Raw genomic sequence first — 70,337 nt, 5'->3', positions numbered from 1 at the left:
TCAACTTCTAACTTTTTTAAGCAATTTAGCGATTATTTCTCTTAGTGTCAGCATTACAAGCAGTTGCAGTGACACACACGCACTCCTTAAAGTGCAGAATTTATTATACAAAATTATTGTAACAACACAAGCATTTTCTGGAATCAGTGTGGTATTATTAGCCCTGCGTTTTTCTCACTCCAGAGCAGTAGGCACTGGAACTCCCACAGGAGCCGTCATCATTCCTTTGGTGTGAAGCTGCCCGGGAGTCGCACGTCTTTGGAACACAGAGGTTGAGTTGCACGTGAGCTTCTTTGTGCACATGTGCTCATGAATTCAGGGAAAATATGATTCATGAATGGTGTGTCCTTACTGTGCACAGCGCTTTCTACACCAGTGCCCAACTCATCCATGCATACCCATGTAACTACAGTGTTACAGACAGAAGACAGAAATCCACCTCGAAAGTGTTTATTCTGCTGCCATAGGTACAGGGAAATGAAAGGTAGATCCACTTTCATCAGCTGTCAGAAATACGGATGGAAAGATGTCTCCGGCTGTTTCCTTTGGCAGTGAGGTGATTGCACATGGATCAGTAGCTTGATAGGTACTGATCTCTGTGCAGGGAAGCGCCAAAATTGCTAACATTTTTATTGCTTTTCATCACACTGTCACTGTTTACCTGTACAGTCCATTTAAATGATCTGAAGTAATTAATGAAACTTTTGCTGAATTGGCTGCTTGTACATACTTATGGGCTAATGGCTACATTTTATTTTTTGACACTGTTAACTTACAAATCCACAATGCAATGATTTGTTAGAACAACCAAATAGCAAAAGCATTTTGGGAGTGATGGCACAAATCCATTAAAAAACTTATGATATACATAAACAATGGGGGTCTGAAAAGGTAAATTAAATAAGTGTTTTTGGTGTAAAACCTCATTAGAACATCCCTTCAGCTGAGGGTGTTAATGAGTTAGCTTCCAAAAGTAGATTTAGAAGAGCCTTTCTGTGTTAAGTGAGCATCAGTAGTAAAGTTAAGACAAAAATATTGCATAGTTTTGCCACACTCATTGTGGGCTTTGCTATGCTAATCAGGGCCAATAACTAAAAGAAATACATGTGCAAGATAGCAGAGCTTGTAGCTGCCTGAGATGGAAGGTATGACTTTCCTCTACCAGCACTACTTCTCCAGGTCTACTGGTGCACTTTAAATCTCCTTCAGGTGGCAGGTAAAGGGTGGGAAGGAAACAAAAGGTTATCTTAAGCATTTGTAGGCTCGCAGGACTCTCAGACATATAGTACAGCCATTCTCGTTCTCTCTCTCTCTCTCTCTCTCTCTCTCTCTCTCTCTCTCTCTCTCTCTCTCTCTCTCACTCACTCCCCAGCTGGGCTATTTTTAGCATCCTCCTGAGGGACAGAGCCAGGCCCTGAAAACAGTCTTTGTGGTTCTCCGTGTGGGGGCGGAAGAAGAAGTAGACTCATGAGTTCTGATACCCATGTGAATTTTAATGGGAACACAAAAAGACAGAGAGCTCAGTATAGCAAGAGGATGCACAGGATCGCCGCCCCGCAGGGAAGATTAAAAGAACTGTTTGTTAATGAATCAATGAAGGGAAGTTTTTGTTGTTGTTTTTTTTAAGATACACTCTTACACTCTTAATAAAGACAGGGACACACCTTAATTTCATAATTCATCTTCATATTTAATACTGTTATCGAAAAAGTCAAAAATCTATAAATGCATCTATTAACATACACTGCTTTAAAAAAAATACATATATACATACAGTGTTACAAACATACTGTGTGGAAGCAGAAGGCATCCACTTTGTACTCTTGGCTAAAAAGCTACATGTAGCATATCTACCCTTCAGTATGTGGTATCTTCCAAAGTCTTGTGACAAATACTTGAAGGTATTTCAAGGCATCTAAACAAATTAAAATGCACTGTTTGCAGTTCTACACTTGTAGGTAGAGGGTTATCAGTTTATATGAGTTTCAATTTGGCAGTCATGTCTGAGCATTGTAATGCCTTCAAACTAGATTCTAGATTTACGGTATGAGCACATTAGCAGCAACGGTTCCTTGCATGACCCAGTTCACATATTAGCAGGGCTTGTGTTGTTCATGTGCTTTTTTTGGGGCTCTTTCAGAAAGGCAGAGTGTGAATCATGATTAGCATGGTTAGCGTGTGCGCGCCCATGTGAGGTGAAACTCCACACAGCGCACCACTCAAGCCTGGCTTCCTGCTCATTTATATTCAGATCACGCAGGACCATTTCCGGCTGCCTTTTTATCAATGAGTTCTCATGAAGGTGCCCCCTCCCTCTGGAAGCTGCACTCTCTCCTTCTCTCCCTCTCCTGCTGCCCCTCTCCCCCTTTCTCTCTCTGTCTCTCTATTCATCTCTCTCTATTTCTCTCTTGATATCTCTCAACAGCTGCAGGAACAAAAGACACAGATAGCACTACAGTCTCTGCACACTATAAATGGCACAGGTTATGGGCATGCATGTGGATCGCTATTCCTTCTGTCTCTTACGCCGAATGCACGGAGATTCGGTCACTGATCTGAGCTGGTACTATTTTTGGAAACAAGATCAATGAGCTGTAAATATATACATGAAGGCAGATGGAGCTGTTATTTCGGAATTTCATTTTGATGTACTTTTGTGTTTTGTTTTTTAGTGGTAGTGCAAGAAAATGAGAGTATAGCAACAGCTATTAAGTACCAGCTATTAAGTACCAGCTATTAAGTACCAGCGATTAAGAATATATCCAATGTCAAATGTTTTGCTAGGCTGAAAAAGACCTGCTTCTAAAATATGTATAGACACCCAAATACATTCAGTGCTTGGAGAACCAAACAATCTGACAATCAAAAACATTTCATTAGAATGTAGCACTGTAAGGGTAGCATTTGCCACAATAATACAGCACTCATTTAATTATCTATCATGTCTATAGTTGATCGATTTGTTCACAGAGGGTGTGTTTGCTAAATATATGCTAAAAGGCAAATGGTAAATGTGTTAAAATAAATGTGATGCTTTTTATAAAATACTGGCTTTTATGTCTTGTTTGCCAGGGTTAATTGAGGAATGTGTTCACTCTCGAGCACAGAGGTGGAGAATAACCTGTTAAGACCTTTGTGATCAAGCACTTTCCCTCTACCACTACTCTCATAGCAAATAAAGAATTCACAGGATACCTGAGTGCTTTCACCAACACTGTGCAGAAACACACATGCAAGCACATGTCAGAATACTAATAGACACATGCTTTTGTGTTTCTAAAATTCCACCAAAAATCAGTCTCTGCAAGGAATCAAGTAATACACACACACACACACTCATTCAAACACACACACGCACGCACACGCACACACACACACACACACACACACACACACACACACACACACACACACACACACACACACACACACACATTGTTTTTACCACTCTTGAGAGACACAAAACATCATTCTCTAAAGTCACATGGATTAGCAGAACTGGCATTAATTCTCGTGACACGCGCTAAATCTGGAAATGTATTCAGGTTTCTCATGTGCTAAGCCAGTTGGCCTTCTCTTAATTATAGAAATCAACCTGTGAAAAAGGAGTCAGCACTGGCCTTAATGACCTCAGTCTCCTTCTTGCTCACACCCCTCTTCCACTGATCTGCTATCAGTGCATTGCTTAGACCCTTCTCTTCCTCTAATGCCTCTATTCTCTATTTCTGTAGGCACTGACCCCAGGTCAGTGTGCTAAACAGTTCACAGCTCCATGTGGAGATTTTCCACCACCAGGGGAAGAGCTGGAGTCTGCCATGTGGCTTTGATCCCACTGTTCCTTGGGAGCAACACCCTTGGGGCATGTGAAAGAGACCTGCAGCATCGTCAGGGACCCTGGAGACATCACCACTGGAGACGTCACCACTGGAGACATCACCACTGGAGACATCACCACTGGAGACGTCGCCTCTCTGTTTCTGACCTCATGCCGAGGTCCTATAATAACGACAAACATGCGGAGCTAAACACATTCTCACAGTGTGTGCCCTCTCTAATACAGCGCCAGGACCAGTTGGGTGTATATCAGGCGAGTCCTTTTCTCAAGCTGCTGTGAGTCACCCTTTTTCCCCCACTTGTGTTTATATACAGCACAGCTAGAGTTTTCAAAGGTTTGCATCCTAAAGGCCACTGGGCATAATGAGCAGTCAAGTGTCCCTGTCTGCTTCGAGGGTACAAAACTTACCTCACAACGAGGCCAAGTTCTCTCCCTCCAGTCAGAGCACAGAAGTAGAAGATTCTTCACACAAAGAAATAAAATAAACAAGCAAAATTGGGGTGCCCTCACTGCCCTCACCTTAAACACCCATGTCTATTTACAAATATGCAAGGGTGTCACAGGGCGCCCTGCTCCGCGCAGAAGAAGGCACTCTCCTTCCTCTTTCTCCTCCGGGCCTGGTGCACCCTCCAGCAGGCGGCCGCCACCAGCAGCATGACGAAACCCACAGCCAACAGCACCAGCGACACCACCTTGGTCTCCGGCATAGTGTTGAAGGTGAACGTGACACCCGTGCCTGCCATGCCAATCACCAGTGAGATCACGCCAAAGGGGAAGACGCAGCGATACCAGGACTTCTCCGTTCCGCCCGTGGCCTGCGCCAGCCGCTCCAGTGTGGACAGGTGATCCGGTGTCTTGGGCAGGGGTGTGGCGCTGGCCGACATCGCCTCCTGGGGCAGGCTACAGTCAGGGTCCAGTGTGGGCAGCTGCATGGGGACCGCGGGCTGGCAGGGCAGACGGCCGGAGGAGCAGCCCATCTCAGAGCTGTGAGCCAGGGGGATGAGGACGGGGACGTGGAAGGGGACGCAGCTGCTGGTGTCCGAACCACTGGAGCTCTTTCTGGTACTGATTCCTCTGCCGGTGGTCGTGCCTGCCTGTCCTGTGTTTGTCAGGAGCATGCATTAGCCTGGGAGGGAAAAGAAATCCGTGTCAGGGACGATCAGTGGGAGTCAGAAAGGGATGTGGAGCGAGAGAGGGAGATGAGGGTAGTGAAGGAAAAGAGAGAGAGAAAAAGAAAGAAAAAGATAGAGAGGAAAAAAATGGAAAGAGAAAAGGAGATAAGCAGTAGCGTCATGCCGGAGGGAAGGGAAACACTCACGCGCTCCATCTCTGGCTGTGTGTGAGTGGTGCTGGTGTGTGTGTGTCTGCTCTGCTTGTAGAGGCAGCACATTGTATGTTTTCTAGTTGAGACGAGTGGAGTATAAGGAGCCAAGGGGTGGGTGGAGCCAAAGAGAGGAGAGAGCTCTCAGTTGCCTGATTGGCTGCTTTGCAGCTATGACATCATGTATGGGGGCTAAACATAAGTATAGTGAGCTATGATGGTGCTATCCACGGTACCCACCACCTACACTCCCCCAATTTCTCCTCTCTCTCTGTCTCTCTTTTTGTGCTCTCTGTTCTAGCTTATTTTCTTAATGGAAATAATTATTTTGTCACTGCTTTGATACATCACACTGTCACCCTTTCATTCTTTTTGTGTAAACTATCTTCAAGTAATCTGAGAAATAAAACTCCAAAATATATCTTTTCCTCCCCCTACTTTCTCTTTTTCTCCTATCTCTCTTCCTTTTTTCTGATGAGATTCAATTTGCTTTAGACCCTGCTCCTATTTGTCTGGCTTTAGTGTGGAAGAGAAAGCACTTGATCTTGAAAAGGCTGTGATTTGTACTGCCTTACCACAACAAAACAATTATAATTTAAAATTATTCTGTGATTTGTTTGTTGCTACAAAGACACATGTATAATATGACAAATTCCCTGCAGAATATGTATAATTTCCAACAAATTAAAGGCGAAATCACATACTGGCCAGCCAGGATTTTTGCTAGTACCAATAAGTAGCAGAACATAAAGCAGAAAATCTCACTTAATTCATGTCGCACCCCTTTTAGCACTCATCCAAACCAACACCCACACATCCATCAATCACACACCCAGATTACTTCTCAGATTCAAAACACTCACTTATTAGTCTTATCACTCTCACCCTAGACTATTTTTGATCCTATTTATTCATTCTATTCTTTGTTTCTTTTGGTTTATAGAATACCTTATATTTGTGCCTCACTGCTTGACTCATTCACCTGAGGATATCCCAGAATGCAATGCCCAATGACTGGTGTGCACCAAGTGAAGCATGTGTCACTGAAGCACTGTTTGCAAAATGTCACAATAGGTTGCCCAGCAGCAGGAGTTTGCAGAGCAATGCCTGGAATTGCGCAAGCTCAGAACAAGCTTTGAGCATCTAACCAGCTGTGTGGAGGCGCTCTCTGTAAGTCCAACTCCAGTGATCAGTAGCTATGCAAGCATTGCAGCCTCCAGGTTTCAGGCTTACCATTCTGCCGTTGTGGAGGTCTATGGTAATGAGGGCTTCCTGGTTCAATCAACATTATACTTTGCATATCTGTCAGTAAAGCCAGAGCATGGCAGAGTAGCATTCATCGTCAGCCGGCCCACTGGGAGAGCTAAGGCCTGGGGCCCTGCGATGGTGACCAACTGAGGCTACCCTGATTTCATCTGGCAGCTCAGAGCAGCTTTCCATCAGCTGAAGCAGGGTAGAGCTTACAGTCAAGTCCTACTATGACTCGAGCAGATCTCCCACCCTGCAGTGGAGTTTGCAGTTACCACATGATGGAATGAAGAGACCATTATAGATGCACTTGCCGAGGGACTGAAGAAAGTCCTTTGACAGGATCACCATCATGTGGATCTATGCAGCGCCTATAACCTGATATGTATCAGGGAGGAAGACAAATGGAAGAGTGCTTTCAGCATGGTCTCTGGGCACTATGAGCACTGGATTCTCCTATAAGACCTCCTTCGTTTGGAACCTATTAATGAAGTCCTATGGGAGCTTCTGGGTAGATCATCATTGTATACATCAATGACATCCTGACCTACTCTCCCTTACCAGATCAAAATATATGTAGCATATACCAGGTCCTCTGCAGTTATTCTATGCAATATTTTAGATTTCAAGCTGGAGAGGAGACTTCCATTAGGACCAGATTAACTTCCTCAGCTATATCATCAGCAAGGCCTGTGATGTGTATGGTTGCAGCCCAGCAAAGTCGAGAGGCCGAGAGGACCTTCAGAGTCCTACAGACAGCTGCAACACCATGACCTGTCCACACCATTCAACGTGGAGATAGATGCCTCTGAAGCTTGTGGCTGTCGGGGTTGGCTCCAGGGTTGTTCCTTCTATCTCAAGTTTTGTCCTGAGTTTGTTCTCTGGGGTTTGTTTCTCACGTTATTTCTCTGTTTTTGTCCTGTACCGTGTATGGTATTTTGTATTAGTATCTTTTCCCACATCATTTTGGTGGAGGTCTCAGTTGTCTGTTCTTTGTGGTTAGGCTATTGGGTTCGCCCGTTAAGATTACAACCTCACGGCAGTTTTCCCTACTGGGAAGCCACCACATCACAGTGGCCCTCTACTCTAAGAAACTCACTCTAGCAGAAAGATAATTTGGTGATGGGGATATGGACCTACTGGCCATGAGGAAGGTCTTGAAGGTGCCCAGAACTTGTTCATAGTTATTACCAACCACAAAAATCTGTACTCACAGGCATCCAAGAGGCTCAATGCCAGGCAATTTCTCTGTCACCTACAAACTGGGTTCCAAAATTATCAAGTATGCTTGTACCAGTTCCATCCAGAGGCCAAACCCATATGCCAGAAACCCATCTTTATTCTCACTGCCCTGCTGGCAGGCTTTGGGTTCACACCTCTCTGGAAGCAGGTCACCCAGGAGCGACACATATGGGTCACTTGGTGTCAGCACAGCATTAGTGGCCTTCCAACCAGACAGACATTATGATATATGTCATGTCCCGTACCATTGCCATGCATTCTTCTGTAGGCAAGCTACTGCCTCTGCCTGCTCTCCCTATAGTGCTTGAAACAGTTATTGAGCAAGCTCAATGCGTTGGTGAACCTTAGATCTGGATACATTCCTAAGTCCATCAGTCATGCAGAACAAATTCAACAGGAGCTTGTGTAGTTTATATGACTGTACAGTACAGTCAGGATCATCCTTCCACCTGGAGGACCTACCTGTCCTGGTATACCCCAAAGATCCTATGAAATGCTTACATTGGCTAACCCCATTCAAAGGTTGGAAAACATTTCTGTTTTTACATCCCTTGTTGTACCCCTGGAACACGAAATTCTCAAGTTACCCAGCCATCCAAATGCAGAGAGCCAGAAGACATGAGAGGGGCCCACACTGCCAATTACATGAAGCCATCACTGCATCCAAGGCAGATCCACACCAGGGAGAATAGTTGAATTGGGCTCAAAGTTCATTACTCCAAGTAGTAAGTCTTTTTGGTAGTGGTCTTTGTGCTTGGGCCCTCCCCTTTTACTCCACAGATTTTCAGTGCAGTTCAGGTGAGTTTTCCCATCACACAGTTTTCTTAGTTGTAGCACACCAGATTCAAGTCATGGAGGGCTAAATAATTATCCTGATCAGTCAGGTGTATTAGAGCATGAGATTTACAGCAGTAGTACAGTGTATCAGATTAGATGGGGGTGTACATGTAAGCATGGTTGGGTTGACAGTCACCATGCGAATGCAGTAAGATCTATTTTACTGGTATAGTCATTTCATATGACCCACGTCTAACTCAGCAAACACTCAAAACCTTGCAAAATTTTAATAAACTACATGCCTTATCATCTCTGTTAAAAAAAAGTATTTTCATGAGAATTTGGAATGTGTGTTTGCCGTTCCTTATAAGTCTAAACACTCTGCCTGAAGTATCATTCATAAAAAACATCACTATGACAACATGAATAGTGGAATTATGAGTTGGCAAAGGCAAAACATGGGAAACAAATGTTTCTCAAGTTGTTCTCACTGTTATTTTAAGTTCATTGCATCACATACATAAATAAGTTAGATGAGAAATAAAAAAAATAAATAAATGAATAAACAAGAGGCGATCTACAGGGTCCAAGTATACTTTAGCACGTCTTCACAACTTGGCAGTTTGGTGTGTTACCACCCCATATTGATGCAGTTCATTGTTCTTTGTGTTTTGCACTTGAGGATTGGTTTTGTTTTAAAACCGGCAGGTTTAATATTTTCTGTGATTTTTGTGTGTATATTCACAACACTCCCCAAAGGCCAATTCTAAACAATTTGTGTGTGAATACCAAGTTTGGTGACAATACAACATTCCATGATCAAATTACTGTAACTGCTTATGATAAGTTTTGTTCTTGGAGATGTGGCAGGCATGATACAATGAATGACCAATGAGTTAAAATTAGACTCAAACCAATTTTGTTTAAAAAAAAAAACAGGGAGGCTTACATAACTTGGATTTCTTGTTCACAATATAAACGCAATGTAATTATTATTTCTGCATTGAAATGCCTTTTTTATGTTATGCAATATAAGACAAACTACACGAGAACTAATGAGAACTACTCAAATGATTTATGAATTACAGCTCTTAAAGCATATCTTGGAATGTATAATTGGCATATAGAGGCTATATTGTGTAATCTAAGTTTTAGATTACTGAGAAAAGGTTTCTTGCAAATATTTGGAAGAAAACTCTTAGTTTGCAATTACCTACAAATTCAATATGATGAACAGTGTCCATGGAAATGAGAGGCATATTAATACATATTATAATAATATTATATAATACATGTTTTGGAATATTAACACATACATATATCAACAAGTGTTTGTTATTTTAATGTCTGACCTTTGGAGAATCAACTCATTGATACTGAAGCCTTCTCCTCCCTCTTATCTGCACAACACTCATTTTCACTTATTGATTATTTTCCAACAAGCACCATTAACTGTATATGCCACCTCAGCTTTACATCCCCTCCTCCTTAAACAATGGTGACATGACCTGCAGATTAATCTTTAATAAACTAAAGCAAGAGGTAATCATGATTAATAAGACATGAGAATCGATAATGCAAGTAATAAATATTCAGTATGCCTCTACTCCTACCCCAGGAACATATTCATATTTACATATAGAACATGGCTTCACATCACATCTCCTTTGGCTACTGTAGTCTCAGATACAGAAGAGATAAATAACTGGTAACCCTAGATGCTGAAAGGCTTTTGATTGGATGGAGTGTTGGGTTGCCTAAACAAAATGTTTGGGACGCCTAAACAAAATCTGATTTTGAATATCTTTTAATTCCTGGATAACAATTATTATTTTGATTTATACCTGGATAAGGCATTATTGTTATTATTAATTCCTGGATTGGATATGGGATTATCATTATTATTGTTATTATTATTGTTGTTGCTGTTATTACTTTTTTTTCTGTGGGCCTGGTACCAAATGGCCCATGGACCGGTACCGGTCTGCGGCCCGGTGGTGGGTGATCGCTGGGTTAGAAATTCATGTCTAATGTTGCTTTAAAGGAATTGGTGATTTGTGTGGTATGTGTATATTTAGCATGGTCTGTCTCCTTTAGTTTAATGAGTATTTCTAGTGTGTCCCAGTCTTCGTGTGCTTCTCTCCCCATTCTCTCCTTTAGTCTATAGCCTTTCCTATTGATGTCAAGATTCTTCAATAAACAGTATGTTTATTCTATCTAATAGTGCTCACTGCCTCTTCCATGTCGATGCCACAATATGCCTCTGTGTTAAGTCTGGTGCTTCATTGTTTCATATTCTTTCCAAGCAAATTATCTCCCTCTGTTGGAAAGGTGTAACAAAAACTCTTTGTAGGCCAAATGAACCAAGTCAAAAGAATTGCCCAAATTGTCCCAGCTGTTTGAGCTGTGCCATTAGCAGATCAAATGAATGGCAATTACGATTTAGATTGTGATGGAGAATATCAGTGATGTCAGTGTTTGTGTGTGTATAAGAGGGAGGGAAATTGACATGGGAGCATAAGACTGACACAGCAGATCCCACAAAGCATTGGTACAAACTGGCGACTTCTTTTTAGGTCTCTATTACTGCCCTGCAGGTGACTGACTATTTGAGGAGTTCACAGTCTAACACTGGTGGTATCAAGGGGATTATTTTTCATAGAGTGTAGTCAAGAAGCAGTGAGATCTGATTTGATGGCTTTGTGGAATGGAAGAGTTCAGCATAGACCCGATTTGATGGCTTTGTGGGACAGAAGTATTCAGCAGAGATCTGATGCCATATGTCTTTGCTCGCCCTCCTTTGGCTCGTCCCCAGTGACTCAGCGATGCAGCCAGCAGGCTGGGCACCGTGGAAGCGGCCTTAGCATCTCCTACAGCCTCGCCCACAGCCCTCAGTGGGTGCCTGGCTCCACCTGTCACCCCGTCTGGTATCGGCCGTGCCAGCTAACCAGCCGCCCACCAGGGACAAAGGCATCTGCCAAGCCTATAGTTACCGATACATTGTTACAGAGAGTTGCTGTGTCTTGTCAGACTTTAAGATCCTGATTTAACAGGCGTTACACACACACACACACACACACACACACACACACACACACACACACACACACACACACACACACACACACACAGAGTTCACTGTGTTGGACTTGGTTCTTTGGGCTAACTGAGGCACAGTCGCGCCACTTCGGTTTCGGAAGCTGTCGGTGGCTAATTGGGCTGCTAGCGATGGAGCACGTAGGAGAAAGTGTGCATTTGTAGAAATCCGAATGCATCAGGTCTCATGACTAACTGGTGCCAATCTTATTAACACTTCAGTCAGGGTGAAAGTTCTGAGGGGCCCGGGCCCCACAGAGGCAGCTGTTCAGTGGAAGCACAGCCTAATCCCAGCTGTGCAACTAGCCCAGCACACTTTCATCCACAGCTCACAGCGCGATACTGTAATATTTAGAATGCAAAAGCAGGAAGATTCAACACACATTTGAAATACTCACAATGGTGCCACTGCTATTACGATCACAAAATAGTTTCTTAATTTTTCTAAATGCATCCTGGTCAATATACCCCTGCCTCATGTGCTTACAGCAGGAATCAGTGACAAAGTGAATGTCTAGAACAGATATCAACCTGGAGCTGGAAGACATCCAAAGGAAGAACTAGAGCACATTAAGAGAAGACAAAGTGAGAGGAGAGAAAGGGTGCAGCAGAGGAGGACAAGGTTCAGGAGACCCAGATGCTGCCAGATGGTCCTGCCAGATGAGCAGAGGTTTCAAAGTGAAAGCCCAGCAAGACACCAGCATTATAATGGACAGGGAGACAGTAGAGACTACTATTTAATTAAAGATGCACAGCGACAGGTGGACAAATGTTGTGGTTCGTTGTTTTGGTTGGAGGTCATTGTCTTTAATCATTGTCTTTGATTAAGAACAATGTTTTAGCTGAAAGTGACAAGCCTGCCATAATTGCCAGCTGGAAAAGACAAGATAAATCATCATTTAACCTGTTCACCGTGATTCATAAAAAATTATTTCTTTGTCTACTTCATCCTGTTATGGCCCTGTCTAGGCTGAGGTCATAACAGAGATAATACATTAAGATGTAACTGTAACATATGATGGACTGAAATGGAATGATAAAACAAAAACCAGTCAATGTTCTGGAACTTCATGTATTGAATTAGGAAAATATATGCATAAATAGAGAAAAAGTTACAACTTTAGGAGTGGTTTGATGCCAAAATAATAAACAAAAACCCAGACTAAAGGAAAATCCCACATCTAACTACACCTAAGATTAAAGATTAAAACATGAAATATAATTATATAACCCGTAACAAGAAAAACAGAAAATAACCCCAATTCCACAGGAAACCAGGTACTTAAACACACACGGCTCACAACTACAAACAGCCTCCACAAAGAACAAGGTCACAGGTGCATGGCGAAAGGCGAGGTAAGAGAGAGCAGTCCGAACCAGACCTCGACGAACAGGCGCACACCACAGCAGCCACAGGAGCTTACCAACCCAGTGATTGAAAATACGCAAAAACTTTGTGAGGAAATTAACAAGGTGGCATTCATGGTTCATGTGGCATTGTGCAGGCTCCACACTCTCCAATTGGTGTTCCTGATATGCACTGTCCTTTAATACTCTTGGTTTCTCTTTTTTGCTTGGTGTGCACTTTTTGTGCTTTTTAAAAAATCATTTCCCTCTTGATACTTTCGTCTTTGCAGTCAGCCTGTCATCTTTGGGGTTGGCCACCAGGGTTTTATGGACGTGATTGAAATTGTGATGGCTTTGTAAAAATGAATTTGCTTTTGACCTGTATGGAAATAAACTCTGTGGCCAGGTACTGGTGCGGCCTTTCTTTATAATAGTGTATAATAAAAGTTGTGTACATTTCTTTATATTAAGCACAACAAATTAATCCGTGCTGCATCTTCATTCCATTTTACTGGTCTTTGAAATTAGATGTAAAATATTTCTATAGCTGAAAATTTGCCTAAGTGACATAGTTGGCATTTACTAGTAGGTACTGTGATGCCTCTAATGCTCAGTCAGTTGCACAGGTTTAGTACATGAATAAGCTCAGCCTTTATCAGCCAGGATCTGTCTGAATATATCATACCTTGGACCGGCTATATGCACACAGTAAAGAACAAGATAATTAAATTAAGACACAGTTGCTTTAATTAGCTTATAATGCTGAAGCAGTTATTTGCATTTCAATTAATCTGCAACAATGAAATGTCTTTCATCTTGGCAAATCCAATGTTCAAATCATATTTAATAGAATAATGGATCCTGGACTCTGTGAGCTGTGTTCATTTTTAGGGTCTTGGGCATGTTATTGTTTGTGCATTGTAAACAAAGGTCGCTCAGTGTGTATGTTGCGCGCTTGATTATACATTTATCCCAATCAAACCAGTTTCCTTGTACTGGGAAGGAAAATCACGTTGATTGTTACCATCAATCTACTTTTCCTTTGTTCTTCAGGTCTTGTGTTTCACACCATGATGTGGATGTGTTTGTTACAAACGCAAGACTAGCCTTCCTCAGACAACACGTCAATGCTGGTCTTGCCAATGTGCTTTACATTGGATTCATTTCCATCTGTTTGGAAGTCTGTCAGTCTGATTGATTCAGGCTATCCTGGGGGAGCGATTCTGGGCTTTTGATTATGGCGATGATTATGGAGGCGGATGTAAGGATGCCTGGAGCTTGTCTCTGTTCCAGTCAGCCAGTGTTATTCCCCGTCTTCACCAAACTGCTCCCGCGTCTCATCTACACGCCACAGCCGAGTTCTCCTCTGCTTAACGGTCACGATCCATCAAACCAGGGGTCGCCATGGTTACATGACGCAGGTGTCTGGGGAGGATTCCACGCCATTTGGACAAAGGTTCTAAAGTTGCCTTGTTATGATGGTGCTTGTGATTAATGCATCAAAGCAAGCTTGCAGTCTGAAGTAGCACTCAGAGTATTGTCATCACACACAGACATGACGCAGACTAGAAAGAAAAAAAAACAACATCAACTGAGTTCCTAATGACTGTAACTTTGGTCCGACCATAACTGTACGTTGCTACTCCCAGAGAGCAGATTCATTTTTTCGTCCCTGCTTAGAGGAGACAGAATGTTAAACATTTCCCTCTTTCCATTTGTAAATCGGTTTATTTATAGGACTACCTTCCAATTACTGGTGCGCTAGCAACCTGTGGCTCTTAATTAATGCCGTAGCTTTCATTTCTGCGGACTGCTTATGCAGGAGGCAGGGCCATATATAATCCTACTACTCTAAAAAAAACCTTTGGAAATAAAAGCATTAGTAAAGGGCCAATTTCTGTGTTCTTTGCCACTATGACAGTGGCTGTCAAATTGAGCTTTTAAGTTCAACTGGCATAATAAAAGGCAAATTATGGTTAGGTTTAGCTATCATTCTTTTATAGGCATACATTTTTGTTCACTAAAAAGGAAAAAAAAATACTTTAGCCCTGGTAGGTAGAGAGGAGCTGCGCACGCACGCACACACACACACACACACACACACACACACACACACACACACACACACACACACACACACACACACACACACACACACACAGGTGTGATAATGAAGAGAATGCTGCAATCAAACACCCTAATCACATAGCGGGCTCGACTCACTGTGCACAACTAAAATGATCACATTTATTTCAGCTGGCTCCTGTGCCATTTAGCGGCTATACGCTGAAGGAGTGTTGTGTGTCAACACGCTCAGCCATGCTTTGGCTCCACCATGCAGTTCCTTTGTACCATCACTCTCACTACTCACACGTAGAGTGCTGACTGTACAACAACGCACCATCATTAACCTAATAGAGGCCTGGCATGGCTGCCTGTGGCAATAGGATTCTAATAATAAAATCAAATCATAAACAATAAAAGGGAAAATCATGCTTAGAATACCACTTCTGTCACAAATAACTACCAGGGGTGAGTTTCCCGAAACGTTCTTAGCGCTAAGTACTTCTTAACCTCATACGTTTCATACGAGGTTACGAAGTACTTAGCGCTACGAACGTTTCGGGAAACCCACCCCAGGTCAGTTTGGGGGGGGGGGGGGATTAGAAATGCTAATTTTCCAAACATGGAAATTTTATTATCATTTAACCATAAGTGCAATGACATTCATAAAACACAAAAATGAGGCAATTAAAATGGCAAGTTTCTGAAATAAAGTCTGATTCTATTTTTTATCATTGATAGTTTTTTGTATGCAGAGTAATTTAGTTTACACTGAATCTGACTGGGAAACCAAAACTCTAGCTTTAATAACCATTTCCTTGGCCACTGCCGGCAGGATGAAATATGAAGATAAGTCTCATGCAGAGCTGGGAAACAACCCAAGTAATAATTAATTCATTTATTCAATAATTAATTTAAATTTTATTCCAGTTGTGGCTGCATTTTTATTTGGCTGTGTGGGAGACACTTAAGAGTTCGAGTGACTGGACACTTCAGAATCTGAATGACTGGTTCTTCATGCTCAGTGGCCTGTAGGCTGAATGCAGCTTGATTTGCTATAAAGGTTGAAAACACGCCACTCAAATGCACCATCATTAGATAGTTATCTGAAAGAACAGTATTAAAGTTAGCATTTACTTTATTTTAATAATTAACATTAGTAACATTATGATTATTAATGTGGTTAACATTATTATTTCAAAACATTTTCTGGAATGAGGAAAACATGAATTAAGTGAACAACATTTGTAAACATGTCATGATATAGTGAAGGCCTCAGTAAACATGAGTGGCACACAGCTACATCCAGTGGTAAAAACACATCACTGCACGGCCTGCCTGGTGAAAAAGAACTAATAATCATTAAAGACCTTTGCAAAGTCCTGAATGATGTAATGTACATGCAAGTAAATGGTCCATGCTTTAAGACCCTTTGAAAGTCAATACGTAAAACAAAAAGCAAAAATTTAAATCTAAAAAAAGATCAAATATAAAATGAATATTTATCTTTCCTGAGTTTACTTTTCTAACAACAAACAAAATCACATAGAAAGTACGATTTACAGGAGAGATGTGTCTGTAGTAATCATAGCCGTGTCTGAATAGAATGTCATTGTGATGCCTTCATCTTTGGCCCTTTATCTTTGTTGTTTGTAGGTCACAGTGAACTTCCAGGTCTCGACTAGCTGAGACAGCTGGATCTGGTCTGGGAACGCTGCCTCCACATCGCGAGGAACGTCGAGGTTTTTACGCTCCAAGTACGAGGCCAGGGTGTCTTTGAGGCTGATGAATGAGAAACCAGGTTGGCAAAAAGGTTAACGCTGTAAGATCGTGTCCTATACCACCCATGTTCCGAACGACGCGTTTCCCAACCTCGGCAGGATTGGGCTTGCGCACTCACCTCCAGTTGGGTCGGAACGTGTCCGCGGCACGCTGGCTCTTCAGGCACAGCAGCAGGAACTCGTGCATTTCCAGCAGCCACACGTCCGCTCTGCTCCGAGACAGGAAGCTGGCAAGCAGCTGCTCGTCCTCGTCCTGCAGGGCCTGCTGGTACTCCGTTGGCACTCCTGCAAACGGGTCCTGCGAATTAAGAACAGGAAGTAAGAAGTGGGGACAGACGAATGGAGGCAGACAGGCGTACAAGCCATGCAGACTCGTGTTGTGATGGTCTGAGCACGTTTACCCTTTTAAGACGAAGCATGTGTTCGGACCTCAGGGAGGTGAGGAGCTGCCATAAAGCCACGCAGTGACTCAGACAGCATCTGCCCAGAGCCTTCATGTCCACACCACCATCCCATAATGGCAAAGACACAACCAAACATGCAACATGAACATGTTTTCCATTGCTAAAAAAGCAAGTTGATGATCTCCATCTTGCTTTTACAGTGGCTCACCTTGAGGATATGAGCGGCAGTGCCCATCTGTAGTCTCCCCTTCAGGTACTCCTCCATAGACATGTGCTTGTCCCCTCCGGTCATGGCCAGGAAGTCCAACGCGACCTTGATGGCCCCCAGGGCCTCGCAGACGTCACTGAGGCCCTGCAGCTCCGTCACCAGCCCAGATGAGGTCAGAGGAATCAGGGGCTCCTGATGGACGCATATGTAAAGATCCCTTTCAACACTTTTCTTCATTGCACAAGTGGTATGGTGCAAGTCTTTTAAAACATGGCTTTAGCATATGATATGATTCATTTAACATGAATTTTGGCTTGAATAATTTGGAATTATGATATGCTACCTCTGTTATTTACCTGAGTGATTTTATCTCGGATGTCTTTGAAAATGTTTTCATAATTTCTGTCTTGCCTCCTGACTAGAGTTGGAATTCCCTGTAAAGAAAACTATGTCATTCTTAAATTTCTGCACAGACTGCTACTGCTACACAGACTTCCACTGCTACACAGACTGCCAGTGCTATTAGTTTTCTTTATATGTTCTTTATATTCTTGCATGTTACTGTACTTCATTATACATGAACTACGTTATATGTGAACAGATCCTTCATTGATATGACACATTCACATGTCTCACTGCTAAATCACGCAAATGAAGAAAAAGCTGTCAGTGTAGCTGAAACAGTAGGTCACTCACGGCCGGTGTGATTTGTGGCTTGCCCCTCAGGAAACGGCTAAGGACCTGCCGCTGGATCTTGGGCAGGTCGTATTCTGACACCGTCTTCCGGCTGCGCTCCATGCTGTACTGGCAGTTGGCCACCACAAGGGGGAGTAGGTCTCGATCCACCTCATAGCCAATCACGTGCAGCTCACTCACTTCCGCAAGGCTCACCTTGAAGCTGTGTGCCAGGGACGCATACTTTCACATGCCCTCCCATTCTGACACGTGACAGTTTTTTCCTGCCTTTGCTAATGGTAATATCTCATGCTGAGCTGATCTTATATCACTCTGTGCATAAAGATTAATGTTTTACCATTCAAATATGCACTGTTAAACCTCTCTTTTGTTGGTCTTACACTGGCTATCATATGAAAATATTGTATCTCCAAAAACATTTTCAGCTGAGGGGAAAAAAACCAGACATTCAAAATACTGACAGCTTTCTTCCAAGGACATTTTATTCCAAGTCAATCTGGAGCTTTCCTCTTGGGCCTTGTGAAATGTACTCATAATAGAAAATAGGCAGCTGACATTTTCCAATGGTGCAATAAATTGAAGCTCAACAAAACTCCACACAGGAACATTACATGTACTGTTAACTGTTGCAAATTGACTTTTCAAACAAGACGTGGTGTATTTTAATTGTTATACAATATTCTCTCTATGTACAGAGAGCAAAGCTCTGATGCGAGCTGTGCTGTTGTCATGGAGGTGTGCTACCTGCAGTCCTCTCCTGCGTACTCCTCTGCTGCGCTGACCAACTGGTTGTGGAGGGAGATCAGGTAGTTGAGCAACGCCGTGGCACACAGCCCCGCCCCCTGTCGCCGGGGAACCAACACCTGCAACTCACTGCCCTCATCCAGGTCCACACTGCAGTAATCTCCAGGCACTTTCACCTCGACTGCACACACACACACACACACACACACACACACACACACACACACACACACACACACACACACACACACACACACACACACACACACACACACACTTAAATCCGATGTTATGTAACAGCATGAAGCGGCACTGCAAGAGTGTTTTCTAATAAGAATAAGGAACTTGGAAGTCATCTGGTCCATAAACATTTGCGTTTTTGATATACTCACAAGTGGCCAAGGAGGTTCTAAGATGGTTCCATGAACTCAGGAAAATCTGGATGCGCTTTGTGTACCAACTTTTTAGAGTTGCTGATGGAGCAAAATATTACTCTTCAATCACAGAGTGTTTATGCGTCCATGCACTTTCCCTAGATCAAACAATCTGCAATCTTTTAAATCAGGATTGAATTTGTAAATCAAAATGTACCTGAAGTTTGTTTATCAATAAAATCCTTAATTGTGCCACTGATCAGATCTGGATGGTTCTGAAACTTCTTAACCAGGTTTCTCTGCAGTGTCAGAATGTCAGGAAGGAACCTGACCAGCCGGAACTCTGGCTCCTGCACAGTGAAGTGGACAAAGCAAACCTGTCACATCTGCATATCCAGAATGAAGGCGCTCCGTCTCACTGCTTCACAGGCCAGTTACTGGCCTGTGATTGGTCAAAGAAAAGGAAGCAAAATTAAAACACAAAATGACCTTCTGCAGGAATCTCCAGAGCAGCGGGAAGTTGTCTTTGCCATCGTTCCGCTCGAGGACGTGCATGAGGCTAAGCAAGGAGCCCCCCTCCCTGCAACCCCACACAGCAGAGCTGTGCACCACAGAGCGGCGGAGGACGGAGGACAGGAACAAACGCGGGTCTCCATACATCAGCTTCAGGATGGGGTCAGACGACGCACGGGAGTCACCCCGCATGCCCACACCCACCTTCTGCAGCTTGCGCTCCAGTTTCTGTTAACCCAACATGGCATGGTCATTAAAACCTGATCTGCACTAATGTGAGGATCATGAGGTGAGGATCATGTGATGGTGCTTCTAGAGTGTGAACCATGTAGTGGTGCTTCTAGAGCGTGAACCATGTAGTGGTGCTTCTAGAGTGTGGTGAGCTAGCTGCAGACAATTCTCTTGCCTTCAGTTTCGGAGTGATGATGTTACGAGCCACAGTCACCTCCCAGGCATTCCTGGCTTCCTTAGTTGAGAGGACGCTGTCGTAACCAGCAGGCCCTGCAGCGACCACATTGATGTGAAAGCAAAGATGAAGTTATGACTGCACACTGCTTAATGGGGCCTGAAGTGGGTGTTCTGGGGAACACTTGAGGGGACCTACCCTGGGGATCCTGTGGAGGTTCGAGGATCCAGCTGAGCAGCAAGTGAGCAGCGGTGACCGTGTCGTCCGCCCCTTTCCCCAAAGCCCTGCTCAGCTGCTCCAGGTCTTTCGCTAGATGTCGCATCAGAAATTCGCAGGGATCTTGTACATGTGGCTGGATGATCTGTGCTATACTCTGGGAAGAGAAAGCAACATGAGTATGTGTATGACCATCAGTGTCATCGGTGTAATCGTTAAAGTTGAGCAGTAAAAGTACCTGAGGTTGTTCAGAGGACCCTAGCAGCATGGCCAGATGAGTTAGCATTCTGACCATTGTGAAAGGAGTCAAAGACAGGCTTTTGGTGTCAAGGGCATCTGGGTTGTCTCTTCGTTGTGGGTCTCCTAGAATGTGGCCTCTCTGCGTACGATCCTCCCTGAATATTAAATGCAATTAAGATAGATCTTTATTGTCATTGCAGTGTACAACGAAAATGAGCAGCAATCCTGCGGTGTTAACATCACAGAAGATGAGGTGGGAAGGTGAAGTAAATCCAATAAATAATCCCAAGTTCCTTAGAAAAGTACTGCAAAAATACTTAATATATATACCTATATTATACATACCTATACACATGTCTACATATATACACATTTACACATGTCTACACATACTGCTAAATGGTACAAACAACAGAAATATAGGTAGGGAATGTGTAATGTAGGAGTCCAGATGCCAATGTAGTTTTGTTGTACTGAGTGGACTCATTTGAGCCATTATTACTAATTTATTTTGTTTTTTTTACAGGTTACCTATGATGCATAACATTTCTGGGGTTTTTCAGACTCCTTTTCCTTAATGAAAAATCCACTTTCCACACAATGAAAAATCCAATTCATCATCCTTACTCAATTTAGTGCATGACTTACAGATGCTGAGCTTGATGGAAACCCTGCACAGCCACGTGGTTCTGGCCCCCAATCGTAGCACTACACTCCAGACATCTCCCCAGCTGGGTGGGCCGACCACACTGCAGGACACAACAGCGAGCAACCTCCTCAGCTTTTTGTATGCAGAGTAATTTAGTTTACACTAAATCTGACTGGGAAACCAAAACTCTAGCTTTAATAACCATTTCCTTGTCCACTGCTTTGTCAAAAGCATGAACAGCACTTTGTCTAACTTTGGTAATGAGGATGCTAATTAGCCACTTGCAGGGCCGGAGTGGGCCCCTTTTTCAGCCCGGGAGTTTCATGTCCAAATCCGGCCCAAAATTATTTTCCCCTCCCAATCGGCCCAAACTAGAGATTGACATGAGCCGGCCCATCGGGAATCCTCCCGAATCTCCCGATTAGCCACTCCGGCTCTGGCCACTTGAATGTTAGTAAAACCATAAAGACCTATGAAAAGCCAAATCTTACCCTGTCAACAACGCAGGGGTGGCCATTGGGGCAAGCTAAGGGAGGGTAAGAAATTCACAGTTTAAAGCATTAAACAACAACTGGAAATCCAACAAACATCACAGTGACGAAGACACTCAAGCACAACACGGGACATATTAAAATGCTTAAACTATTTAAGCGGCATTATACCACAACATGAGCTTATGAACGTGAAGAACACCATCTTCTACTTGACTTACTATACCACGTGAATCCAAGAGCCTTTCGTGCTGTGGCCAGCATGTCTTCAGGCATGGTGGGAATAAATGCCACCTATGTACCATAACGCAGAAAAATATGAATCAGAGGAGGTAATAATGTAAAGATCATATCTAGCCTAGCTAGCATGACAGTAAGCATGTAGTACATAGTATGAAAGTAATCAGAGCAGGACACATACCTGCATGGTAGTGGGGTACAGGCCCAGTTGTGTGAGGGGGAACAGGATTCGGTCAGACCCACACAGCAGTACCGCCTTCAGGTGGATGGCAAGATCAACGAGCGTATGTTCCATGTTACTGCGGGCCGCGTGGACGCTCAGGCTGCCAAGCCGATTGGTCACCAGAGCTCTGGCGAAGGCCTTCATCTCAGAGGCTGGCAAATGTGCCGAAGCATGGATGAAGGCCTCAAGAGTTTGGCATTGCTGGAAATTATCGACAGTGCTAATGACAATGGGGCTTGTCAGATTCTTCATGTTTAATAATGCAGTGAATAGGGCAAATATGAATCTGAGCATTCTGAGACAAAAATTCAGGGTCCTACCTCTGGTTTGGGGTGAAGGACTGGATTAGTGGCTCGGAAGAGACTGGTAACTTCTCGGAACAGAGCCAAAAGAATGTAGAAAGACCTTCTTCTTGGAGAACACGTACACTTCTATTAACAGAGTACACAGTACACAACAAATTCCGCCAGTGAAACAAGGAAAAGATGAAACAAAACACAGTTTAAATCTAAACAACAAAAAGTTATTTCAGGAGTGTTTTTTAAAGATTAAGGCAGATTAAAAAAAATCAGTCTCACAGAGCAACACAGTTACGCACGACACAGTTACGTACCTCCAGGGCAGCATCCACATCCTGCACTTGGCCTTCAACTGCCACCTTAGCAACCGCCTCCCGCACCACCTTATACTCTTCACCATAGACCAGGTACTGATCCATCTGGGCTCCAGCCTCTTCCTGACAGTCAGGATATTAATGAAATGGCTTGATGTAAAATCATACATACAGTTTTTTACCTCAAATGTAGTCAGTTAGCCCATGATCAGTATTCAACCAGTTTTCTTTTTTATTACTGCACTGGAGCTATGGAAGTGGGTTGCACTGACTAATGTCAAGAATTTGAAATGTATATAAAATAGGAGGAATAGTCCATATTTATCAATCTAACTGAGCCTACAATATCATCCACAACTTCTAGCTTTTGAGTACAAGTTGGTAAGTTGAAGTGTAGCATGATACCAAAATATGTTCTTTAAAATATGTGCATCAAGAAAACAGACACCAAAAATGTCTTAGCTGATCAACTCAACTTGGTGTAATGGGAAACCATGTGTAAATCAGATTCATCTCAGTACCTTTTGTCTTTTCTGTATATACAGCATTTCTGGAAAATATATATTGTTTTACCTGTTGCAAAATCTCCTGTGGGAAAAGCCATCGAAACGAGACTTCCTTTTGCATACTTCGGACAAACTCCACACCCTGCAACCTGCAGAGCTTTCTGATCAGGTACACTCTGTACCAGTCGTTCCTGCTCTCCTCACAAAGCTCCATCACCTTCTCTAAGAACTCTGTCTTATGTTCCTCCAGGCTCCCTGTTAATCACACAATGTTAAAACTACTTGTTTGACATGGTACACCAGCATCAGCAATATCTTCACCGTCAGACAATATTTTTTCCATTAGACAAACTCAGAGGAGATCATGCAAAATCTGCAAAAGGGTAGTGGTACATGTGGGTCTAACCATTGTGTGGTAAGGTGGCAATCATCTGTGCACCCATGTCCAAGTACACGCGTAGTCTTGCAATTTGCTGCAGGGTCTCTATGGAGACCTCATCTGCATCCACCCGATCAGTGTGCAGGAAGTAATGCAAGAAGTCCCGACCCTCCTGCAGATGCGATTTCTGCTCTTCTGCAGTGCCTGGATTCTTTTTCTCAAACATAGAATCCTGCAAAAATGGCCTTTGTCAGGAAACCACTGAATGAAATTTCAGTTTGGTAGGTCCTAAAATCCAGCCAGTTTATTATTATTTTTTACCTCAAAGCAGTTGATGTATAAAGTATATAGTTCGCTTTTGTCAGCGTCATCCAGAATTTTGCTCCTTAGTACATCCATAAGGTGTTGCTCGAGGTACTCTTTCACCTCATCAAAGCTGAAAAAACACCATGTATAGTTAATCACAGAGCAAAAGCCATTCTGTAATACTGCAACCCTCTGGACTCCTTTAAATGATTTGTATCCAGCACCTGTATTTGAGAAGGAGTTTAAGCACGATAGACCGCACAATGGGATTTCTGTCCACACACTCATCAAAAGGTGACAGGGCTTTGGTGAGAATACGGCTGCGCACTGGAAGGGAGGACGCCGAGAAGAACACGTCAGCAGCTAAACATCTGCATGTGCACACAATTACATAAATACAAAACCACAGTCTACAATGTAGTACTCCCTACATCATTCTGTACTATATAATAACCTGCAGACATTGTGACACAAATCAAGGTGTACAAGCTTTTAATGTGTGATTTACAAAGGCAACGGTTGATCTTACTTTGACTTAGGGAAACTGGCTTTGCCTCAACCATGAGGAAGGACAGCAGGTGCAGAATGACGCCTCGGGATGGTGGGGAATTGTCCTTGAAGCACACTGTAGACACGACTTCCACAAAAAAGCTATCGCACCGTTGTCTGAACTGAGCATTCAACTTGAAACAGGCCCTGTATAATCATCATAACCAGACACACGGACACAAAAACTGTATGATCAGCATGATTTTGTCACATCGCCCATCGAACCGAAGGAAGTGTTGGAAGAGATAAGACAGACCTTATGTCCTCCGACACATTCAGCTGAAAGTCATCTGGCACTGGTTGAGTACATGTTGCACAGAACATCTGACCTGGGGTCAGCCACCTTTTGATGCAAGGCTGACAGAAGATATGACTACATGGCAGGTCCACTGGGTCTTGTGGCTCAACCCTGCATATAGCACATGACTGGAGGCCATACCTCAAAAAGAGAATGATTAAAAAAAAACTTATTTAAAATTTGAAGAGTACCAATAATCTCAGTTCCAATTGCAAAGACAATGTTTAATAAATGTAGGAGGGATATATCAACTGAGATCTTACTTGAATATTAGGTCACTTGCTCTTTGCTTGCAGGATCTGAGTATTTCGATTACAGCCCTAAAGGTTTTTTCCAATTTCATGTCTGGGTTTTTTTCAAGTACCTTTGACAAAAGCAGGTTGTAACAAATAAATATGTAAGAATGTGAGAAAAAAACTATGCAGTGCTATTAACACACATGATGAAGATAACACAAATTTATTATGGTGACCTTTATCTCTGGTGGAAATGAAACCAGTTTTCTATTTTTTTAAGTCATTACTATTATTAAATGTGGTACAGACGCTAGTTGTCAATATGCATTAGGTGGTAGAAATTCTTTGCTTGGGCAAAAATGGAATTCAAAGTACAGAAAGAACTGTTAATGGTCCAAGCATAAAATATAACATGTAATTTCAAGCATCAGTGATTTTGTCACCATATATATATATATATATATATATATATATATATATATATATATATATATATATATATATATATATATATATATATATATACACACACACACACACACACACACACATACTAGTGCTGTCAATTCCATGTGCCGCGATTAAAAGTCCTCACCAGGATTTTGCTCAAGCTTGCTAGATTTTCTAATTAGCAATCCAGGTAAAATTAGTGGACACAATCCAGGAAGCCTGAGCAAAATCCTGGTGAGGACTTTTAATCGCGGCACCTGGAATTGACAGCACTAATATATAATTAAATTTCACTCGCTTGCAGACCGTTTTTATCTGTATATATATATATAAAATATATATTATATATATATATATATAATGCATGCATATTTTATTACCTTCAATATTTGTCGGGTGTGCTCCATAGCTAGTGGTGCCAACCTCTCATCTTCCTCCTCAATGCACAACAGTATGTGCTCCACAAACAGAGAGAGCATGAAGAGACGTCTCCAAGCAGTGCTAGGACACGTGATAATCATTCATGGATGAAACAAGTGAAGACTATTACAGCATAATTATAACAAAGAAAATTCTGGACATTTAACCCAATCCAACAACAAGCCAGTTTAAAGCTGCTATTCTGAAACAAAAGAATCTTCAACATCACACTGAAGTATGGGATTTCACAGAACACTCGGCTCTGATGTGAAGAAATTATGTAACAAAGAGATAAAAACTGAAGCTTCTTCTACTGTTTGCAAAGGTAAGAATAGATAGTTATGTTTAAAGTTTCTAAACTCTGTATATGAATAATAATTAATATGGAAAAAAGAACAAGAAGAAATGACTAGAAATTGAAAATAATTGATGAGGTACTGAAACTCACTGGATGAACTTCGCCATCTCACGACTCCTCTCGCTGTACTGTTTAAGACCGTGTTCTGAGCAGACCAACTCGATTGGCACCTGCAGCCTCTTCACCTGTTTCAGCCAGGACTGCCGCTGGAAGTCCCCCTTTAAATCCTGGGGCTCCAGATGCTCCACAGCGGCCAGAGCAGCATGCACATCTAAAATCTTAAGTGGAGTATTAAAAACCTTTTCAATTAAAACTACAACAGCATAGAAGAGATTCTGTGCCCAAATATCTTGTAAGTATATGTAAGTGTCTGATATATAAAACATTAACATTATTTGTCGAATTTGCTTTCAAACTGCTTAATGTCACATATTTCATGTGTCGTATTTCAGTTAGAAAGGAAGTTTATGTTCAAAGGTTAAGGACCATTAAACAAGGTCACAGAACACACAGTGAGAAATGGAACATGAAGACATACCATCTCAACTGGGTCCATCACATATGGATTGCCCTGCAAGGAGAGGGCCACCTGAGGCAGGATGGACATAATCCTGGAGAGGTTCTGCAGACGTTTCTGGAACTCGTGGTAAGCGGAGTGAACCAGTGCCAGAGAGAGCTGGTCGTCCACAGACATGCCTCGCCGTATGCACAGCTCATTCACGCAACTGGCCAGCGCAGCACATAGCAACTACGAGAGATGAACCATCCTCAGCAACAGGTTGGTTATGTGAGACAGAGCAGACTTTGAATCTTAATGACAAAAAGGGGAACACTAAGCAGCCTTACTTGCTGTTCAGCAACAGATGAAACTCTCATTGTCAAAGTAATGAAATCTTGAAGATATCTTTGGAAAACTTCCCTCTGCATTTCTTTGTTCAGCCTTGCAAAATATTCCCCAAGTACAGTTCTCTTGAAGACAGTCTCAAACATTTGGTAAGACTGACCTGAAAAAAAAAAAAAAAAAAAAAAAAAAGCTCTGTTATATATATATATATATATATATATATATATATATATATATATATATATATATATATATATATATAATATTGTTTACATTTGAAATACTTTAAATAACAAATTATGAAAACAAAATGTACGGTATATATTATTTAAGAAAGGACTTAGTCACCCTCTCTCTGTAAATTATAAACCCAGAGGTCATCTAACAGGTCTTTGATTCTCCAGCTAAAAGACATGGCGCAGGACATAGTTCTTCCCACAGATATGTGGCTTTCAATCTGGATGGTTTGGGTCTCAGAGCTATGGAGAAAGGGTGAGCATTTTTCATATGGCACAACAAATTTGAAAATGATCTAATTAATTGTTTAAAGTTTAGTTCTAAGTAATAAATTATGCAATAATTAATGAAGTAAAACTAAACTTTTTACCACGCACCTTTGGCTAATCGGAACATATGGTATATCTAGCAGTGCTTTGTCACCAAATATAAGAAGCCACAAATCCTTGATTTCATCCTTACAGTTACTGTCCAGCAGAAGGTCCAGATTACGGTTGCGGTCAATGAAAGAAATTAAATGAGCCAGGAACGGAGTGACTACTGCCTGTACTCTCCGCCACAGGGTCTGCCTTTAGGTCAATCAACAAAAGAAAACCGTCATCAGACAGGCAAACTTGTCATATGTGAATGTCATCCATAAAAACAGATTTTTAGTGCCTATATAAGATATAATGTGCTTACTTAAATGTGCCACCCTCTTGCAGGGCCTCAATATTTGATGCTTCTCTGGACACCCAATTAAGGGGCATATCAGCAATGTCTTCACGGGTTTTCAACAGGAGATGAATTCGCATGTTTAAGGTCTCTGTGAATGTAGCTATTACACAAGAAAACATCCCTCATTAAAATTGTCAAGTTCCATACTGAAATGCTCATGTGCATATGTAATGTGTGAGACTGAGGCAGGATGCAAAGGTGAACGCACGTTAAAGAAACCATTTTATTTTAGATTAGCGCTTAGCGATGAACAAGGTACGTAGACAACACTCACACTTAAATACACAAACACTAACAAAACACAAGTGCAAGAGCAACACACCAAGATGCACACACAAATGGGCCGTATACAGACGAACACAGGCACATAGACTGTCTAAGCTGTGTTGAAGACAGCTCTGCCTTGGAGTCAGAATAAACCTAATTGGGTCAGACCATAAACAACATAATAAAAATTAAAAAAAACAATTTTTTGGCCTTTTGTTCTTTGTCTTTTAAAATGTTTTTTTTTTAAAGCTAGCGAGCCTCTTAAGCTGTATTTTCTTTACTTGCTTGCGTTTTACTAAGCTATTGCACAAACAAACTAACAGTTACTACAAGAATGCTACTAAAACAACGGCGACTAGCTGGCAGTCTTAATGTTGTGTTTTGTCTGAGAGAGGGCATGTGTTTGTTTCTTTAACTCAATTTTTACTCGTTGGCATTGGAAAATCATGTTACTTCATGCTTCATAGCAGATCTACAACTGGAACATGCAGCCACGTAAATGTTGCCATATGGTAATAACGTTCCCTTTGAGGCAGAAATTAACGCAGAATAGTACATCCCTAATTTAAGAGTAGTATTTCTGCTTATGAATGGGACAGGTCTGTTAGCTACAATTTTATCCTAAAAAGTGTTTTGAACAGATACTAATGTTTCTAATAACTTTGTAAAACTTTGATTTTGTTGTGCATGAATGGTACACTTAGACTTCAATTAAAAGCACAATGGACTTCAGTTCTGCTCACTACTATAGTACATTTTTACACACTTGCTTTTAAAGTAATTTCATGTGGTTACAGCAGAGAAACCATTAATCTCCACCCACTGGCTGATAATCAATTCTGTTAGTTCTGGCTCCTAGGCAGAGCTACCTTCAGACCAATTCTGATTTGAGATTTTGCACATGAGCTACTGAAATTATACAGATTATTATAATAGAGAAATATATAGCATATAGACAATACCTTTCAGCTGCTCGCTGTTGTCCAGTAGCATAAGCAAGATGTCTACTCTTCTTGTACTAAGGAGGCCACCATCTTCAGGATCCCTCAGCATGCTCACAGCATTCTGGACGCAACTGCGTACCAGCACTGTTGTGTCAAACACACTGTCCAGTACCTGAAACACACATCAAATGACACAATGCAAAGCTTTAGGTTCAAAAGGAATTATTTATAGCAAATACAATTATATTATACTTACAGACTTATCAAACTCTGACTGCACAAGCTTAGGGTCCTGCACCTCCATTTCTATATAAACAAAAAAATCATTAAAGTAATGAACAGGAGCAAAAATAGAAGCAATTAAAGGCAAAATAAAATTTATAAGAAATACATGATTAAATCTTGTGTAGGGTTACCTTCAAATTGATTAACATTTTCTTTGAAGAGATCACAAATGGACAAATTTATTAAATTCTGAATATCAGATATAATGTCTTGAGAACTTCTCAGGTCATCAATGTGAACAGATTTCCAATGTCCTAAAGAAATAAATTAACATAATTTAGTCATGAATTTAATGTAGGAATGCCTTAATAGCATTGTTATATGCAATCCGTACACATTATTTGCATACAAAATGCAAGTTTCAGTATGCATGTCTTATGAACAAAGATGATTTAAAGTGAACTAACCTCCCTGAAAGCCAGTGTAGGAGGTTCCGCCCTCTATTCTTTGCAGCTTAGTAATGAAGTACACAAACACCTTGCAAGCATTTGTAGGTTGCAATCGGATTGTTTCATTCATGCAGGAGTACCTACAAAACCAAGAAACCAAGTAATGTGTTTTGAACTGCATATGTCAATCAAGCATTAATTAGATCATAATATATAGTAACAAATATATGTAGGTTTTTTTAATTATTTTTTTATTAAAAGAACACATACCTGGCAGATGCAAGAATATTTGCACTCCCAGAATCTTCACTGAAATCCATTTGGAGTAGAAGAATCTTATTTGCAGATGCTGTGCTTAGAAAATGCCTATAAACAGTACAAAAAAAACCCCATTTTCCTGGCTAATGATTGCATTATAATTAAGAGTTTGTATGACAAACGTGAAATAATTACCTTATTTTTTTAAGGAAGGAAAATTCTGTCTCAAACTGCCTCAGTGATAAAAGAGCAATATTGTGAATCCCTGTATGGGACTGAAGTTGACCAACATCTACAGCGGTCAAGAGCCTTGAGAATGTTGTTACCTTCACAGAGAACAAATAAAGGTTCGTCCTTTACAGTAAGACCCAGTTGAAAATAAAATAAATGAGTAATTGGTCTTCAGTGACTAGGTAAAGAAGAAGGTAAAATCTGACCTCTGTGAAGATGCAATGGTTCCGATGTTCTTGTTGGATGTGAGAGCTGATGAACTCAGCTAAAGAATGGTGCATCTGAACCTTGAAGTATGTATTTAGCAATCGTTCTGATTCCACATCTGGCAAGCCAGTGTATTCCAATCGCACCAGTGAATCTGGGGTAGCACAATTCAGTAAGACAAACTTGGCTTCCTCCAACAACTGGTCTTGGATATCTGAATGGACAGCTTCATCTCTTAGTTTGTCGATTACTTGCAGTACCACAGAGGAACAAGTGTCTGAATGGTAGCCAATGAAAACATCTTGGGGCAAGTACTTATGTGAACTGCAATGCTGACTGTTGGACGACACAAAATGTTGGACCCAGCTCTGCAGACATTTGACAATTTCCTTCTCATTGCTGTTTAGAACACTATTGATGTCAAGGTAGTGTTTCTCTAGTCTGTTAATTAGTGGAATGGGAAACTGTTTGTAAACCACCTCTTTCTCCTCAATGACAATGAGACGGAAGTTTTTGTGCACTCTGCACTTCACACGGTGTGTCCCAAGACCAAGATCCACATATTTTTGGCCACCAAGAGAAACATAATACTGGTTTAGTGCATCATAGAGACTTTCATACAGGTTTTGAAGGTTCAATAGCACAACAACCTGTCCAGTTTCCATGCAGATCTTCACACGGTTGATATTTTTGCAAACTTGTGTGTACTCCTGATCTTTAGGAAAACTTGAGCCAAAGATAATCTCTGGGAGGTTGTTATCCGAGAAGAAATTCTGCTGAAGAATATGGAGACCTGCAAAGTTCTTTGTTAGGATAAGAAGGTAGCGACAATCCTCGTCTTGAGTTATTCCATGAATATTTTTTCTCACAAGATCAAGAGTACTAATGTTTCCCAAGTCAGGTCGAAAGTGCAGTTTTTTGGAGAAGATATTAAGAGTGTCTACATTATCCAAGCCACTGAAATTCCTCAGTACTGCGTCAATCATTTCTTGTGAAGAAGGACTAGAAGACTTGGAGACAGCATATATCATCTTGATCAAGCTGTAGTAATCACGTAGGCCAAAAAACCCTTTATCTTGTGTTTTACATATCTGTAAGTAAGCGCATGCCAAAGGAAGGAAAAGATGCCTGATGTTTTCCAAGACCACTGGATCCACAGAACAAATTCCTGCTGCAGTTTCAATTAGTTCATTCTGATCTGGGTCACCACGGGAGACAAATATTCCCCTGTTCATTTTGGCTGGGTCCAAAGCCCAGTTTGAGATGCCAATGAACCCCACCTTCTTATGGGGAAGTGGATCATCATCGATACAACCTTCTTCCAATAATGGGTGAAGTGTTTTCAAAGGCATTTTGGGAGAGTCTTCTGCCAGGCCAATCTCATCAAGTACGACAACAGACACATATTCTTTTAGGTTTTTGCCTTCCTGAAAGCGAGCACACTGTTTAAACGTGTTAATGATTCCTTCTGCAGTTGAGTGAGGACTGCACTGGTAAGATGTTAAGTGGACCTGCTTCAAATTCTTGAACAATTTAGAATGTGCTGCCTGGCCTTGCATGGCATCTGCCACTAAAGTCTTTGAGAGAGACTTTGAGCTCCCAGGCTTACCAACTAAGAAGAGAGGGATTCGTAATTCAATGCACACCACCATCATGAACACATTTTCTTTCAAAGCCTTGTTTTTCGCAATGGTACCACTCAGAGGCACATCATGTAGAAGAAGATCCTGAATGAGAGAGATTTCTTTTACCACATTTGCTGGTTTGTTGTACTTTGGAAAGAGTCTACAGAGTTTGGTCCAAAACTCCTTTTTCTTTTCCAAGCAAGAGTTATAGCACACTGTCACTGCCATCAACAGAGCCCATTCAACTGGGTCTCTGTCCTCTTCATTTTTTACCTTTGAGGGTTTTTGCTTTTTCTTCAAGAAGTCTCCAAGTTCCTCAAAAAACATTTTGTAATTGGTGTAGAACCACTCAAACAATTGCATGCAACGTTCCACATCCCTTAAACTGACAAAGCTACATTCATCTTTCCTCTTCCTCATGTAGCACTGTGACATAGAAAGGATATTAGTTATCATCTCTATGTAGTCCTCCTGGATTGAATTGTTTTCAATCGCACACTGAACAATTTGATGAATGTACATTTTTTCTGTGTCATCACTGAGCTGTCCAAAATCCCACACGAGGGGGATCATACTTGGGGGCAGGACGTGAACTCTGTACACCAGCTGACGAAGGGGAATGGATCCTAGTCTATCCTGTGTCTGATCAGCTTTCACTACGTATCCCAGACCTGCTCCCTCCAGTTTTTCAATCATCACATCTGAGTGCTTTCTGTAAGGATTACATGCAGCGATAACATGTAGTCCAGTCTGAGGTTTAAGTTTATGACCTTGCACTGTGTGGTCACATAGCACTTCTTTTATGCAACTGATTGCCTCAGTAGTATTGGCTTCATCAAAGAAAATGACAGAATCAAGTTTATGTTTGTTTGTATTCAAGGATCCTATGGCCTCAGCTTCTTGTACTTTGTTATAAATTATCTCAGGGGTTGTGCCACCATGAACTTTGACTAATTTCATATTCTCTGCTGGAGATCCACTTCGTTGCAGCTCACAAAGAAATTTGATGAGTCTCGTCTTTCCACAACCAGTTTCCCCCATAATAATGACTGGAATGCCACATCTGAACCTCATGTGAATTGCCATCATCTTCAGAACGTTGTCCATAGTGAGCTGGTAGGTCTCATCAGGATCTGATGGCCACTTAACACCAAGCACACTGCACAGACGTTCAATCTTCTCACCTCTAGGCAAGTTATCAAAATTAATGTTGAAAGGAACCCTGTTAAGACGGAGACCATCATAGAGCTGCTTCGTCATGATATTCTTCCTTATCACTTTGTGTGATGATGGATCAACGGCATCAACTCCTTTCTGATTATTTAACCTGAGATGGAAACCAATAAAGGTCATAGATTCATGATCATCATTGAAAAAAATATATGGATGAGGTTCTGACTCCCATCTCCTTCTGATACGGAATGGAGCTAGATCTTCTTCAGTAGCACCCATTAGGTCTACGGTTTGTCTACCTGGACTTTGATCAGAAATGTTTAGAGATGGTGTAGAAAAGTCTTTGGCCATCAAAATCATGAAGTCAACTACAAATTTTCTGAATCCTCCTAAAGTGTCACCAACAATTTCCATGTTGCAGAAAACAGACGTCTCGCAGTCTTGCAACTGAAGATTGAGGAACCATGCAAAATGTCTCAACTCTGCCCATGATGGATCAACAACACCACAGTAGATAAACAACATCTGAAGACATTCTTTGTGGGAACCTTCAACTCCACTAAAGGTAAAGTTGTCAAGGTCAGCACCTTCATGGAAACGCCTTAAATACTGGTAAGGCCGCTGAAAAGCTTCACTTCTGAAATGTTCATCGTCCATAAGTGGGTCCTCAATTTCAAAGCTAGGATCATCTTCAATTTTTATTTCTAGCTCCAAAACCTCTTTAGGAGGTCTGCACTGCACTGTGGGAAAGACCTCAGTGAATGTGAAAGGCACATTAGAATCCTGTAATGAAAATGTTTGTTGTTACTCATTTGTCAATGAAGTGCTGAAATAATTAATAATCATTTTGTAAATCACATTTGTCCACTAAAAAAAAAAGAGTAATGAAGACACTTACCATTGTTGGAACAAATTTTGAAGAGTCAGAGGTGTGCTGCAACATTTCAATGACATACAAGTGCTGTCTGCTACATCTCCACATACGACCTTCAGTATCCATTAGGTAGCCAAGAACTAACAGCTTGAATAAAAACTCATCCAATCCTTTTTGCACCTACAATGATACCACATGATGAATATATTAATTATTCTGTATAGCAACTGCTATGTTTGAGTCAACTAAGCTCTTACCGATGTTGTAACATCTAAGTGAAAGATCACAAGTCCGTTCTGGTTTGATGTGTCCAGCAACGACTGAAGGATGCTATTTTCATCGATTGTGGGTTGAATTAATCGAATGCATCGTAGACATGAAGATCCGGGTCTTTCAGACATTTCAAGCTTCTCATAAAGCCTCTGAACATACAATGATTTACCTGAAATAATTAGAAACACCTTTAAGATGCATTTATTGAGCAAATGATGGCAATGAGTTTGAAAATGGTTTGCTTCAGTGAAAATGTTCTTTTCATTTAACTTACCAACACCTGCTCGTTTTGATGACACGATTCCAACAGACTGCTTGTCTTTGAAGACAGTGGCAGCACTAGACAGATCTGATGGAACTGTATAGTGTCTGGACAGATAAGCTTGAACCCTCTGTAAGGGTTCTCTTGGGACTATGTGCAATTTGAACTGACCAAATGCAGAAGGCATGTAAGCATGTTCCCGATCTGAGCTGCAAATGATCACAAGTTTGTAATCCTTCTTGGATCCAGAATGAAGTCTGTGAAACAATTGCTCCACATCAATACTGACCTCGTAGCTCAACAGGTCAGCATGCAATAGGCAGTAGAGCTTCTCTCCCATATATCCACTGGACATGCACCGTCTGAGAAAAAGCTCTACATACTCATAAGGAGTGGTTGCACTGCACAGTAAGACTTCATCATAGGTAGGCAATGGTTCATATTCACTAGTAGAGTAAATACTGATGCAGGTAGCCAAGACCTCTTCCCTGGGACAAACTATGAGATTGGGACGGCCATGCACCAAGCCCTTTGGCAACACACGTCTGATAGGTCTTTCGTTGGGGTCTAAAGGCAAGAACTCTTCCTGGTCCTCATCCTCAGAATCCCAATTCACTGTACTATTAAGTATATCAAGAAGTCTGGCGAAATTTGACATTTCCAGTACATCTGGAAGAAAGGTTTTCATGTCTATGATATATTTCTCCCAAATCATATCCAATGTTCTTAACCCAGTAACATCTTGCAGACTTGTGTTTAAGCTTCCTTCACTAAAAAGTGAATGCGTGATTTCCATATTTTGCAAATCTTCATGCACAAGGTTCCATGCTTTCCACACATTATGTGTGTTAGATTTAGGATTGACGAAGGAGAGCATCATTAATGCACAGTCATTTATGTCTTCATTTACATTTTTCACAGAGAGCTGCTCACAAAGATAGACAATTTGTTCAGCAGTGTAATAGTTAAGATAGTAGTTCTCAGATCTCTGTTTGTCCATAAACATTTTCCAATCATTGAAGTACCTCTCCATTTTATTGCAAAGTTCTGGGAGTTTTTCAATTGCATTACCCTCTACTGGTATTTTATATGGAATGTTAGTCAAATTGAAGTCAAGAATGATTCCAGAGTTATCAGAGTTCATCACTGGATCATAGCACATGATTTTTGCTTCCCATTGCTTAAACAAAGGGTTTCCAGCAGAAAGCAGATCAAGGTAGGTCCCAGCTAGTCTCTGAACATGGTCAAAAACCTTAGATAGAATTAAGAACATATTTCAGTGCATATTTTAGTGTCATTTATAAATTGTCTCAGATAAAATCATTTCAATGATAAAAACATTTAGATGCAGATCATTTTACCTCAGTGAAATGTTCCACCTCATTGCTTTGTTCAGGTTTTCCGGACATAAGCATAAGTTTATTTTGCAGATCTCTCAAATCTTCAAGAGAATAACAGCGAGTCTCCTGTCCCTCATGTTCTTCAGGGACATCAAGTCTGAGAGCAGTTTCTATGCAGATCTGTTTCCAGAATGAAGTTATGATAATATGATCAAAGTTCTCTATTAAGTAGTGAATACCATAGTGCAGTAGAGAGTAAAAATGCTTTTTATGAAACTTTCTAATGAAATGTTTCTTTTTGTGCCATTTAGTTAATGGAAAAATTCACCTTTTCCTGGTGTCGTGCATCAATGGTGTACACTCCTCTTGCATTTATGGCTTTGGCAAGAGAAAGGGAGGACAGTTCCACTGAGCCGTGACTTTCTTTCACTGTTTTCAGCCATTCCAAGTGCCTGGCAGTATCTCGCTGATACCAAAAGGAGATACATAAAATAATTGTTCACGCATTACAGAAGAAAGCAGTCATACTGTCTGGTATAACAAGCACACTTGTGTCCACATTGCTGAACCCAAAGGTAACTTTCTTTGAAGCTGAATACTAATTTTCACCTGATTTCTTCTAAAAACAATCATAAAAAGTGGCATAAATTACATGAATTTTAGCTTTGAACAACCCGTGTATCCCTTTTACACGAGTCCAAAAATAATTGAAAGAAGAGTTGCTGAAGTGATTTAAAATTTTTAAGTTAACATGTTTAACATCAGTCATTTTTTGCTCATACCAGCTTTTTTGTGATGTTACTGTCATTTTCCAGAGCTTGCCAAAGTTTCTGCAGGGCTCTCTTAAAAGCACTAAAGTCAGAGTCAGAGTTAAGGCCATACAGTATGGAGGAGTAGCCCAGCACAGCATCATGGAAACAGGCCACACGATCAACGTCCATAGCATTCTCCCCAGCAGAGATTGTGGCCAGATCAACAAATACTTTAAGCTGACTGATATCTGCAAAATATCACAACATTTACAACTTGGTGATCATGTCAAATTACTCAAACAAAGGTACAAATATGTAATATGCAAGGGAGACTAGAGCAGGCTAATCCTGAACGTTTATTGTAAACACTATGGTATTATACAGAAATATAGACATGAGACTAAAAACACTGGGACTGGAATCAGGCAAGAACTGACAAATACGTTAGTCAAGACGCACAATTAAAGAACATGAACAAGACAAGTGCAACACATCGCATTACAGGACAAGGAACAGGTGTTACAAATGACAATGATGTACACACACAGACACCACATAAACACAGGAGCACATGGACACGGGCGAACATAAACATGGACACCGACATGCGTGAGGAAGGAGTCACGGGCTGTACCGTGACAAATTTATAAAAGAAAACTGTTAATTAGGGAAAATAGGAGTAGATGCCATTGTATGCACAAATTGTAGATGCAGGGAGCACAACGTGCTGAGAAATGAAGGTGATGCATGGAAGCCTCACAATGTTAAATCTATCACTTCAAACTTAGACACTGTAATCAAGTGCATTTGTTTTCTGTTCATCACAGCCATAAGTCACATTATTAATCAGTAATCAGTTATACTCCAGACACTCACTTCACAGGTTAAAGCCCAGGGTAAGATCTCACCTCTCAATGCTTCTTTGACCCACTCAACAAAGTTTCTCCTATGGCCAATCTCTTGAAGACAAAGTCGGCGAGCCTCCGAAATATCTGCCAAGATCTTTTTGGTGCTTATCAAGTTGTCATCAATATGATCTAAGCTTTCCGCCTTAAAATCAGCTTCACTCTGAAATATGGTTCATAATTTTGCAGTGACATCCTTCATCCATATCTCCAAAAGTAGATTTATTAAGTGTACTGAATGTAAAAATTAACCAGATGTAATTAATCCATATGTAAAACTGAGTGTGACAATGCATAATCTAAAGTACAGACACATTTCACATTTTCAAAAACATTTGTTGTGATGACTCACTGCATGAAGAAGGCTATCCAGAATTTGGAAATCTCCTGTAGGACAAAGGACTTTCTTGACATCCATGATAATTTGGGCTGATTCTACAGCAAAATGAAGCTCATGGTATTGCTGGATCTGCTGAATTCTTCTCGTAATCCATCGCTTATCATCCTTGGGATTAATTTTGCACATAATCTCCAGATCTTTTCTAAACTCATTGTATCTGCCCAAGTAGACACTGAAGACACTATCGACCTCCTGAAATGTGATAGTTCCATTTTTTACCCTTGTGTAGATAGCTTCATATTTACTGTAGCAAGGCTCAAATATTTCTGTATAAATGAACTGTAATGTGCATGGCTCTGTGTCTCTTCTCTGCTGAAGTTCCATGTCATCATCATCTTGTTCAGTGTTTGAGAGTCTTTTGGCTTGGTCCTCCCAACACATAAAAAAAATGTGGCTTTCTCGCAAATCATGCAGACTTTTTGCCATCTTTCTGGTGATGTCGCAAAGGTTGAAATATGTGACCACTCCGGTCACTTCTGAAGAACTCTCATCAAACTGATGAACTTCCATAAAATCATCCAAAAGCATGTGCTCTACAGTACTTTGGTGGTTATTTTCAAGGTCCCTGGTATCAACTGCATAATTTGAGTAATTAATTACATTTCCCAGAAAAACATTCACAAGCTAATGGATTCCTTCATCATTATCAGAAGTTTGGTAATTATCAGTATATTTTTACACAGATGTATACATCTATCTAATTAAAGTGAGAATATGAAACAATGCATGTTGGTGAAAATAAACTATGAAGTAAATAGCATACCTTTGATGTACTTTTGAAGTGTGTGGCACACATTGAGTAGGCATGCAACCATCTCTTTTTCATGGTAGATCTTCTCAACTTCCTCTTTCCTTCTTCTAAGCAGTGCTTTCACAGCTTTGTAGTCTTTACACCGGCCATCATCACACAGTCCATCTGCAGGGCGTAATAATTCATATTCAACCCATGTGAATATGTGTAGTATATATAGTGAAAATATACATTACTGTTTGGCAGGTTAGTGTAATTACCAATCTTAAGAAGTTCAAGAAATGCATCCTTTCTCTCCAGGACATGTTTCAGTGTTTTTATTGTAATATTTCCTTGGAAGAGCTTTTCTGCAACACAGCTAAATGCTGAACTGGCCACAGCCATTTGCTCTCTGGCCTTGTCAGAGAGTTGATCAATCAGTTTACCATTTGTACCTGCGGGAAATAAAATGTAGTGTTACATAACGCATCAAAACATAGGTTAAATAAGAACATTTGCATCATGTACAATTGTGGATATTAACACCTTGCAGCTGAAAGATTTTGGTTGCTGTAGACCATGTAAGAAGGTGTTTCACTATCAGCTCTTCTCCATCTTGATATTTTCCATCTTCAGTCTTTGGCCAAGCATTGAGTACAACTGCAGATACCAGTGCTCCAAATTTGCTTAAGTCATGGCTCTTAAGTTTTTCGAATAAAACACTCTCTGAGCCTCCCTGTTAAGTCAACACAAGAATGAAAGCCATCAAAAATGTCAATATTTATTTCTGATATGTGAAAATAAGCATATCGTTTTCTGATAAGATGAAGTACCTGGCAAATTGAACTCACAGCCTCCAATGCACATTTTTCAAGGCAGGAGGACAATATTGGCAGTTTAACTGCCTCAACCTTGTTGCAATAAATTTCAATTTGATGTATTGCTTTTTCCTAAGGACAGAAAATGAGACACTCTGCTCAGTGGTTGTATCTTTAGAGTACAGTGTCTTCAGATGTTTTCAGTAATTCCTCTGCAGATATTTTACACTGTGTAGTTAAAATAGCCCTAAAGACAATTAAATTAAACTTAAGGTTTTCTTACCTGTTTCAGTTTTCCCTCAAACTGACTTAAGAATGCTTCTCTCCATGTCACATTGAACTCCTTGTTAGCAAATGTCAGTGATATCAAGTCGCTCCATACCTAAGTATAATTTTTTAAGTACATTAACTATACATCTCATTTGTAAACACTTGAAATTTAAGTAAAATGTTGAATGAACTGCCTACCTCCATCTCAAAAGTGTTACAAAATGTGGTGTAGCTGTATGTACTGTTCAATAGACGATTGGAGAATGTCTTTCGAAGCCATTCTCTTACGATTCTTATCAACTCCGAGAACATATCCGTGCTCTTGTTTCTCTGGACCTCAGTTGATTCCTTTGAAATAACAATCTGTAAGGTATTTGAAATATATCAAGGCATACTTACACCACTATACTTGGGAAGTCAAGATTAGTTTGGTACCAGTAGCTCAGCAGATTAAAGCAAGTGGTTAGCTTGAGGCTGCTTCAGCTAGAAAGCCCAGTAGGACATCAGTAGAGCAATTAAACACTTTATGAAAAGAATGTTTTCCAGATATAAAAATATCTACCTGCTCATAGAGGCATTCTTTCAAATCAATAATCAGACTGAGGAGTTTTAGGCATTCCAAAGGAGTTTTATAATGACAAGGGTTTTGGCAAATTCTGCAGATTGCACCCAATAGATTGACAGTCTTTTTCAGGCAGAGTTCAACATATTGACCATCTTTAAACCTAAAAGAAAAAGAAAATTCCTAGGTGTGTCATTTTATTTTAATTTCCTTTGCACTACAATAGCATTTGAAGTGTGTTTAAAGTAATTTTCTTAGAGAATATACCTGTATATTTCATCTTTTGTCTTCCAGATGAGATGTGAAAGCAACATTTTCAAATCCTATAAGATAAAAAAATATATAGAATAGAATTCAAATCATTTTTTGCTGTATACAGTAGGTTATATACCTATTCATTGCATTTATTTATGTTAAAATTGTACTGTGTTCTGTGAGTTGTATATCAAGTTTCATCTCACCTCTTTGACATATGACACATCACTGTCTAGTATGTAGCTAATCCTGAAAAGGACATCTAAGATATCTACAGGGAACATGGATGTGAAATCCAGCAAGTTATTGAGGCCCAACACAGACATCCAGGAGCGTGCAAGCAGTTCATCTACATTAAGCAAGTGTTTCCAGTCCTCCATGACTTTTATGAGTGCCCTGGAAAAAAAGTAGAATTAGAGTAATTATAGAGTTTTCTGAAATCGTGAATTATGTTTTAAATGGTAACATATGGGATTTATATATATATATATATATGTGTATATGTGTATATAATACATTATTTAGAGGTCAACAGAAAGTATATCATATATTTATGGCTTAACAAATCAAATTTATTTGCCTTGTGTGTTGGGAGTCTGTAGTATGGGCATTAGGAATCCTGAACCCTTTAAGTCCTGCCCAAACTTCGAAGTCTTGTCCAGCAGAAAGTGTGTTTGGCCCAAATGGCTTGCTGTCTCCCTCCAATAAATGCAACAATGGAATTATAAGAATCCAGCTGGTTGCTTTATTGTTAATTGCAGTCTGGCAAAAACTTCTGACTACATCTGCAATGCTGGGAAGTAAATAAAACATTGATGTTCAATAACAATAATTAACTGTTTGGCTTTTATGCTATTTGAAAAGTATTTCATATAGATGACAGAAGAATATAACAAAATGCATACTGCATCTGCATGTATCTTTTTATTACATTGTGCATATCCATTACAACGATTAACCTTTTGAAGCCAATCTACCCTACCGTTCTTCTTGCAGTGGCTGGATAAGACTATCCCAGTACAAACAAAATGTTTCCTTTGACAGTTCAGGGAGACGCAGCATAAAGGCGAATTCATAAATCAAATTTGGTTCCACGGGTAAATCATATTTGTTAGAAACCAGTAGAAAGGTGATAGCTGCTTTTAGGTGATCCATGCTATGACTGTCTGTCTGCTGCTGCATCTTGTTGAGCATGAATGATCTGAGCAGTTTTTTCACCTAAAATGGAGACAATAAATAGAAGAATTTAACATTTCAAATGAACTCGAGAATCCAATATACAGTATTTTGTATATAAAGATACAAATTCTGTAAGATTCCATACCGCTTCTTTACCATACTGCAGTGTGTGCCATGGCTTTGCTTTGTCTTCATATATATAAGGAGCAGAATACGTTGTGACAAACTGATGGAGCTGGGAAAAGAAGTTTCTCACGTTTCGCGTATTCCACTCACGGAGGATATCATAGATCGTTTCTAGCATCTCATATCCTGCTATATCTCTTCCCTTCACCAGATCAGGCTTTATGTTCTTTATCCAACTTAGAATTTTCTCCTTCATGCCATCTGGTGGCCTTGCACATATTATATCATCATACTGGTGCCATTCACCTGGATGATACAGAAACATTAGGTTGATCAGCTAGAGATAAAAGACGCAACCTAAATTTAATAAAGATTGTCATTTCTGCCCTGTTTACATCAACTTGTCCTGTGGAAAAAAAATTGATTTAAGATATTACACATTTAGCTGACTGTGACATCCCTCGTGGCCCTCGTGGACACTGACATATAATGCTAGTGTAACGGGACAGACTCATGAGGCTGATTTGGATCCATGTGCAGGTTTTAATAAAATATAGGACAATCTAGAGATAGAGAACATAGTCGAATACACAGAGGTCAAAATCCAAAAATCCACAACAGAACAGAGGTAGTAGAAGGTGTATGTAACGACGGTGGTAGGGACGCACACACCGTGTTAGAGAGAGCGAGAGAGAGGTGGAACCAAGTGCCACAATAAATAACAGAACTAAAAGGAGCGCCTGAATAAACGCGGACTGCTCAACGCGTAAAAAGAAATAAGGCAAAAACAAGGACGTCAGGGGAAGGAGCTGACTAATAGCAAAAAGGCTATTCAAACAAAAAACCCTTCCCATACGAACAGCAACGGGATAGGAAGGTAAACAGGTTGAGGAAAACTTGAGGGAGGTCAGTAAGGGACGCAGGAGAGGACTTGAAAAAAGACAGAGAAGAGAGATAAGAGAGATAGGTGGCGAGACACCTAAAGAGGCAAACGCTGCAAAACAGAGTAAGAGAGAGGCTGAGAGCGTAACGGCATAACCACAACGAATCAGCAATGATCCGTCTCCACTGGCTTCCTTAAGAAGCCATGGCAACAGGTGAGACAGATCATTGCTGATTGCGCTGCTGGAGTCTAGGACTGGCTCGGGTGCCCCTTGTGGATGTAGATGGCACGGCATCCGAGCCAGCCCTGACAGAGCCCCCCCCTCTAGGCCCGAGACCCCGCGGGCCCAGAGCGACAGCCCTGTCACGACGGAAGTCACGAATAAGAGAGCGGTCGACAACCCGAGAGGCGGGGACCCATGACCGTTCCTCAGGCCCGTAACCCGCCCAGTCAACGAGGTACTGGTCCCGACCACGAACACGGCGGTGATCCAACAACCGAGAAACGGTGTACACCGGACCGCCGTCAACCATGCGGGGAGGCGGCGGGGCCGGAGCACGGGGCATGTGACACAAAACAGGGCGGAGACGCGAGACGTGGAACACCGGATGGACCCTCATGGAAGGAGGGAGCAGCAGCCGGTAAGAGACGGGATTGATCCGCCTGTCCACCTTGAAGGGACCCAGGAACCGAGGGGCCAGCTTCTTGGTTCCACCACGGACCGGCAGATCCTTGGCGGAAAGCCAGACCCGCTGCCCGGGGCGGAAAGACAAAGCCGGAAGACGGTGCTTGTCAGCGTTGCGACGGTAACCGGCTGAGGCACACAGAAGGGCCCTACGGGCCTTACTCCACGCCAACCGGCACCGCCGCACCAAGGCACGGGCACCCGGAACCGCCACCTCGTCCTCCTGGTCAGCAAACATAGGAGGGGCATAGCCATAGAGACACTCAAAAGGTGACATCCCGAGGGCAGAGTGCCATAGGGTGTTGTGGGCGTATTCGGCCCAGAGGAGCTGGTCAGCCCAGGAGGAGGGGTTGGAGGACGCCAGGCACCTGAGAGTCTGCTCCAGGTCCTGATTGGTCCTCTCGGTCTGACCGTTGGTTTGGGGATGGAAACCCGAGGACAGACTGGCCTTGGCGTTAAGCAGACCCAGAAAAGCCCCCCAAAACCGGCTCGTGAATTGCGGCCCACGATCGGAAACCACGTCGACGGGGAACCCAAAATGCCTGACAATATGGTGCAGGAAGAGCGAGGCGGTCTCTTTGGCAGACGGGAGCTTGGGGAGGGCTACGAACCTAGCTACCTTGGAGAACCTGTCCACGATAACTAATATGGTAGTGTTGCCACGGGAGGGTGGCAACCCCATAACGAAGTCTAAAGAGGCGTGAGTCCAGGGCCTGGATGGAATAGGCAGGGGGCGAAGAAGACCCGAGGGCTTAGAGTGGGTCGTTTTATTTTGTACGCACGTGACACAGGTCGAAACGAAGTCGCTAACGTCCTTATCAATCCCCGGCCACCAAAACCGTCTACGAATAAGTTCTGCCGTACGACGAGAGCCAGGATGCGCAGCAAAGGGTGAGTTGTGACCCCATTCCATGACCTTCTTTCGCAGGTTAGGGTGGACAAAGAGACGACCCGATGGCTCACCACCTGGGCCAGGATCGGCTGCTAACGCCCGTTTAACGGCGGTCTCGACCTCCCATTGAATGGGCGCAACAATTTTGGAGGCGGGAATGACCGTACCGGGCTCGGTGGAGTCGGGGGGTGTCTCCCATTGACGAGAGAGAGCATCGGGCTTAACGTTTTTAGTCCCTGGGCGATAGGAGAGGGTAAACTCGAAGCGCCCAAAGAAAAGCGACCACCTGGCCTGACGGGGATTGAGCCTTTTGGCTTGCTGGAGGTAGGCCAAGTTCTTGTGGTCTGTCCACACAAGAAACGGGTGTTTGGCCCCCTCCAGCCAATGCCGCCATTCTTCCAGGGCTAGCTTTACAGCCAAGAGTTCCTTATCACCCACATCGTAATTACGCTCGGCAGGAGACATACGGTGTGAGTAATAAGCACAAGGGTGGAGCTTAAGCGGCGTACCCGTTCTCTGGGAAAGGACGGCCCCAACCCCGTAGTCAGACGCATCGACTTCCACCACAAACGGTAGGTCGGGGTTAGGCATGCACAGAACAGGCGCCGAGGTAAACTGCTCCTTGAGCTTATCAAAAGACTTCTGGGCCGCAGGAGACCAGACAAAGGGACCCGGAGTTTTCTTGGTAAGCGCAATGAGGGGACCAGCCAGAGTGCTGTAGTTCTTTATAAAGCGACGGTAGAAATTAGCGAACCCCAAGAACCGTTGAACCAAACGAAGCGATGTGGGAATGGGCCATTCGGCGACTGCTCGGATCTTAGCAGGATCCATGGCAAGAGCGTTTTGGGCTATTCTGTAGCCCAAAAAGGCCACCTCCTGGACGTGAAACAGGGATTTTTCTAATTTAACGAACAGGTGGTTCTCCAACAGAAGTTGGAGAACCCTCCTGACGTGTTTGACGTGCTCAGACCGTGAACTACTGTAAATGAGGATGTCGTCCAGATACACGAAGGCGTACCGGTCGAGAGCCTCACGCAACACCTCATTAATAAGTCTCTGGAAGACAGCCGGGGCGTTCATCAGACCAAACGGCATCACAAGGTACTCGTAGTGACCCGATGGTGTGATGAAGGCTGTCTTCCACTCATCCCCCTCTCTGACCCTCACTAGGTTGTAGGCACTCCGAAGGTCTAGCTTAGTGAAGATGGTGGCTTGTTGGAGTGCCTCAAAGGCCGTTGACATAAGTGGCAGGGGGTGTCGGTCTTTGACTGTTATCTTATTGAGACCCCTGTAATCAATGCACGGCCTCAACCCACCATCTTTCTTGCCGACAAAGAAAAAGCCAGCACCGGCTGGAGACGTGGAGGGCCGTATGAACCCAGCGGCTAATGCCTCCTGGATGTACGTTTCCATGGCTCTTCGCTCGGGGGCGGCCAAAGAGAAGAGACGACCCCTAGGAGGACTAGACCCGGGAAGTAGGTCAATGGCGATGTCGTAAGACCTGTGAGGCGGAAGAAAACTGGCCTTCTTTTTGCTGAACACCGCTTGGAGGTCGTGGTACTCAGCAGGGACAGAGGACAGGTCAACGATCTCGACAGGCTTTTCAGGAGAAGAAGCAGGGAGGCTCTTACGACATGTGTTTTTGCACATAGCACCCCAAGACCCGATACTGCGCGAGAGCCAGTCTATGTCAGGGTTGTGTCGTTGTAGCCATGGAAACCCTAGTATGAGCGGCATGTGAGGGGCGCTGATGACATATAGGGTGACTAACTCAAAGTGCTCCCCGACGTGCATCTCCAGCGGTATGGTTTGGCGGTCGATACCGCCGGAGATAAGGGCGCGGCCGTCCACCGCGGCGACAACGAGGGGTTTTTCAAGGCGAACCAGAGGGATTTGTAATTCCTGCGCTAAAGAGCTGTCGATAAAATTTGCCGCGGCACCAGAATCAACAAAAGCCATAAGGCGCTTCTCCTGTGATTTATGCCACGACAACGAAACGTGGATGGAAAAACCGGTTGTGGGAGGACTTGTGTTACGACCCGCCAGAGCCTTCCCGTCTACTGGTGGGTCATGTCTTTTCCCTGCAGCTCGGGGCATTTGGTACGTTGGTGTCCCCCGCCCCCGCAGTACAGACACCGCCCCTCCTGTAAACGCGCCTGTCTTTCCTGCCGTGACAGGCGTGTATGACCGAGCTGCATGGGTTGCGGTTCACTACTGGGATTATTGGCTTCACCGGACTGCACAACGTCAGGCATGCGGGGTGTTTCGCGATGGTAATGCTTCTTGGTGTTTTTGCGCTCGCGCTGGCGGTTATCGAGCCGTACCGTCAGGCTGATCAGCGTTTCTAGATCAGACGGAGGGTCGCGGAGAGCTAGTTCGTCCTTCAACTCCTCCGTTAGCCCTTCCAGAAACACGGACATGAGGGAGTCCGAACCCCAACCACTTTCGGCCGCCAACGTGCGAAACTCTATGGAGTACTCTGCTACGGACCGATTTCCCTGCTTGAGACGCAGAAGCCGCTGACCGACAACCCCGCCCGACGAGGGATGGTAGAAGGCTCCTTTCATGGCCCGGGAGAAGCTATCGTAAGTAGCACAAACTTCGTTCTGTTTTTCCCATACGGGGGTTGCCCAAGCCAGGGCTTTGTCTGTAAGTAAGGCTATCACGTATGCTATTTTTGCGCGCTCGGTAGGGAAGCGTAGAGGTTGCTGTTCGAATACAAGCGAACACTGTAGTAGAAAACCCCTACACCCTTCGGGATCCCCTGAATAGCGAGCCGGGGCGGGGAGAGTAGGCTCGAAGTGCCGCAGGGCTGCTGCGGGTTCGGCTGGGCTTGCGGGAGGCGGATCCCGATGAGCGGGATACGGGTTACTTAAAGCCCGAATGGCAGTGGTCACGTTGTTGAGCTGATCCATGATCTGGCGGAGGACCTGGTCATGGCTGCCTAACAACTGACCCTGCTGGGAGAGGGCTGCCCTTAGTTCTGCTGCTTCGTTAGAAGCGGCTGGTTCCATGTCACTGGCTGATTCGTTCTGTAACGACGGTGGTAGGGACGCACACACCGTGTTAGAGAGAGCGAGAGAGAGGTGGAACCAAGTGCCACAATAAATAACAGAACTAAAAGGAGCGCCTGAATAAACGCGGACTGCTCAACGCGTAAAAAGAAATAAGGCAAAAACAAGGACGTCAGGGGAAGGAGCTGACTAATAGCAAAAAGGCTATTCAAACAAAAAACCCTTCCCATACGAACAGCAACGGGATAGGAAGGTAAACAGGTTGAGGAAAACTTGAGGGAGGTCAGTAAGGGACGCAGGAGAGGACTTGAAAAAAGACAGAGAAGAGAGATAAGAGAGATAGGTGGCGAGACACCTAAAGAGGCAAACGCTGCAAAACAGAGTAAGAGAGAGGCTGAGAGCGTAACGGCATAACCACAACGAATCAGCAATGATCCGTCTCCACTGGCTTCCTTAAGAAGCCATGGCAACAGGTGAGACAGATCATTGCTGATTGCGCTGCTGGAGTCTAGGACTGGCTCGGGTGCCCCTTGTGGATGTAGATGGCACGGTATCCGAGCCAGCCCTGACAGTGTAGGCAAAGGCAAGGTCGGGAACAGGACAGAGATCATACACTACAGTGCCTGACAAGTTCTGCTTATCCATGTTGTGGAAACAAAAGCTTATAACCTGACTTTAAATTCATCGATTGGTTTTAGAAATGACTCATATGAAAGCTGAAACCCTCCCAAATGAGATTTAATTTACGAAAATAAATTTGAACACAGAAAGGTCAGATTTTGGCAAGACAAAAGTTTTGTCGCCTTGTCATATAATGCACCCAATCCTAGTTTACAGCCTCACCTGTGCTCACTAATTGATTGGTTAATTAGTGGGTGTGTATAAAAAGAACTCCAGCACCCCAGACCTTCACTTGCACTGCAACTTGACCTCTGACAACATGCCAAAAATCCATCCTGCGACCAAAGCCTTGATTATTAAGACGCTGAAGACCAAATCCACTGCAGAGGTGGCTGGCACCTTTAATGTGTCTCAGTGTCAAGTACAAAGAATTAAAAAAAGATTTGGAGACTGGAGATGTTTTTGACAAGCCCAGGTCCAGACAACTGCTCACAAGACAACTGCTCGGGAGGAACGTTTGTTGGTTAGAAAATCCAAAGCCAGTCCCTCTTCCACTGTAGCAGAGCTCCACCAGGCCTGGTCACCTCAAGTCCCTCTGTCAACTAGAACAGTTTGTAGGATTCTGTCTCGAAATGGCCTCCATGGTCGAATCAGTGCCCAGAAGCCAGCACTAAACAAAAGGCAGGTAAAAAACCATGTGGCATTTGCCAAGGCCCACAGCCTGCTAAACGGATGGATGCTGGAAAAGTGGCAGAAGGTGGATTTTGCAAATGAATCTTCAGTATGAGCGGGTTTACATATGCCTATCAATCACTCATGAATTGCAAACAGCTGAGCAGTTTAAAACTCCGGGGAGTCTGACCTCTGGTGGCGAGACCGGGGAGTGTAGGACCTGACAACTAATTACTTATGTCAAATACCAAACAGGCCAAATCAGTAAATTGTGTAATAAATACATGCATTAATGCCTTTGTGAATAAATATGTTATTAGGTAGAAATATTTAGGTAACAAGTAGTAAGAAAAAGTAGCAAAAGAAAATACCATGTTTTAAAAGAAAACCTTGATAACTTCTAAGGAAAGTACATTTACATAAAAATGACAACGGTTTCACTACCTTCCTGTGTAAGAAGATTCTCTTTGATGCAAAGACACCGGTTCACAAAGTGTTTTGTGTCTTCTGTGTAGATGTACTCATAGTCAAGGTAGGGAGAGTTCTTGTTTTTGACTTCTTTGTGAACAACGTATTTGTAAGGTATAAACTTCTCAACATTATTTTTGGTTGTCTGCAATGTCCCATGAACACTAAAACCATTTTGTCCCAAGTCTCTGTGGAAGAAAAGTTTGTTTTAACATATAATTCAGGAGAGAGACAATCTTATAAAAAAAAACAACAGTATAAAACAACAATGACAAAAAAAAATAATGTTTTGAAGCATGTGGACACTCAATGCTCTCTACAAGTATCAGCCAGTTTGTAACTAAATGTAAGACAGTTATACAGAATAGTTAGTTAAATATTTATGTAAGTATAAAGATTCAGAAACAGATATGCCTTCATAATTTCACTGTTGTAAACATCTCACCTTGAGATTTCCATTTTCAAAATGTCTTTACTCCAATTTCCTGCTAAAGCTCCTGATCGTACAGTAACAAAGTCTTGTGATGGGTCCAGGTTAAAATCTTTTGATAGGATGGCATGGAAGATAACAGTGATGTATCTGGGTTCCTCCTGAGGATGTGATGTGCTAAATATTGGAAAAAGAAACATTTGTAATAATAATACAAGAAATTATTTTTAAAAATCACACTGTAAAGAAACAATTGAAGGGAAAGCAGGAAGTCTTTAGAATGTATGTAAATGCGTCCTGTTTTTACCTTTCTTGTTTTTTCCTTGATGACAGTTGCTTACATGCTGCTTTATTATTTTGGTCTGAAGACACGCTTTGCCCCTCAGATAAAGGCTTCTTTCTGCGTAAGTCATGATGAGCACTCTCTGAGACGCTGGGATTCTGTTCGTCATTTGTTTTCTTGTTTTCCACAGTGGTGGTGTCTTTATGGTGGGTTTGCTGTTTATTCTGAATGGAAACTTGTTTGGATTTTGTCACTTCTTTCTAAGGTGGGAGAAACAAATAAAGAACAGTGAACAGCTGAAAACAATTAAGTTAAAAAATGTATTATCTACATGGACAGACAGACAAATAGATATGATCTTACCTCAGTAGGGTATGGTCCAAACACTTTCGTCTCATTTTTTGGCATTTCCACATTTCCAGTTGTACACTGCAAGATCTGTGTTTTCTCTGGTGTCTGTTGTGTGGTCTGACTATTGGAAGGCACTGGTGTAACAGACGATTCTTGGTTTAGCTCTGCAGTTTGTGCTTTGTCAAGGATCTTGCGAGATTGGTCAGGAACTTTTGTGTTTCCGTTATCTGCTGGAGACGAGGTGCCAGAAGCAGGGCTCTGCGTCTGACTGCTACTCCCCTCTCTTGGTGCTTCATTTGAATGAGGCTGCGACTTACATCCATTTTGGTGCTTTATCAGAGATTGAACAGGAGTGTCAAGCAAGGCATTCTGTGCAGACTGCACATCACTGTTCTGGTTGGAAGATGATGAACTGGGAGCAAGAGGATGTGTGTTGAGACAGGGCACAGCCTGTGGTTCTGCAGAGGAAGTGTGCATGTCCTTCACATGCTCTTCAGAGGACCTGGATGTCACCGAGCCTGATTCTGCATGGCTGTGACTGGATGCTTTGGAAGAAAAGGGCCCCAAGCAGGGTGATTCTTGAGATGACTGGCTAGAATGCCCACTGTCCAGACCTCTGGCATGACTAGACATGTCCTTACTCTCATTCTTGGGCAGTATCTGCATAGTTGGTAGACCCATTGACGCAGTTGACTGAGAGTGGACAGAGGTCGTATCCTTGACAGGGACATGAGAAGAGGATGAGGACTGAGTGTACTCCGAAGATGTACAAAGAGACTTGGCAATAATTTCTTCTGTTGTAGTTGGAGAAGGCAGGGTGGTGCCATCTTGTGGTACATCTTGAACATACACAGAGCTCCCATTCTTGGCTGTAGTTCCAGTAACATTATCACGTTCTTTAAGGTGAGTGTTGTCGAGAGATGAGGTATGACATGAATCTGAGATTATCTAAGACAAATGATACATTTGCAGCAATTAAAGTGTAAGAAAATTACACTAAAATTATATAAATTATATATATTATAAAAATTTAATGATCATGTCTAGACAATGAATATAATCTACAGTCCCAGATTTTGTAATGACTGGTTATTATTTTTTAAAAAGTTATTGAAAATGATTAACCACTGTCAATACTTCTGACTTTTGGGTAAAGGAATTGGGTAAACATTGCTTTGATAACTTTCAGTTTTTGGCTTTGCCCATTTTCTGGATTTCCCTATATGCCATTGTAAATAACTTCCTACCGAGCTACTCTCTGGAAATTCCCTTTTGTCGTTGCCCTGTTCAGTTTTAACCCCTGCCTGATCTGATATCTGTTTTGTTTCAACCACAGTATAACCTAGCTATGCCAGCATGAAAGCCTATGGCACTCTGCTGAGCAAAGTATGTTTATCAATTTAATTATCATTGCAGATTTAAAATTTCCTCATGAAATTATAGTATGGGGAAATAGGTACTAGATATATATTATAATGTAATGTCTCTAGCCAGTTTTTTTTTTTTTACCTTTATCTTAACATTGTCTTCTTGCAACTTGGTAGAGAATTCTGAAGATGTGTTGCAACTGGTGGGTGGTACAACCGACTTTTGTTGTCCTTGGAACTTTCCAACTGCAAAGAAAATAATTATTTTAACATAGTTTAATTGCCCCTGCTTACTGAATAGAATTAGTAAAACTTGTTGAGGACTGTGTCTATTAGCCCCCAGTTATTATCCAGGTTATAGAAATATGGACTATAAAAATTACGTTGTATTACATATTGGATTTTCTGATAATCAAAAACATCGTTGACGTCACAAAGTTCACACTGGGCTAGATTTAGGACTAGATTTGATTTACTTCGAACGGGGGGGGGGGGGGGGGGGGATGGATAGAAGGATATCGGCAAATCAGTATCCTATTTTGAATGCCCTACATTACAAGAATATTAAATAGACACTCACCTGAATCACCCAACTGTGTGTCCAGTCTCTGCCCACACTCCGGGCAGTATCTGAAGCACTCCTTCAGACTGCCACCACATTGGCATTTCATATTGAGCTGATAAACAGCTAGCTTATCGAAAGCATTACTAAAATCCAGTTATACGCCTAGTACGCGACGAATATTCAAAATGTTTTACCTGTTTGGATCATTATTGCGCGTCTGTTTACACACAATTAATAAAACAAAACGTTTAAATTAATGCAATTGCCCGTCGGTTGTTATCCACAAACGAGACGATGACATTTATGAAACTCCCCCAGTGTAGTCGTCTTTTGTATAACTTAAGTTTCGTTTCTTGCGTATAGGAGGATCTCTTTCGTTTTCTGCCTCTTGTATCCTGCCATATCCTATCATGGCGCATTTTGATGATTCAGCGCTATAAACGAATTAGTCAATGCGTTATTCCAAGAGAGCATTTCTGGGTTTTCCTTTTCTGCTCTTTTTGATTAATTTCTGTTCTTAACCTGAACGTTCAAATCTTAAAAACATCAGAAGACGCAGGGGGACCTTACTGAAAAGGATTGGTACATGTGTCTTCAAGTTTTCCTTCCAAAAAACTGATCATCTGATTGCAAACTGAAAGCAACTAACTGTGTACATGTGTCCTCCTTGGTTAGAATGAAAACACGCAGCCACATTTAGTGGGTAAGATTTTCTACCGCGGCTGTAAGATGAAAGTTGTAGGGCTATCATGGGACTCCCCCGCTAGTATATCTGAATCGGATTACATCCTGATTAGTTTAATGAGGTGTTTGAGCAGGAAATCCCACTCGTGCAGGACTTTGGATTTTTATGAGTTGGCTGTGCGTGCGTGCGTGCGTGTGTGTGTGTGTGTGTGATGTTTTGTGAGGAGTTCCTTCAGCTGCAGTCAGTTTCTTAAGCTGTATATATTTTATGTTTACTTTTTTCACAAATTTATTTTTTTAGATTTTCACATATTTGTTACTTTTCAGAAAATATTATTTTGATATACAAAGATATTGCATATGTTGTCCTGTTCATTTTCATATAGCTAAACTCTTTTAGAGCCCATACTTGCTAATAGTAGTAGTAAGAAGATACTTAACATCTGCCTATGTTCGAACAGCTTTATGTCTTTAAGTCAATGAAGGACTTTAAGTGATGTTGAACAGTTAACGCATGTATTGCCTCACAAGCAATAGAATCTCACATACAGCACTGACTGTGAAAAGAAATTGGAGGGAAAAAAACATAAAATGGAGCTCCCATTAAAAAAAATAGTTTGAACTCTCCTTACTTTAAGGGTTTTGGATTATCTAAAAAAGCTGAGGCAGCAAACTTTGCAAAAACTAACATTTGTGCCATTCTCAAAACATTTGGCCACAACTGTAAGGTTTAGTAACTCAATATTCCCTACATTACAACTCGGTTTTCAGTTATAGAAGTGTGTTGGTTTGTTACCTTGCTACTTGCTAAACCTGCACTTGCTTAAAGGAAATTTTGCCTGGAAGTTTTTTAACAGATGAAAACTATCCCTTTGGCTATATCTGGGACATTTACATCATGACAATGTGTGTAAGAACCTCCACATGATCATTCAGAGTACTTAATAAGACAACTAAAAACCTGGCAGAGTTTTCTTTATTATAATAATAAATATACATTTCTTGAGTGTTGACTGCATATTTTTAACCAGTTATCTTACTCATATAATGTATTGTTCCTTTGCACATAAAGCATTTGATTTAAAAGGAGTGGCCTAGATAAACTTCATAAACTCACATTCAGAAAACACAACGCAAGAAAAAGTCAGAAATCTAACTGCATACAGGTATTTTCACTGATCTCAATATCAGACAATCTTTTTTATAAAAGCTTCTTAGGACACGTCTGAAAAGGGATAATATACCCTGCTTATCTGTTGACATCCACTTAACCAGCTAACTCTAAATACGGCCTTTTAAATTTGACACTAACAAGTAGGGTTGCCACCTGTCCTTCTTTTTAATATTCTGTCCCGGGGGAAAAAAATCATTTAATGTCCCGGTTTTCACTAGGTTAGTTCAACCGGCTATTTAGACTGTTTCTGCACACTTTAAATCTGTCTTTTTTTCCTCGCTGTGTCCATTTTACACCCCCCCCCCTTCACAATTTACACTCCAGTTGAATCATGGGATAGGACAGTGTGATGCAATCGCATACTTCTAAATGATTCTTACTGTTTAATGCATACTGTGTATTCGGACATACTACCCTTTATTGCGTACTGGTTTGGCATACTGTATAGGAGAGAAGTATGGCATTTCAGAGGGAGCCCAATACTTCCCAGTGTAGTGGGTGCGTCGTTGGAAATGCTGTGTCGGTATACCAGTGTGGTGGGCTGTTGCCTTTTGCATCTTTGATGCAGTCTTCTAGTGGCTGTGCTGTATCACGGGGAAATTGCAGTAGTTGCTGGGTCTGCAGACTGATTCCCATTGTAGGGAGAAGGAAGACTACAGCGTTCTATATTGCTCTCTTAATAAATTTGCTGGCCTGTTCCAGTTCCCGGCAGTGCCGCTGATTTGTCTGTGTACAATTGGTTGTCTGTGACTGTCTGTGTTTTGTCTTTTTCTGTTATTTGTCATTTGCTCTGTCTGATAGATTGTTTTACATTTCTTGGTTTGGTTTGGCAGTTTATTTTGTTTCTTTATTTGTACATTGGATCCAGTTAAGTTTGAATGTGTTGGTTTATTTTATTTTATTTCTGTTTGTGATTTTGCTTTTTAAAATGTTGTGCACCAAGCTGTTTTTAGATTGTTTTATTTAGTGTTTGTGATGGGAGGAGCCTTCATTTGATTGAGAGTACATGGGAGAAGTGTCTCTTCTTTACTTATTGGCCTTTCCCTCCATTCTTGTTATTGTGAATAATTGTTTTGTGTTTGTGAGCAGGGCAGGAGCTGCAGGCCAGACAGAGGCAGATGTTCCTGGTGGTGGAATCTGGTAGCCTAGAGTATACGGTGGGTATGTGAGACGTGTGGTGTCATGGTGGGTGTGTGAGATGTGTGGTGTGGTGTCATGGTGTGTGTGTGGTGTCTGGTGTGGTCACGGGTGGTGTGTGAGATGTCTGGTGTTGTCACGGTGGGTTTGTGATGTGTGGTGTGGTCACGGTGGGTATGTGAGACGTGTGGTGTGGTCACGGTGGGTGTGTGAGACGTGTGGTGTAGTCACGGTGGGTGTGTGAGACGTGTGGTGTGGTGTGGTGACCAGAGGTGGAAAGAGTACTGAAAAATTGTAATTGAGTAAAAGTATTATTACTTTGCCTAAAATTTACTCAGAGTAAAAGTAAAATTACCCATCTCAAAATTTACTCGAGTAAAAGTACAAAATTACTTCATCTAAAATGTAATTTGAGTAAAAGTTACTTAGTTACTTTCAATTATTTAATGCTTGGATGAATCATGAACCAAATTCAGCACAAGTTGTTTTAATCGATTTCAAAGCGTATTTAAGTGCACATCCACACTTGCAAAAAGATCAGCTGGGCTCAGGAACATACTTACTCACAGCACAAGGACAGTCACAACCTGTAACCTGTACCATAAAGTGCAAACAATTTTCAGTCCTATTGTCCAACGGACAACACTATGATAAGAATAAAGAAATTTAAATTACAAATTATTCAAAAAACAAAATGCACACAACCCTGCCTTCGCCCGGAGATGCTGGGATTGGCTCCAGCCCCCCCGTGACCCCGACTAGCGGGATTAAGCGGTTCAGATAATGGATGGATGGATGGATGAGTAAATGTAATTAGTTTCTTTCCACCCCTGGTGGTCACAGTGGGTATGTGAGACGTGTGGTGTGGTCACAGTTGGTATGTGAGACGTGTGGTGTGGTCACAGTGGGTACTGTATGTGAGACGGGTGGTGTGGTCATGGTGGGTATGTGAGACGTGTGGTGTGGTCACAGTGGGTGTGTGAGACATGTGGTGTGGTCACAGTGGGTGTGTGAGATGCGTGGTGTGGTCACGGTGGGTGTGTATTGCAGATTCTGACCCCCTAGCATTCTTCCTGTTGGTAATCCACAGCTCTGTTCCTTCCTGGAATTTTTTTGTTAATTGTTGAGTCAGTGAATTAGTGTTTTTATATTGTTAGTAAAAAAATTATTGGAACTACATCTCTGGTCCAAGTGGTGTTGGACCTTCGTGGCTTAGTTTTCTTTTGGTTTGTTTCTGCCGTGGGGCCTCGTTGGCCAGTGTAATTTCCTGGGGGTGAAATTCTCCTGGGTGGCGTATTCGTGCACTCTTTCTCTTTTCCAGCCACCCAGCCACATAACCTACTAGGTGCGACCTAAGTGTATCAAACAGTTAAGACAACATCCAACGAGAAAAGTTTCACTAGGCATATATTATGACAAATATTATAATTGCTAGCCCCCTCTTCGTCTCCTACTGTGATTATAGCTTAAACTGAACATATTTGTCGTAAATTGAATGGTGCTAAATGTTTTTAATTATGTATCGTCAATTCCACGTCTCCACGAACAAAACATTCTGCAGTTGTGCACCGCTAAAATCGATGTACACAAGCTCAAAACGTGGAAATTCTAAGCGGTAAATTGTAAATCGGAGCCTCAGAAATGTAGGGTAGGCGCCACAGAAATAAACCGCATCACAGACTTCACTTTTGCCTTTCGCTCTTTACAATCGCTGACGTCTGCGCAATGCATCTGCAAAGGCGCAGGGCCTGCGTGCTACGCAACCGAGACCCAGCCAATCACGTTGTAGATATACGCAGTGAAGTTGCGCAGTTACATCGTGAGGAGTGCAGCCATTATTTTTTGGATCTCAATTAACTACACGTCCGAAACACGGCAGAAAATGGTATACCGCCATCTCTTATTAACCTGTAATTCTAGACCTCAGTTATAGGGATTTATAACAACGTATTGGATTAATAGTTGTGATTTATAGAAAAGTAAAAAATCCCAGAATACTGTAGCTTAAACGTGTCTTGTGTGTAGTTTTATTCCACCTTAGCACGGAACTAACTGGCTCCTAACGCGTTGGTAAAATTACTCAAACGCATCATTTTAGCCCCAAAGTAGCTAATCATGGACGCATCGCTAAAGATCGAGTCGCCTGCTTGTGTTATACCATCCTGTGATGACACCGCAGCTGCAAATGACTCGTCTGCAAGCATTTCTTCAGTACTAGCGGCTCATCAGGTCGAGCAAGCGAAGGACCCGACAACTGTTTTACTTTGTGAGTTGCTTCAAGACGTGGTGGTTTGTCGATCCTAGTCCAGTACATATATACATGCAAATACTTTTTTCCAGGGAGCAACTGCAGCGTACTGTAGTCAAAGATAGTTATAGAGTAGATATAAACCTATTGAAAAATGCAGTGAAGTACAAAAGCTTTCCAGAGAAACAGGACATCAGTCAATGGCTGAAACGTGCAGTTCCTCGTCTAGTTCACGGCAATTTACACTACCTCTACTAACTTGTACTAAAATATAATATAACTCTACTATAATGTCTTAAATCTTTTACTATTATATATATATATATATATATATATAAGTGAGAAAAAATACCGCCTCAGATTAAATCTTTTGTTTTCTCTTGGATTACAGACCCAATCAGCATAAACAGTGCTGTACCACTGTCACCAGGATTTAGAGACAACAAGGTCCCGCATGGTGAGAGTAATACTTTTATACTCTCATGCTTATTATTGTATTGTCTGTTATTGATTCTATATTGAAATAAACATTGATACTACCTGCAATGCTAGCATTGTCAAAATGCATTGAACGCAGAGTGTATTTGTGTTAGGTCCAATGTTATGTGGCCAAAGAAGTACTAATCCAGAGTAACTAATCCAGATGCATTTTATGTGCACTTTTCACAGTTGGTGGCAGGGAGGAAGTGAGGAAAGCTGGAGGTGCTCGGGGCTACACTGAAGCAGTGTCCACTTCTTCTGAGTTCACCCACCGCGCCATCGTGCATCTGATTGAGGCGATGCACCGATGCTGGGATGTGTACGGCTCCCGTGAGCGCTCTCGTCTCTTCCAGAGTGTCCAGAGTGAGCTGGAGAACCTTGGCCATTCACTGCCTGTGGAGAAGATCCGCCGCAAATGGAACAACCTCATCGTCACGTATAAGAGGGTGAAAGAACGCAGCAGGTTGGGTGGAGGCCAGGCCAAGACGTCATGGGAGTACTTTGAGGTGTGTGATATACAGCAGACACTGCATTCAGGATATGATAATAGTAATAATAATAATTATTATTATTATTATACGATAATGGTGCTATGCGGAGATGTGTCAGACATACTCAGACATACTACGTTAGATCACATAACTTCTTGATCTTATTCGTTTTCTGTTGCATCACACGACAGATGATGGACAAAGTCTTAGGAAAGACGAAGGTCGATCAGCGAGGCCCTGCTTCGGCTACCCTCGTTGGTTTTGCCACCACAGCCAAGGCGGCAGTGAGGTCGGAAGAGAGGCAGCCGCACACGGCTGTGTCCGTAGCTGCGGTCGCCACCCCATGTCTGCTCCCCAACAGCCTCTTCACCGCTCCTTCGCAGATCCCTGCACTGGTCACCTCCCCGGTGCTGTGTAACGTTCCCCCGAATCCAAACCTGAGTCCTACTTGCAGCACCGATAATCCCTTGCCCACCGTTTCCTCCAAGCCAGCTTCTAGGGTCATGCGGCAGCCCCTGAAACGGAGGTTGCGGCATCTTCAGATGAACTCTATGGCCTCTCGCATGTCCCAGCAGCAGGGACAGGCAGGGGAGCGCACCGCACTGCTCCGTAACTTCCTGTCCGCTCAGGAAGAGCGGGTGCACCTGGAAGAGCAGCGCCAGCGCAAGAAGGAGGCACGCGAGCGGCGGCAGGAAAGAACGCTGGGCAGCATGGCTGAAGCACTGGGGAGAATGGCAACAGCACTGGAGTTGATCTCCTCCAAGCAAGACACTATCATTGCATTACTTCAGAGACTTGCTGATAAGTACTGAATGTTTTTGTTGTTGCTGAGAAAATGTTTTGTGGTTGTGGGTTTTTTTTTTTTTGTTTATTTTGGACAGAAATTCTGCCAATGTATATATTTTTTGCATTTATTATTCTTTCTTGCATAAATTCAAATGGAAAGTTCCTATTAGTATGTAAAAAGCAGCAATGTAATGTTCAGCTTTTTTGCAACAGAGATTTGAATAAAATAAAAAACTAACTGGAAGACTGTAAAACGACGCACTACTACTTGTAGTATGGTAAATGTACGTATCTATGTAGCAAACCACCCTAGCTATATAGCTACTTAACGTTCAAACATGCCACTACGTCTAGTGTGGTTCTAGTATATTCGGTTATATGCTTTGGATCAAAAATTTTCGTGGGATACAATTTGCTTGAATAATTTGTACATTTTTCGTCCTCTGTTGTATATATTGAGTATAGCCATTTCAGAGAACACATTGACCGCGTGGCCTAATGGATAAGGCGTCTGACTTCGGATCAGAAGATTGAGGGTTCGAGTCCCTTCGTGGTCGTATTTTTTCTGCATCGTTGGTCGCCGTCACGAGGTTTCATGAATCGAATTCAACTGACAAGCTTTGCTATCCTAAACAAAAAACAAAAATCCCGCGTTGCTCCTTCATGACTAATATTTAACACAGTAACAACGCTAACATAATAGTATACACTCATCAAATATATATTTTTTATAATTATACATTGGATTTTTGTAAAACTATATAGGGAGCTTTCGTATATAGCAGAGTGGCGCAGCGGAAGCGTGCTGGGCCCATAACCCAGAGGTCGATGGATCGAAACCATCCTCTGCTAGTTTTATATTTATTATTTTAATTAGAATTAATCTAATTCCTCTTACATTCTTGTATATAATTATACATTATACCACAGTTAGTTACGACCCTACAATGTGATTGGCTGAGAGGCGATCTAGGAGTGCCAATATTACATGATGTTACCGAATATTACCGAAGCTCTCCATGTATTATTCCGCCACATACAGGTAACCTAGCAACGAAGCAGCGTTTACAAGCCAAACAGCGCAACTACAAACAAGCAGCAACATTCAAAATGAATTACAGGGAGTTCGTTAAATCTGTTGGCTTCGAAAGCATTTGTTTCGATCTGAAAATGGAGGATGAAGCTATAAATGACCAGCCTGATTCCTCCAATGAGCCAAGGTTTGTCACGCTTACAAACAATGATTTGGATGAGTTGGAAATGCAGAGAAACGAAATTAATACCATAAAACAAACATCCTGGGCTCTTAATGTATTTACATCCTGGTTAAAGAGCAACGACATTACAGTCGATTTTAGTATTATCAACAAAAATGAAATGAATCAGCTTTAACGATGTTTTTATGGATCCGTCAAAAACGTGAAGGGAGAGTTATATAGCAAGAGCTGGACTGGACGAACCTCCAATCAGCCGTGGCAGGTCAATAATTGTTGTGCCCAATGATCTATATTACATGGTTGTGCCAATATTACACGTTATTGCACTCCCTCTCGTGTATTATTGCTTCATTATGTCAAGACGCCATTGTAACGTATACTTGGCATGACCTAATTTCGAATGCATTTGAAATTATTATTTTGTATCTAATTTTCAATTGTTCATTTGTATAACACATCTTTCTTTTCTTTTTATCCATAAGCCATTTTTTCTTTAATGTATCTTCAACCCAGGGTTGAATCAACCACATTATTATTAATCACACATTATTATTATTATTATTATTATTATTATTATTATTATTATTATTATTATTTAGTAGTAGTAGTAGTAGTAGTAGTGTGTAGACACAGGGCAATTGCAATTATAAATTATTAATCAGATGAGCAAAAAAAATATGAATCAAATCCTGCATTTAATGCTTGTTTTGTATAATACATATCAGTTATAGTGGTGTATTGTAAAAAATGTAATCCATTGTATTAAATCAACCAATCCAATGCATAACAGTATACACAAACTAAGATCGTATATTGAATAAAAAGAGAAGAAATCAGTCAAAATCAACTTGTCGTGCTCGCTTTGTTGCAGAATGGATCTTCTTCTCTTTAAGCCTTGCCAAATTTCTTCTCTCTAACCTACGTACAAACAGTTAAATGCATTGAATACAAACATTAATACTTAATCTAGGACATTAACTTTAGAGTTGCATTGGGCTTTGTCGGGTTCACCTTTGAGCTCTCAAAGCAACATCATCCGTGGACGGCTCCGCTGGCATCTGACTCGCCTCGGAGATGATCTCAGTGATTTTGTGCAAACAGTTTTCCAGGTTCCTGTTTTGGCTCCTGCTGACCTCAGAGGTTACTATTAATTCTCCAGCTTTATTTATCCGTGTTTTATTCTGCGAGTGCAAACCTATGGATTAATAAATACCAATACCACCAATACCAACCACACATAAATAATGTAAAAACTAAAATGTCCAGAACTATTGCAATACTGTATAAAACCAAACATATTTTAAATCAAAATTCACTATATATACTGTACTGTTCTTTATTAGTTCCATACATGACCTATTGCGTGGAGGTATGGGGAAATGCATATAAAACGAACACACATCCAAATTTCATGCAGCAGAAAAAAGCAATACGAATTATCAACCAAGCAGCATATTATAAATCAACTAATAAACTGTTTCTTAAAATACATGCTCTAAAATTTAATGATATAGTTGATTTACATATTGCACAGATAATGTATAAGGCAGAAAAAAATTCTCTTCCTAACAGTATACAGAAGTTATTTGAAATTAGAGACAATACATATGAACTTAGGGAAACAAGTAGATAAAAAAAAAATAAGAGCAAGGACTAATATAAAAAATAGATGTGTATCAGTTAGGGGGTTAACTTTATGGAATAGTTGCAGTAAGGAAATGAAAATGTGTAGTTCAGTAAGTAAATTTAAAAAAATGTACAAGAGTAAACTAGTAAATTCTTATAAACTTGTACAGTGATTATATATGGATTGGGTGATATTTACTTATTTATTTATTTATTATTTATTTTTTATGTTATTTTGTGACTGTGTTTTGGTATACAGAATGTGAGATGTAAAAAGGGTAGGCAAAATAAGCTATAAGCTTCAACCTATACCTTTTCGGTTAAATGTATTTTGCTGACATGTTTTACTTACAGCAAACTGAGGTTGTGTTGTTGTTTTGTTTGTTTGTTTGTATATATATTCTTTTTGATTGTGGAGCACATAACCGAAATAAAACTTTTCAAACGTCAAACGTCAATACCTGGATAAAGTATAGCATTTGTATAATTCATGCAATCCGTTTTCATTTAAGCCCTCAAATACTCCCAAAAATATTTTTCCAAAGACAGAAAACGGTATAGTCACGTGTCTGTATATCGTATGCCTTTTCGGAGCACACATCGAATAACATGAGGCTTTATATTGTGTTTTTTTTAGAAATACGAATATTAGTATGTATTTTCTCCCCATGTAGAAAACGATCAATTTAAAACGGAGTTCTTTACGTTTTAAATTCGGCTTACTTTTAAGAGAATCACATTTCTGACTTCATCTGGTATCCACTCTGCCGTCTGAACATGGAACCGTACTTCTGCCTTTGAATTGACTATGAGAAAACGGGACAATCAGTTTTAAAAGCTATTTTACAGGCATCACGGACACTGCGGACCACTAATACTGCAGCACATTGCAGACTTCGATATAACAACCTTTGTTTACATGTTGACCGCCAGGTCCGCTGCTTCGGCTATAAGTGATTTTCAGTTTATCTGTAATTAAACAACATAGTTACAATGTGCATAAATTAAACATTGGATGCCTGCCGTATCTGCTACTGTAGGTTACTGTAGGTTAAATGCGACGTACCAACTGGAATGGCAGTAGTTTGACAAACCTGTTAAATGTAATAGGAACACAATGTAGTGAGTACTTTACTCAGCACCGCGTAGGAATTGCTAGTTTTTTTAATCTGGTATAATACAACTACTTGGTAATTTATTGATCCTATAACTACAATGTTAGCTATCTTACTGAAAACGTACCTGTGAAGTATCCGTGCCCTTGTTCCAGTAAACGTGGGTAGTGCCTAAATAGCGAATAAAATTTCTGTCTGCGTTTAATCTCTTGAATAGCTGTCGTAACAATTCACCTCTGTGTGTAAAGTCTATGGATCTTGAGTAACACAGCCAGCATGCCCTTATGGTGGCCGCCATGTTGGCTTGGAATCACAACATCCGGGTGACAGGTCAAGATTTCGTAGAAGTTCTGTACAAATGTATTCTTGTTTCCATTGACAGTCTGTAGTTGCTTTAAATACGCCTATAGGACATGGGTGATATATATATACACGCAATATTTATGGTTTACTGGGTCAATAATAGATAGGTTCCACCGAGATTTGAACTCGGATCGCTGGATTCAGAGTCCAGAGTGCTAACCATTACACCATGGAACCGTATAGTAAATATACTTGCTTTTACTATTTTTCTGAATAAATATTAATTATACTATCTCTTTTTGAGCCATTATTAACATAATGGCATTGATATTTTATATTCGAACGTTTAGAACACAGTGACGTATAATTACTCCATAAACGCAGCCTGCCAATTATTACGAAGGGACAGGTCAAAATGACCAAGACAGCCAGGGCAATCGACTAGACTCGATTTGGCGGACTTTAAACGATGTAATACTCACTAAGCAATTCTTATTTTTTTATATGTCTTACTTTCCATACTAGCTATTGTTGTAGCCTGATAGTATTCTATCTGACCTATTGTCAGATTAAGATATTTATCGAATGAAGACTACAGAAAACACTTTTTAAAAATTACTATGGATAGAGGGGTCTGCCAAATACTGTAATGGGAAACGATCATGTAGATGCCAGACCAGGGCTCTCAAGTCTCACGCATTGAGCGTGTGACACACGCATTTGACCGTCTTCACACGCTCACACGCCACACTTCCGATTTCACACGGCGAGAAATAAAAATCTAGTTTATTTACCTCCGATCCATATCTATGTCGCCCTCCACTGGCGATCGATCGCGATATACAAACCTCCACCCCGCTCAACAACTTACGTTCGCCACACCCCGTCAACAACTCTCACACTCTGACATGAATCCAAAACTTGAGAGCCCTCTGCCAGACATTGAAAACAAAGAATACTAAAGATGACTTCTCTGTGGTCTTTTACGATGGAACATTTTGATACACCCATTATTGTAATTAAATAATGTATTAATTATTTATTACATACAATGTTTTGTGCTATAATATTACAAAAATTATGCTTGTTTTAGTGGTCAGTCAATCTTACCTAAACAATCTTTATTGAGTGATTAATCAGTGTAGCCTTCTTTTCAAGCCCTCTGCTACACCCTCCGGTGGGTTGTACTGGTCTGCCTCACCAGCCTATTAATCACATGGCACACATCCTAATTATACACCTAAAAGATATTATCTGCACCCTTTATAAGGTTCGTTTGTATTTGGGGTTGTTGTGAAGTCTCTTGTACCTTAACTGAGTTGGTGTCCATTGGTGTGTGATAATATGAAAACCTACACAGCTATTATTACATGTGAAGGAGATAAAGTTTGATGCATCCATCACAGGTAGTGAATGATGGGAGCTCAGTACCAAAAATATTAGACAATGAAAACTGTGAAAAGGTGACTAATACTTTGACAGTGAATTCACATTTCATGGTGGACAACTCCACATACCAGGTTAACATGCTAACACCATCATGCCTGTGGACACAGAGATTTGATGCCTGGTCAAATGCCGCTGCTATATCAAGAAGTATCTGTAGAGTCTCTTGGCCTGTTCCATGACTCTGTTTTTGGAACTCAATGCTACTAATAAAACAAGTTGGTTTTGGTCATGACATAAACAGTCCACCTCCTCACTCAAAAGTGAAGTCATGACAACATGCAATGTTAGAAAACTGTAATTGAACTCATTTGGCCACCATATACATAGATATTAGCAGTGTGTTGTTAGTGGGCAAAAATGGAAGGTTGGTCCAAAAAAGTGCTGTAAAGTTTTTCTTATATGGTAAACCCATGATGCTAGAAATGACTACTATTCTACTGATAGGGCCTCAAATCAGTATGTGACCAAAAAGAATGTTTCTAGAATGTGAAAGATAACTGGACTAACATGTCAAGTAGTGTTTTCCTAGGCAAGGAAACATTCCTTGTTCTAAATTGAAAAAGTGTCTGTCATTGTTGCATGACCAGATGCAGTACATCACAAAGATCCCATTCTGGAATATTTCATGGAAGTAGTACGTCATCCAGGTATCTATCACATACTGAGAAATATTTCTTTGGTTGCATACTGCCGGTGTGTGATTGGGTGTGTAAGAGTTGTATCTGTATAAAAATTGTAAAGCGACCTTGGGTTCTAGAAAGGCGCTATACAAGTTGAACAATTCATTCATTCATTCATTCATTCATTCATTCATTCATTCATTCATACTGCCTACCGATTTGGGACCCAATCAGTACGTGAGTAGTATGTAGTAGGCTATTTGATTTGGACGGCACCCTCTTGCCACAGAATTTTGCCTACGGAGGCAGAATTTGTTAGATTTCAGACACAATTTTTTGTTTATGTTTCGCTATAGACTGTTTAGGGACCAACGTAACTTCAAAGTTGTGCAAGCATCGTGACTCATCAGAAATGCTTTAAAAAATCTTGACGCAGAAAATTGATCCCTGATTAATCTCCGTCAATGATGGCACACCAAACCACGGTATTTATTTTATACGCACTGTTCTGCTAATACTGTATACATGGCAAACGACATTAAGTCATCAAAATTAAAATTGATGAAAGTGCTTCTGATGAGTCACGATTTATGGCCCACCCTACTGCCCCGCCCACCATACCGCCCCGCCCACTTCCCCGTACAAGTGCACAAATCAGCTTTGCAACAAGTACACCGTCACCGAGATATGTGTTGCAAAAGTCGAGGCGGGCAGATTTGAATTTGTGTTCAAAAATACAAGTGCAACTTTTAATTTACAAGTTCTCAAATTAAAAATACGAATACAGATTTTGTTTTACAAATTCTCAAGTCATGTCCTTCACGCAACAGATCTATCCAAGTGCTGCAACAGATTTATCTTCATACTTGGGTTCTTCGGCACGTAAATTTAACGTGAGGATTGCCAACCTTCAATCCTCTACAAAGAATTACTTTTCCTAGGTATACATATGTCATTTTCCTAGGTATACATATGTCATACATATGTCATATGTTTAGTGGACTTAACTAGACTAATTATACTTACATTTCAAGAGTAAAAACGGATATGGCACTTGTGTTATGCACGGTATTTTGCCTCTAACTAAGCAATTTCAAAAAACAGAAGCGCTTAAAAGTATTCAAATATCTCATAGTTTTCCAGCTAACATAGCTAGGTAGGTTAACGGCACTTAGAATGCAGGTGGTCGGATCCGTTGCTCTCGGTGATTAGTTTTCCTGTCCTTGCTCTGTGAGCATTTGAGCGTCCTGTCTCGAAAGGAGGGACCGCAGGAACACAGCCAAATAGCGTTCCTGGCTAACGTTAGCAGGGCTCTGGTGATACAGCTAGCAAGTCAAATATTATCGTCGGAAGCTAGTTAAAGGAATGGTGTCTTTTGGTTAAAAGCAAGTGGGTAGTTCTGACCATTTAGGAAGCTAAATACTTTACATTCACCATGAATTTACTGCCATCCAATCCACACGGAAATGGACTTCTCTATGCTGGATTCAACCAAGACCATGGTAGCTATGATGTTTACATGTTTTGCTAGCTAGCAAGCTATGGCCAAGCTAACGTAATTTGTGTTAGCTAACTAGCCCCACCTTGTGAATAGAACTAACCATGTTAAGATAAGTTATTGGACTCGGAATACTGTCAGTACACTTGTGTTTGAGGTTATAGTTGGACAATTGCAGTAACGTATTTTGTGCAATAGTTTTGCTAACTTGCAGTCACACTTCTCGAGTTCTTTGCTGAAGTAGGTTTCCTTACCTAGCTAGCTAGTTGTCAAGAGTTGTGATAAACCCAATGGACAGTGCGGCTTTATGGCACACAAGATTTCACAATAATGTTGGTGTAGAATACATTATTAGGGTTAAATAACGCGTCAGCCGTTTACTCCACTGGTTAAGAACATTAGATGACTCACAAAAGCTAATTAGCTAGCAAGGTAACCTGGTGTAATATTAGCTCACGTGACTTGGACTATGTAATTGGCTAGCTACTAGACTACGAGTGTTTTGACCACAACGATTTTTAAAGGCAAGACTGTATTTTCTATCTTTCCAGGGTGTTTTGCATGTGGAATGGAAAATGGATTCAGAGTGTACAACACAGATCCTCTTAAAGAGAAAGAAAAGCAAGGTGACTGGCGCTGTATCCATCCGTTTTCCAAAATAACTGCTTACTAGTAGTTTACTGTTATGAGATCTCATTAATTTTGTGTAATTTATGTAAAATCAGGAAAATAAGGCACTGTTCAATTACTTATTTGCTCCAGAAATGCTAAAGAATGCTGTAAGAGGAAGTTAATTATTTATGCCTGCAGCCCAGCACATGTGATTTTCCAGAGTGGCTTCTAATTCTACATTTAAAAACAATCCCCCACATATATATATGTCTCACATAGGATGGCTCATTGGGTCTTTTGAAGATACTTTACCCAGATTTTGACTTGACCACAGTTTTATTGACATCGTTTTGTGGTAGTGGTATAAGATTTGGTGCTCTTTGGACTAGCTGTATATATCACTTTGTAGCATAAAAAAAGGAACTGACAACCAGTGGACTGATCGATTATTCAATAAATTATTTTGCAGGAGTAAGTGTGAATCCTACTGGTGGGAGATTGCATTATCTGGTGAATGTGGCTTTATTGTAGACTTTACTGCTCAAGAATTTTTTGTCTCAAATTTTTGTTTTACTTTCAGAGTTTCTTGAGGGAGGGGTTGGCCATGTGGAGATGCTTTTTCGATGCAACTATCTTGCTCTTGTTGGTGGAGGCAAGAAACCCAAATATCCACCCAATAAAGGTATGTTCTGCTTAATGCTGCACAACGTGGCAAAATGACATTGTGAACTTGCTGCTTATTATAACTGAGAAATGACATTTCATGTGATGTGACAAATGATTCAGTCATTTTTCAATTTTTACACTTTGTGCTAAGGCTGCTGTGCACACTTCAAGTTGAAGCATACTTGCATTTAAAGTTAGAGCAACGTGTGTGTTGTCTTCCCTGTTTTTTGCCAGTTATGATCTGGGATGACCTCAAGAAAAAAACAGTGATTGAAATAGAGTTTTCCACAGAAGTCAAAGCTGTTAAATTACGACGAGACAGGTATTCAAGGATTTGAAGTGCCTTGTAAATGTTTCTGTGATTGTTTTCATAATGCCCAATATCAAAAAGTAAAAAAGTAAAATTTCGAAATCACTGGTGAAGTCTGTCTGGCATAAATTGTCAAAATATTTGCCATAAAGTAGAATGCTGTTTTGGAGTGCTTTTCTGGAGTGTCTGAGCTTGGTGATTTTGTTTAGATGGCTCATATCCAGTATGTCAATATTGCAAAGTTCAATACTGAGATTAGCACACAGTATTTTAGGCAGCCCAAGTGCAAGACTTCAATACTCGGGCTCCTAATTTCAGCATTTCTACCTCTTGATTTTTCTCAATTAACTGTAAATGTTAATTGGTATTAAGCAAAGTAAACAGACATGCTATCAGACACTGTTTCTATGTAGTACTGTTTCTAGTTTATTTAATATCATGATTAAATGAACAATTTACCTCGATTATGGTTAATGAACGATTTTGGGGGTTTGTTGTGTTTTTTTGCCCTTGATATTTCACTGACAAGTGGTCAGATATTAAAACCGGGATATTTTTTCTAATGAAAGACGTCATATTGTAATTACAATGTGGGCAAAGTATTAACATATATTTATATTAAATATATATGTAATATGATATAATTAAAAGCAAATAACCGGCATGGACAAAATTTTGTCGGTTAGAGGTTCTGAATATCAGTTTTGATGTATTTTTGATTAATTGCCCAGCCCTGTTTCTATGTCTCATGTAACTTCTGTGGTGTGACTCTGAAACTACTTCTCTACCGATTGCAGTAGTACTGAGTGTGCAGTGATGACTCATTTTTAATCTAGAACTCACTCCATGTAAGATTCCTTATCACATAAACTTCCAGGACACTGAAATAGCACACACTGTTGGTTAGGGATAGATTTACAAGCACTCTGTATATTTTTGTTGCGTTTCTTAGGCCTATGTGTACAAACACATTATATTGAATGTCCAGAAATATTAAGAGCATAAAATTATTAATGAAACAATAATTTATTTGTCTGTGTTCAGAATTGTGGTGGTCCTGGATTCAATGATCAAGGTCTTTACCTTTACACATAATCCTCACCAGCTACATGTCTTCGAAACATGCTACAACCCCAAAGGTGAGTTTTGTATGTCGGCCACGAAGAAAATAATATAAAGAGTTGCATAGATGGCTTGTTCCTCATTATTGATCAAGGTTTATGTTCTATTTTTCTTTTTACATGTACTTTAGATCTTCTAGCTAATGTTTATTAAAAGATAGCTAGGAAAGCAAATCAAGCTTTAATATTTGTATTTTATTATTGGACATCCTTTTCCCTATTACTGCCAGTTTCGATGTTATTGATGCAGTGTGCCTACCTGTTTGCAGGTCTGTGTGTGTTGTGTCCGAACAGCAACAACTCCCTGCTAGCCTTTCCTGGCACTCACTCTGGGCATGTGCAGATAGTAGACCTGGCTAACACTGAGAGGCCACCGGTTGACATTCCAGCTCACGAGGGAGCTCTGTGCTGCATTG

The 70,337-nt window shown here is 41.3% G+C and overlaps 5 protein-coding genes and 2 non-coding genes across 9 annotated transcripts in view; 3 read left to right on the top strand and 4 right to left on the bottom strand.

Moving 5' to 3' along the window:
• Positions 1 to 1,548: 1,548 nt before the first annotated feature.
• LOC143510603 (transmembrane protein 100-like) lies at positions 1,549 to 5,227 on the bottom strand. Its single transcript, XM_077000146.1, has 2 exons — positions 5,154 to 5,227; positions 1,549 to 4,961 (listed from the first exon to the last, which is right to left on the bottom strand). Exon 2 carries the CDS (start codon positions 4,951 to 4,953, stop codon positions 4,393 to 4,395), a length of 561 nt encoding a protein of 186 aa, XP_076856261.1. The 5' UTR covers positions 4,954 to 4,961; positions 5,154 to 5,227; the 3' UTR covers positions 1,549 to 4,392.
• A 10,823-nt stretch (positions 5,228 to 16,050) lies between these two features.
• LOC143510601 (E3 ubiquitin-protein ligase rnf213-alpha-like) lies at positions 16,051 to 52,701 on the bottom strand. 2 transcript variants are annotated; one of them, XM_077000142.1, is made up of 66 exons: positions 52,400 to 52,701; positions 51,962 to 52,065; positions 50,465 to 51,400; positions 50,126 to 50,361; positions 49,834 to 49,995; positions 49,365 to 49,576; positions 42,173 to 42,459; positions 41,831 to 42,066; positions 41,429 to 41,641; positions 41,055 to 41,244; positions 40,861 to 40,916; positions 40,594 to 40,756; positions 40,230 to 40,394; positions 40,045 to 40,143; positions 39,777 to 39,893; positions 39,490 to 39,679; positions 39,225 to 39,398; positions 38,977 to 39,129; positions 38,166 to 38,788; positions 37,817 to 37,976; positions 36,939 to 37,156; positions 36,485 to 36,622; positions 36,178 to 36,336; positions 34,829 to 36,068; positions 34,539 to 34,723; positions 34,306 to 34,461; positions 30,609 to 34,190; positions 30,367 to 30,497; positions 30,184 to 30,279; positions 29,932 to 30,053; positions 29,656 to 29,778; positions 29,496 to 29,545; positions 29,258 to 29,411; positions 27,993 to 28,128; positions 27,689 to 27,880; positions 27,423 to 27,553; positions 27,077 to 27,234; positions 26,769 to 26,978; positions 26,321 to 26,508; positions 25,833 to 25,953; positions 25,030 to 25,130; positions 24,725 to 24,907; positions 24,449 to 24,615; positions 24,144 to 24,246; positions 23,935 to 24,049; positions 23,641 to 23,845; positions 23,302 to 23,489; positions 22,729 to 22,851; positions 22,436 to 22,546; positions 22,074 to 22,316; positions 21,874 to 21,946; positions 21,653 to 21,687; positions 21,161 to 21,261; positions 20,511 to 20,667; positions 20,255 to 20,429; positions 20,057 to 20,151; positions 19,627 to 19,878; positions 19,355 to 19,487; positions 19,156 to 19,236; positions 18,764 to 18,944; positions 18,020 to 18,221; positions 17,680 to 17,757; positions 17,324 to 17,515; positions 17,113 to 17,202; positions 16,831 to 17,009; positions 16,051 to 16,712 (listed from the first exon to the last, which is right to left on the bottom strand). In XM_077000142.1, the coding sequence occupies exons 1-66, from the start codon at positions 52,488 to 52,490 to the stop codon at positions 16,568 to 16,570; spliced, it is 15,765 nt and encodes a 5,254-aa protein (XP_076856257.1). In that variant the 5' UTR covers positions 52,491 to 52,701; the 3' UTR covers positions 16,051 to 16,567. The 2 variants fall into 2 exon arrangements, with proteins under 2 accessions (XP_076856257.1, XP_076856258.1); XM_077000143.1 differs by having other exon boundaries at positions 40,230 to 40,379.
• Positions 52,702 to 57,176: 4,475 nt separating this feature from the next.
• LOC143510602 (uncharacterized) lies at positions 57,177 to 59,627 on the top strand. Of its 2 annotated transcripts, XM_077000145.1 has the most exons (5): positions 57,177 to 57,264; positions 57,478 to 57,645; positions 58,019 to 58,084; positions 58,297 to 58,613; positions 58,790 to 59,627. In XM_077000145.1, exons 2-5 carry the CDS (start codon positions 57,495 to 57,497, stop codon positions 59,408 to 59,410), a joined length of 1,155 nt encoding a protein of 384 aa, XP_076856260.1. In that variant the 5' UTR covers positions 57,177 to 57,264; positions 57,478 to 57,494; the 3' UTR covers positions 59,411 to 59,627. The 2 variants fall into 2 exon arrangements, with proteins under 2 accessions (XP_076856260.1, XP_076856259.1); XM_077000144.1 differs by having other exon boundaries at positions 57,181 to 57,645; positions 58,790 to 59,626.
• A 241-nt stretch (positions 59,628 to 59,868) lies between these two features.
• trnar-ucg (transfer RNA arginine (anticodon UCG)) lies at positions 59,869 to 59,941 on the top strand. The gene has a single exon. It is a non-coding gene; the product is annotated as a tRNA-Arg (tRNA).
• A 1,336-nt stretch (positions 59,942 to 61,277) lies between these two features.
• On the bottom strand, positions 61,278 to 63,799 carry mrpl58 (mitochondrial ribosomal protein L58). Its single transcript, XM_077000141.1, has 6 exons — positions 63,470 to 63,799; positions 63,294 to 63,321; positions 63,137 to 63,196; positions 62,951 to 63,033; positions 61,613 to 61,782; positions 61,278 to 61,519 (listed from the first exon to the last, which is right to left on the bottom strand). The coding sequence occupies exons 1-6, from the start codon at positions 63,638 to 63,640 to the stop codon at positions 61,435 to 61,437; spliced, it is 597 nt and encodes a 198-aa protein (XP_076856256.1). The 5' UTR covers positions 63,641 to 63,799; the 3' UTR covers positions 61,278 to 61,434.
• An 11-nt stretch (positions 63,800 to 63,810) lies between these two features.
• On the bottom strand, positions 63,811 to 63,882 carry trnaq-cug (transfer RNA glutamine (anticodon CUG)). Its single transcript has one exon. It is a non-coding gene; the product is annotated as a tRNA-Gln (tRNA).
• Positions 63,883 to 66,943: 3,061 nt separating this feature from the next.
• Positions 66,944 to 70,337, top strand: part of wdr45b (WD repeat domain 45B) — a 6,100-nt gene continuing 2,706 nt past the window's right edge. Inside the window, exons 1-6 of the mRNA XM_077000139.1 lie at positions 66,944 to 67,216; positions 67,764 to 67,838; positions 68,405 to 68,506; positions 68,725 to 68,812; positions 69,845 to 69,939; positions 70,191 to 70,337. The exon at positions 70,191 to 70,337 is cut by the window's right edge and continues 44 nt beyond it. Coding sequence (XP_076856254.1) covers positions 67,150 to 67,216; positions 67,764 to 67,838; positions 68,405 to 68,506; positions 68,725 to 68,812; positions 69,845 to 69,939; positions 70,191 to 70,337 — 574 coding nt within the window. The 5' untranslated portion in view covers positions 66,944 to 67,149. The remainder of the gene's footprint in view (positions 67,217 to 67,763; positions 67,839 to 68,404; positions 68,507 to 68,724; positions 68,813 to 69,844; positions 69,940 to 70,190) is intronic.

Source organism: Brachyhypopomus gauderio, chromosome 3, assembly GCF_052324685.1.
Source record: "Brachyhypopomus gauderio isolate BG-103 chromosome 3, BGAUD_0.2, whole genome shotgun sequence".
NCBI classification, from domain to species: Eukaryota; Metazoa; Chordata; class Actinopteri; order Gymnotiformes; family Hypopomidae; genus Brachyhypopomus; species Brachyhypopomus gauderio.
The sequence above is the reverse complement of the archived record's forward strand: the minus strand, read 5'-3'. Positions and strand labels throughout refer to the sequence as shown.

Excerpts from the sequence above, each read along its gene's own strand:
- LOC143510603 (XM_077000146.1), bottom strand. The coding sequence starts at position 4,953 with ATGCTCCTGACAAACACAGGACAGGCAGGCACGACCACCGGCAGAGGA.
- LOC143510601 (XM_077000142.1), bottom strand. The coding sequence starts at position 52,490 with ATGAAATGCCAATGTGGTGGCAGTCTGAAGGAGTGCTTCAGATACTGC. Across the intron at positions 39,894-40,044 it reads TTGAGGGAAAACTGAAACAG|GAAAAAGCAATACATCAAAT; the intron begins GTAAGAAAACCT and ends TTCTGTCCTTAG. Across the intron at positions 39,130-39,224 it reads TCTTGAACTTCTTAAGATTG|ATGGACTGTGTGATGATGGC; the intron begins GTAATTACACTA and ends TACGCCCTGCAG.
- LOC143510602 (XM_077000145.1), top strand. The coding sequence starts at position 57,495 with ATGGACGCATCGCTAAAGATCGAGTCGCCTGCTTGTGTTATACCATCC. Across the intron at positions 57,646-58,018 it reads CCCGACAACTGTTTTACTTT|ACCCAATCAGCATAAACAGT; the intron begins GTGAGTTGCTTC and ends CTTGGATTACAG. Across the intron at positions 58,085-58,296 it reads AGACAACAAGGTCCCGCATG|TTGGTGGCAGGGAGGAAGTG; the intron begins GTGAGAGTAATA and ends CACTTTTCACAG.
- mrpl58 (XM_077000141.1), bottom strand. The coding sequence starts at position 63,640 with ATGGCGGCCACCATAAGGGCATGCTGGCTGTGTTACTCAAGATCCATA. Across the intron at positions 63,034-63,136 it reads CGGTCAACATGTAAACAAAG|TCAATTCAAAGGCAGAAGTA; the intron begins GTTGTTATATCG and ends GTTTTCTCATAG. Across the intron at positions 61,520-61,612 it reads GTTGCTTTGAGAGCTCAAAG|GTTAGAGAGAAGAAATTTGG; the intron begins GTGAACCCGACA and ends GTTTGTACGTAG.